Source organism: Xyrauchen texanus, chromosome 50 (genome assembly GCF_025860055.1).
Source record: "Xyrauchen texanus isolate HMW12.3.18 chromosome 50, RBS_HiC_50CHRs, whole genome shotgun sequence".
NCBI lineage: Eukaryota > Metazoa > Chordata > Actinopteri > Cypriniformes > Catostomidae > Xyrauchen > Xyrauchen texanus.
The window spans coordinates 11,882,406-11,943,353 of NC_068325.1; the positions used below are offsets into that span (position 1 = coordinate 11,882,406).

Below are 60,948 nucleotides of genomic sequence, written 5' to 3' on the forward strand. Positions count from 1 at the left end.
AGGATAGTAGTTCTTACAGTGTGCTCTGTTGTATACTGCACATTTTGGCAAGTCGTCAGTGTATTCCAAGCATACAGAAAATCGGTATGCTTGGGCATGCTATTTACTACAGAAATAATGCGAGTAGCACTAGTGATAGAAAGCAATACTCAGAATTAAGTCATGTGACAATTAATGTGTTTTCCTTCAAATGTCCAGTAGGAGTCAGTATCGCATAGGACCTACTACAGAAAGAAAGAAAGAAAGAAAGAAAGAAAGAAAGAAAGAAAGAAAGAAAGAAAGAAAGAAAGAAAGAAAGAAAGAAAGAAAGAAAGAAAGAAAAAGACAGTTTTAACAAAGATTAATCATATTACTGCTTTTAAATTTGGGAGACGTGATACATATTAAGAAATGCAAGACTTGTCAAAGAAGCATTTATGTAAATATGACTCATTCAATCACACAGCCCCTGTGAGTCAAAGTCAGAATGTGAGTCACACTTTAAAATTTAAGAAACTTGTTTGATTGCGTAAAAGTCTGAATTTTTATATAAGCTGCTTTTTGCACTAAATGACAAATAGCAACAAATGTGTAGATAGCAACAAAAGGCATCTGCAAAAAATGCTACTGTATTTGCACTTCTAATGAAATAATAACATATAATATGAATGCAGCATGTTTATTATGTTTATTTAGAGTCCCACAGACACCCTACACCAAGTTAATCCCATTAAAAAATCATCCATGTTTTTCTACAGTAATAACATGGTTAATTGCATTAAAACTATGGCCAAACAGCATGTTTACTACAATAATACTATATTAAAAGCATGGTTAATTTTATCTGGATCAAACCACTCTCTCAACTCCCCACCATGTCCACAAAAATAAATTAATAAACCTTTATATTAATTTATATTTATGATTATAAATAGTGTTATAGGAAATATTAAGAGAGGAGACAGGATGGGAAAAAAGGGGACAAAGGGGGAATCAAACCCTGATGTCCGCTTGATAAAAACGTATCTGCACTTTATCTACTTTTATAAAGGATACAGGTTTATTTGACCTCATCACCGAGCACTTCACTTCTGTGTATATATGAGTAACTCAATGAATAGTCAATGGGTTGTTGTTGTTCTTCTTGTACATGAATACATTTTTCTTAAATTAGCTTTAAATGGCTGAAGTGTGTAGGCCATTGCATTTTAAAACAGCAAGCAATGTTGTGTTGGCGTTCTTGATCACCACTCATCTAAAACTGTCCATTATGACTTTACGAATGCCTCTCATTCCAGAACCAAGGTGTTGAAATTGACTGTAGGCCTACCTCTGCATTAGAAACGGACATTCTCCATGTCCTGCAAAGTCACTCTTTGACTACTTGCGAAACATTTACAACCAACCAATGTGTTTTGCCTGTTGTGTTATAACACCGCAGAGAACAGCAGCAACAGTGAGCGAGTATAAATATATAAAGCCGGTGGTGGGTATAGCCAAGGATCCTGGCAACACTGACCCCTGTACTCAAAGAAGTGTAGCATTGTCTCTCAGGGTTTCAGACTCAGCATGAATGCAAGTGAGAGGGCAGATCCCTTCTGGATTATTTATTTTTGCCAGTCTATGCCACATATGAGTCAGAATTACTTCTACTACCATGGCCCAAAGGCAGGAGGTCTTTTCTGGCCAACAATGAGTTGAGTATATTAACATTTATAGTTTTTTTTTTTTTAAAGCACTGGTGTTTGTTTTTATATGAAGAAAATCAATATTTCACATCAATAAACCCAGAGTAAAATGCAGAAAATTCCCTACCTAAATTGTTTGTTAAGGAACAAATCTCGAATATTGAAATAGTTCACACACACTGTAAATCTCAAATTGAAAAATAAATAAAAAATAGTTTACTCAATTTAAGCTTAATTTCTTACTGTTTTAATTAAGTTAACGTTACTCTCTAAATCCTAAAGTTGTAATTAATAAAAACATTTAAGTAGTCCTAAATAAACAGTACTTGAAATGCCACATTTTGTGATCATAACTCAAATATATATGTTCTTTGGACTCAAAATTATCAAGTGCAATATTGCAGCTGTGTGGAATTCCCATAAGCCATTGTGTTTGAAGAAATGATGAATATTTGGTCAAAACAAGGGAACTTATGTAGAAAAATTGTAATCGTTAGATAAAAATGTATATAATTCTAATGACTATTGTTGTTGTTTTACTGTCATGGCTCTGGTGAGTTCACTGGTTGATTTTGTTTGTTTTGTCATTTTTCTCTCCCTCATGTCTCGCAGCCACGGCTGCCATGCATGATCGGCATTTCCATGGGAGCATTGATTGTTCCCTGGGGAACACTGATCATGCCAATGATTAGCGTGCCAAGCAACACCTGTTCTCCTCTATTTCACTTCCTTCTTAAGCCCGTCATGTTCTCAGTATATTTGCTATATTATTGTTTTAAATTGAGTACTAACCAGGGCTGGACTGGTAATCTGGCATCCCAGGCATTTTCCGAATGGGCTGCTATAAGCAAAACTGAGCCGCAGCGTTATGCAGAACGGACTACAAAACGGCACCGAAATATGCAGAAAAGGACATCAAACCCCCGCCCGCTCAACAACTTTTGGCTTGTTACTTGAGAAAGTTCAGCCAAACTTACTTTGGCCATATAAGTATGTTTACTTGAAAAAATCATGCAAACTGATTGCCTTAAAAATCTAAGTAAAGTCAGCTAATTAGATTTTACAGTGTATGAGTTAGTGTTTTGGACATGCATTATACATCACATCTTACGTTTTTCACCTGGCGATTAAAAAAATGCATTTATTTGCAATAAAGTAAGGACCTGAGCCATAGGGACCAGAATAATATAGGGACTTGTGAACTGGCTCTTTTAAGTTGACCCAGAACGCCCTAGCAACAACATATGAACATGCTAAAAGCCACAATCACATTAGCAACTGTAAAGCAAAGCCCTGGCAACCATCCACAACAACTTAGCATGTTTTCTTCATATAAGGTAACAAATAGTTGAATAATGCTATTGCTATATATACACTCACTTGATTAGGGACACTATAGTCCTCATAAAGTACCCAATGTGATCTTCTGCTGTTGTAGCCCATCCGCCTCGAGGTTTAACATGTGCATTCTGAAATGCTACTCATTACAATTATACAGAGTGGTTACCTGAGTTACCGTAGACTTTCTGTCAGCTCGAACTAGTCTTGCCATTGTCCGTTGACCTCTCTCATCAACAAGGCGTTTCCGTCCACAGAACTGCCGCTCTGCTGCTGGTATCTTATTCTGATGATTTGCACTGAATGGAATCAGACAGTTTTGCATAATCCGGGCAGAAGCTGCTGGTAGCTAGTCTCAAACACTGCTAGCTTCGCAATTTCGCTCTCTATTCTCAGAAGCCCATGGAAGGCGCAATCTTAGTTGTCATGGCAACTGAATAAACAAAAATCTCACCTGGTCAAAATTTATTCGTCAAGTGCAAGTCAGACAGAAACTAAAAGAAGGAAAGACATTATATTTCTTTTTATTAAAATTTAACAAAAGCACGTTTAAATTGTGTGCAATCTACCAGCATTGCCAATGTGATCGAGTGGTAAATCGCGATCAACGTATCGGGCACCCTCTAGAGACTGTTGTGTGTGAAAATCCCAGATCAGCAGTTACAGAAATATTCAAACCAGCCTGTCTGGCTCCAACAATCATGCCACGGTCTAAATCACTGAGATCACATTTTTTCCCCATTCTGATGGTTGATGTGAACATTAGCTGAAGCTCCGGACCCATATCTGCATGATTTTATGCATTCCACTGCTGCCACACAATTAACTGATTAGGTAATCACATGAATAAGTAGGTGTACAGGTGTTTCTAATAAAGTGTTCAGTGAGTGTAAATGTCATGGCCAGGATTCAGATATCACATCTGGAGTATTAAAGCATTTAAACGGCATGTTGGTGTCAAGACTGATTATGGATTAATATAAAAAAATACAGTTAAAACACTTCTGTAAAACAACTATTCCTTTCAGAGAACACCAAGCAGGTTCAGAGAACAAATATGTTGCATACAATAATAAAAAAATAAAAAATAAATAATTAAAAAAGATTAAATTGTCATAGACAAACAGCATGTGCTGTTGAATAACAGGGTTGAAATGGGAGCAGCATAGCAGTTACTGCATCCATTCTGGTCCTGTTGGTGGCCATGTATTTTAAGGGTGTGGGAAGTCTAAATTACTGTCATTGAGAGTAGAAAACAACTGAAGGAGTGATTCTGTGGAATGCGATAAGCTAAAAAAATAAAATAAAAAAAGATAAAGAAATGACAAGGCTAAAAACCTAAGGATTATCACCCAAGATCATCCCAAAGAGAGGTATTGTGAAACACCAATAATACTGCTAGATTTAGAAAGTTAAATACCAAAGCATAACCTTGCATAGACAAACAGGCATCTCACCCACAAAATAAATACTTACATTTGAGTTAAAAAGAATGCAATACCATGCAGAGTAGAAAGGAAGGAAAAACAAGGGTAGAACGGAGGCTTTGTTAACCAACATGATCACACGAGAATCAACAAGTTGCTTTCGAAAGTTCATGCACCCTGAAATTGAACTTTTTCAGCCAAATTACTGGCATGCACCACCCCCCTTCAGACATTTTTGCATAAGTTCAAATGTAAACATATTTCCCCCTAGTGGAACCAGGAAGTAATCGTTGAAGATTGCATTTTTCCGCTCTAAAATTACATTTTTACTCCACTTACGGTTAGGTTTATGGTTGGGGTTTGGGTGTAGAGTTAACAAAATATGCATTTATGTTGACTGTATAACATAATTTACAACAACAAATACAACTTGCTTTTGGCACCACCATGTGGACATTTCACCCGGAAACTGGAGCTCATACACTTTCATACACTACACTTTCAACATTTTCAGCTTCAGCCATTTTGAATTTGATTTGAATTTCGGAAAGCACAGAGTGATTTCAGCAGCAAAACTTTTCACTTACTGTTGTTGAATTTACAGTGTGATCAGTCTGTTGCTACCACCAAGGCCTGTGGTTATAGTGCCTAATAGCATGTGCTCTTACACTACAAAAATTTTTAAGAATTTTCACTTAAACTAGGGTGGGTCAAGGTTTGTGTAGATACGCCCTGTTGACACACACCCACCGAATTACATAGAACAAATTTGTAAATGTCATTCATTTGTATATACAAATATAACTGAGAAGCTGATTTAAGTTTTGCGTGAAGACATCCATATTTGGAAGCTCATCCAAAAAGCAAATCCTGCCTCTGAAAAACACAAAAATGTGTTTTTTGACATTGACATCAATACACAAACTTGAATTTTCTAGCTTGTAGTGACAAGGTTGCTTCATTAAAGAGTTACTAAGAATTTGAAAGATGACACAAAATATGTGGCAGCTGCCGGGCATTTCTCATGCTGTTAAAACAGTACAGGAGCAAATAAGGGTGTTTTCACAGTCAGGTCCTCTTCACATAACTCTTTTAGGACTATGCAAACCTCTTTAAGACCAAACTGTGAACCAAGTGAAAAATAACTCATGCAGTTCTCTTTGCATTTCCACTTTCCCTGGCCCCAAATGTGGGCTCATATCTCATTTTGTTTTCCAATATTTGGCCTATAATATCTTTTCTTATTATTATTTTATTACTATTACTAATTTAAAATTAAAATATTGTCATAAAGCTCTCTGGAAAACTTGATGTTTCTTACCCACACCTATCATATAGCTTCTGAAGACTTGGATTTAACACAGGAGTCATATAGATTACTTTAGTGCTGCCTTTATAAGCTTTTTGAGCTTCAAAGATTTGGACCCTGTTGACTTTCATTGTATGGACCCACAGAGCTTGAAATCTTTGTGTTCAGCAGAAGACAAAAAGTCACACTTATATGGGATGTCATGAGGGTGAGTAAATTAGGAGTTTTGGGTGAACCTCACAGCCTTTAAGTAGCTGTGTAGTAAGCACGATAATACACAGTCAGATGGTATAATGCATTCTTATTGTAATTTAGTGGAGAATGATGAATTTATTCAGCCTTCATTTTGACAGAAAACAAAAGGATGAGTTTCTGGGGGTAGTTTAAAATAGATTGCAAGTTAAAAGCAAACCATACTCATAGTATTGTAGGTTATAAAGGGGTCTGAATTTTTTTGGAGTGCAAAAACATTTTGAAGTCATAGCTTTGACTGAATAAATGAACAGCCTTGGAGGCTTGTCTTCTGCAGTGCTTGTCTGAATGGAAAGAACCCAATTGAACATGGCAAAAGTAAACTAAGTTTGCAAACCTTATAAGATCAAACGTGTTTGAAAACCACTTCTGGTAAGATGTTATTTTCAGTACATGAAACGTTTTGAGTAACGTTTACATGTGGAATAAGTTTTTGATGAGGAAGAGGGTGTAGCTGGGCCGTGAGGGTGCATGCCCAGTGCTGAATTGCCCTAATCAGCTGGGAGGGGGATAAAGACGAGTCGGAGGCGCCAGTTCGAGAGAGAAAGAGAGAGAGAGAGAGATACACATGGCCAGTGTGTGTGTGTGTTTAAATTAATTTAAGTTGATTTAAGTCATTAAAATTTTCGTTGACAGCTCAGCCCTTTCCCGCCACCTCCTTGCCCATCCTTACCTGCTTAGAGTTAATGTTTGTTCATGCCTGCTAAAGGTCATACATTATTAACATAGTGCTCCTCAAAGTTTGCTAACTGGATATGCAAAAATGAAATAGCGGTGCTGAGGTTTTTTACCAGAATGCAAATTGTATCAAAGGAGATTCTAAAGGAATTTTATTATTATTTTTTTTTTAAGCTGCGGGATTTTGTGACATGTTTTTGGTGAGATGTACTGTAGTAATATTTAGGCCTTGCTCATGTTTATTTTTTTCTTCTTGTAGCAATCATGGGTGAAAAATCAGTGACTGTAGGTTGAAAGTTCTTCAGTTGAAAAACAGTCTGTGCATACCGAAATTCAAACCACTGCCCCCAGTTGCCGAAGCTGTAAGTGTTGTTGAACATATGAGTACATGTGAGCTCAAGTTTCCAGGTGAAATGTCCACAGAGTGGCGCCAAAAGCGAGTTATATTTGTAGTTGGAAAGGTGATCCTGTCTGAATTGATGAAAAAAGGCCTGATGTGGGAGATGCTGCTTGTCAGAAAATCTGTAAAATAGGATCGATTTCAGGGTACCTGAACATTCGGAAGTAATGTCAATTTTTCGTGTAATCATGTTGATAACTGTCAACATAGAATTATAAATGTTATAGAATCATAGATTTTAAATCAGTGACATTTTAAATTGCCCCTGTTTAATTAAAGCAAAGTGTGTTTTGTAGTCAGTGACAAACAATCAAACTATTATTAAAAACATTTAATAAGACTTTGGAAAACAACAATTCACAAAGGACAAATTCAATAAAGACTGCTCAATTTAAAAAAACCAATTGGAGCATAACAGGCTAGCAGATGATGTAGTGGTATCTCACGTTTAAATTTGAAACACAGGGGAACAAAATAATAAATCACAATTTTCTTTAACATTATCTATTATTTGCAGTCCACATTGAGTGTTTGGAAGAAAGGCCAGATTACTAACAACTAAGGTTGATTACTAACAATTTAAATGACTCTACGATGAAAAGGATAGAGCTCATGCAGCATTAAATTATTTCAGACATTTCTAAATGATATGGGAAGTGCAAGCCTAGCTCCGGTCACGTTTAAATGTGTTTTTGTTCAGGTTTTCTTTTCATGGCTTTTATTTTGAAATGAGTTTACTTCCTGTTTCTGGTCACGTGTCCTTGTTCCTGTTCCCCTCATTTGCTCCTTTCTTGTGAGTGTCTGGTTTCATGTGTCTTATCTTATTATTAGTTCTGTTTTATTACTGGTTCCAGTTTATTAGTTTTCTTATCATGTTCATCAGCTTAATCTCATCATTGGTTGTATGTCATGTGGTTATCCATGTCCATGTGTTTTAGCCCTGATGTTTGCCATTGTATTTGTCAAGTATTGTGTTGGTGTAACATTGTGTCAGTTGTCATGCTGTCTTAACAAAAGACAAATGGCAAACATCAGGGCTAAACTACATGGACATGGATAACCACATGACATAGACAACCAATGACAAAACAAAACTAGATCACAAGAATAATAAATGGGAACCAATAATAAAACAGAACTAATATATATACATAATATATAACTAATAATAAGATAACAAGACACATAAAACCAGACACTCACATGAAAGGAACAAATGAGGGGGACAGGAAATCACATGACAAGGACACAGGGACAGGAAATAAACTAATTTCAAAATAAAATGCATGATAACAAAACACGAACAAAAACACATTTAAACGAGACAGCTCCAGAGCAAAGTGACATTTTAAGCTATAGTTTGGTAAGGGTTACAGTTCAGAAATAGAATATACAAGCCATAAACAACTTCAGATAAAATCTTGTCCAATATACCAACTTAGACTTCAGTCCCTCAATATCTAGAAGTCCTCGGCAAATCATTGCGATTAAATGGATTAAATATTTATAGAGTTCTCTCTCATGCGAAGGACAGAAAGAGACACCAAAGCTTTTTCTCAAGGAGGCTGCTGGTACATTAGCATTGTGAGCATGTGCAGTATTGTCCCGCCCCCTGCCGTCAGTCCAGTGGTTTGTGGGAGATGTAGTGTGAGACTTGGCTTCATTCTTCTCACACAGGTCCAGAATAGCTGTAATGGTTATTGTGCTCAGAGTCTCCCAAATGTAGGCTAGGTTTCCGCTCTGCAACATCACTTTCCACCATCTCTGGAATCGAACATTGATGTGAAGGACGGACCTTGAAGAAATCCGACACGTATCGCACCTGCAAGAGACAGTGCAAATTACTTTCCAATGCTGCATATAAAATCAAACCAAGGGGCCTATTATTTTTGGAGCAACAGAGGCAAAAATTTTCCAGCCTTCCATAATACTTAGAATAGATGGTTAGATCTAAATGTTAATGTAATGTTTAGGACAAGAGGCATGAGAGCCAAGAAGCAGCTAATTTTCCTGGCTCTTTAACTTTGAGGATTTGATGCTTCTAAAATGTACAATATATCATATACAATTACCAAACTAATGAAACCTCACAGAAACCAAACCTTTCCATTCACCCTTCCCCAACATGATTAATTGTAACTTACAGTGAGAATTGCAATGAGCGCCCCTTGGAGGAGTCCTACCAGCACGTCGCTCCAGTGATGTTTATAATCGGACACGCGAGTGTAACCCACATACACGGCAAAGGCCACCAGGAAAAACTGGATGGTGGGCCTCAGGAGACGAGCCCATTTCTCATTCAGTCTAGCCTGGACATAGAACTGTGGGGAGAGAGAAAGGGGGAGATGAAAGGCTTATGATATAGGAATATTATGCAACTTTAGGAAGAGAATAGCGGCAGGTTTATAGTGTAATTTCATGAAGGAAAAAGAAATGCTTGGGATAAAAAGTGGCTTGCAAGCAAAACATTTTTATACTTGGTCCATAACAACATTACTGTTGGAATAAAAAGAGTTGACTTTGACATTAAGTTTGGTCTTTTATGGACCATCATCCCATTTTGGAAGAGATGTACCAGTGTAATGACATGATCTGACCTTGGAATCACTAAAGGGTCTCAATGAGTGCGGTGTGTGTTAATAAGTATACATATACTCAGTGAGCACTTTATTAGGAACACCTGTACACCTAATTTTTCATGCAATTACCAATTGTGTGGCAGTGCATAAAATCATTCAAATGCGGGTCAGGAGCTTCATTTAATGTTCACACAATCAGGATGGAGAATAAAATTGATCTCTGTGATTTCAACCGTGGCGTAATTGTTGGTGCCAGATGGGTTGGTTTGAGTATTTCTGTAATTCCTGGGATTCCACGCACAACAGTCTCTAGAGTTTACTCAGAACGGTTCCAAAAACCAAAAACATCCAGTGAGTGGCAGTTCTGCGGATGGAAATGCCTTGTTGATGAGAGAGCTCAACAGAGAATGGCCAGACTGGTTCGAGCTGACAGAAAGGCTACAGTAACTCAGATAACCACTCTGTACAATTGTAGTGAACAGAATAGCATCTCATTATGCACAACACATCGATCTTTGAGGCGGATGGGCAACAACAGCAGAAGACCACATCAGGCACTTTAATAGGACCATTATGTTCCTAATGAAGTGCTCAGTGAGTGTTCATACATGCATGTATATATGTGAAAGGTACAGTACATACTACATACCCATTCATGCTGGACTTTATTCAATGTTGAGTCAGTTTATTGGACATTAAAGGGGTCATGACATGGGTTTTTTTATTGTATTATTATGTTCCCTTAGGTGCAATTATAGTATTAATATATTTTTTTTAAGAAAAACTTTTAAAATCTAGTGATTTATGACCTTTTCCCACCCTGTTTCTCATCCTCTGATTCAAACAGTCTGTTTTGGGGGCGTTTTCCATTTAAGACTTCAGTGTTAACGCCCACTGTTATGATTGGCTAACGTCAGTGCCTATGTATCAATTATTGACGCTCCCAGCCAGAACAATATGCAAGTAAACTAAGTAAAAACACTGTGATTATTCATAATGAATGAAATTGCGCTTTAAAAAGTAGTTTAAAGTTTAAAATAGATTACTTACAGTTTGCGTCGTCGTTGTTCCCAGAACAGTCAGCACGGACTTATCTTTGAGCAACAGTTTTCTGGCAAAGCCAGCATCATATTGAGATTTGTTCTCAAAACAGTCATCCTTAAAATGTACAGAACAAACGCTTAAGTTAACACTGCCGTGACTGGGACGTCCGCAAAAAATAAACTGCATCCATTTTTCCCTGACGTCTGGATCTTTCGGCAGCTTATTAAGAGGTTTTGTTTGACCACAGCCAGGAACAGCACATCTGTGTGGCATCGTAATTTTCCTGTGCACAAGTAGTCTCTGTCAGAGCTCGCTGTCCATCGACTGAACACTTGTGAGGCGCACGGCGATACGAAATGAGCGTAGTTGTCTTGTGCTTAAAGCGTAGTTATCTTGTGCTGGAGGCGGTCATATGCAAACGCTGGTACGTCACTTCTAACCGTCACGTCACTTCTAACCATGAATCCAGAACGAGCTGTATTTTGAGCTTGATTAAATAAATGATTCGTTTAGAATGGGGAGGACGTCTTAAAATATTAAACTTGCAGGACGTTTTAATGATACAAAGACCTCTTATATACCAAAAGATCAAGGCAAATTTGGTTTCTCATGTCATGACCCCTTTAATGAATATCAGTTCTCTATTGAAAGACAAATTGCTTAAGAGTGCCAATGAAAAGCAGATTATTTTACTAGATGAAACTTCATACATTGAGGAGATCAGAGAGTTGGATATTTGTCTCGAAAAAACTGTTCCCGACATCTCTGAGAAATAAAAAAATAACAATATAAGAGGGCTCTTTGAATGGCCTTTGGCTGTATTTGTGTATGTTTTGAAGTCTATGCTAATTTAATCCATTATTTTCCATTTAAATCCATTATCACAATTTAAGCTTTCTTTTTAGTTCATCTGGAAATCATTTTGTACTAGGAATGATGAAAATCCCATCTTGATTGTTCTTTAGAGTTTTAAATAATTCAGTTATGCCCTGTTGTTTTCTTGCTGGTTTTCATTGTTTCATAAAATTAGTTTCAGGCTTTGCAAACCCCTGAAATGAAGGACAGTTAGGACACACACAAAAAAAATTACATTAAATTGTACACCTATCATCTATCCCTCATTGTTCTTCATTCTTTTATGATTGTGTGAATGTAAATGATCCCTGTGCTTCAAATGCTTAAAAAGGGTCATATGAAACATTTTTTAATTGTTTCCCCCCTCTGTGGTCCACTAAAAATGTTAGTAAAGGGTTTTGTTGTAAAAACAGTCCCAATTCAGTTTTCCACCCTTTATCTGTTTTTGCTGCTGTGCGTGCAAGACCTTAAGATGGTAAACATCTTCTTCATAAGTCTGAATTACATCAAGACAAGTGTGACACTTAAACTGTTAAGGAAAATTCTGGAGAAATAAAAACTGTTCATAAAAGTAAAAAAAAAAAAAATATATATATATATTTACAGAATTTGATAGTTTAATAAAAATGTTTCTCTTCAAGTATATACATTTAACATTACTCAATTATAGGATAGAAAAAAATATACAATGTCAACGTACTACACATTAGGCTAAATATTTTCCAGATAATAATGTTTGCACCGATATGAAGCGATTCAATAGCGATTTTAACAAAAACCTATAGGCCGATACATATATTTTGTCACTTACCTTATTATCACCTTATCAAATTAATGTTCTGCTTATGAAATATGCTTTAAAAATGTACAAAGAAGTACAAAAGTTATTTTATTGTTCTAACAGTAATTAATTTCCATTGAACACGAATTGGATCTACTGAACACATGGCAGACCAAAATTATAGAGAGCCACACTGAAAGATAAAAAGTCATCATTGACATAAATTTGGGTGGTGTCGTATTAATGGAATTGGGTTTTCTGACATCAGAAATCCAAAGATTTTAGAAAGTGAAAGAACTTTGTTCGAGTAAATGCTCTTTGTGGACTAGGAGGAAGATTTTAGTTCTAAAAGTTAGTTTAAATAGTACAATAAACTCTTTTATTTCAAAGTATCAATAAAAATTAAGGAATTTGATTCCTCATGATAAAGCCCCTTTGAAAAATAATAAGAGCCTGTGATAACTATAGCACTCACCGCTAAGAACAGCATGCAGTACATCCCAAAGGAGGAGTGCCCCGAGTAGAAGGACAACCTAGAATATACAAATCAGATATAATTTCAAAGATTAAAAAGATGTTCCCAAAAAACAAAGAAAGAAAGACTTGCATTAACCTTTCTCGTCAGAGACATACCTGGCTTCAGTGACATCACGTGGCTCGCCAGTGCAGTTGATTGAGGCCATGTATCCTTTGCAGACTTTGGGAGCACACACTGCTAAGAAATGTGGGCGTGGTCGCCCAATGGTGTACTTGGCCAGGTCTGTCAGTGATTGGCTGACAGCTCCTCCGAATAGGAAGGTGCCCAGCACTTTATATATGGCTGACACATACTGATTAAAGGTAGAGTTGGAGCGAATCTTTTTACTGTACACGAGGTACACCTCACCCGACGATATCTAAATGGGGAAAAAAACGTTAATTGTTTACTGCATTTCTATAGCTTGCAACTAAGATCAAAACTGAGTGAAAAGAACTATTGATTGAGATGCAAAACTATAACCTTAAACAATATAGACATTTATAAAACAATTCTAAAATGTTGTTCAAGCATTTACTGGCAAATCTTATGTTAAACATATATGTAACAAAAGTAAGCAAGGTTTATGCTTAAAACATGACATGCATCTTTGCTTCTCAAGTCAATTTTAATAATGTTGAGAATTTCTTCTGGAAACAAGACAAAAATACATTTTTGTTTAATGTATGCTTAACAGTTTTTATATAAATGTATGCATATGCTAATGGACAGCAATGTTTGATTAATAATTACATTAATTAACAAATAAGTTACAGAGTTCAATTGATTTGCGGTCACAGGCATGCAACAGTTTATAGAGCTTACTATACAATAGCTTAGATAATGCTTCATTGAATTAGACTTTAGAGCCACAACAGTTTCATGGAACTTTCATAGATGTCTTAGATTATCCTTAAAAATGCCAAAAACACGATGTAAAACTAGCCCATGAGCACATAACCCTCAATGTCCAGCTGTTTTGTTGTGCATAATGAAACCCTCTGCTGTGCAAAGTCATGAATGAACACTTTGTTTTGTTCTGTGCGTGACTCTGGAGATGAGATCATGGGAGGGATGATAGAGGGATAGATAGAGAGATGAATGGAGGAGACACTCACAATGATGACCGTGCAGGTGATAGTGACTACAGCCATTGTTACATGTGTGATGGTTTCTGGTCTAATGGGGTAACCAATGCTCTCGTCCTGGCAGTAGATGCCTCGCTCATATGGCTGGGATGCAATATTCATGATCACAAACGGCAGAGAAGCTACAGGAAAGAGGAAGAGACAACAAAAATGAATAAAAGGTATATCTGCTGCCTGAATGATGACGTAATGTTAAATGTTGAGAATACCAGGGCGAATCTCATGGAACCTATCAAGAACATCTTCAATATTTCACCCAAAAATAAATAGAAAGAAAAATTACATTTTGGATTAAGTGAAGCCTATTTTTGAGCATTATTTGTTGCCATTATTTTATAACAGTCAAGAATATTCCAAGCCCATTTTATTATTGTAATGCAAACAAATCTCTGCAATGTGAAATATATATATATATATATATATATATATATATATATATATATATATATATATATTTTGTTTTTGTAAAGTATTTATACATAATGGTAGTACTGCCTTTAATCTACAAGGATTTAAATAAAAAAATAGTATTACTCATTATTACTGTACATTATTACAGTAATAAGAATCTTAGAGTATGAGTATCACCTTTAAAAATACTTGGAATTATAAAAACCAAACCAAACCTAAAAAACAAACCGAACAAAAGTTAAAAAAATAACAAAAGCGATCATATCTGATTCTTAACAACTTCTCACTTAGGCATCACAGACGTTTCCATGAAATCCACCCCCAATTTGTTAGTTAAACCTTTTAATTTTTTTTGTTTGAACTGGCCGACCAGTTTTTAAATCAGAATTTTGCAAGGGAAGCAGTATTTATAGAACTGCTTGTGTGAACTACATGGAAATTGAGTTATCCCACAGCTATGAGGAAGTCACGGGTCGTTGTGTGGGGCACAAATGGGGGCGTTTATTAGTCATGCTAATCAAATCTATCATCAAGTTCCTCTTTGCATTAACACTTTTATCTAGACTTGGAGTATATCAGTTGGTTCTCAATTATACGGGTTGGTCCGCATTTGTACCGCGGTTCATCTGATTCTGAAGTCTAGCGACGGATCTTAAGTATCTGGTTTAGCTGCATCAATTACACAGGCAGAGGCACAACCTCCGCTAATGCACCTGTATGTGAAGGTTGATCCGGCTCAATGGACAGAGCAGCGCGAGCACAAAGCAGGTGCGTTTTTACTCACAGACTGGTCTCAAGCTCTTAAACGTGCACCTCTGAGTGCTGCGAGAACGATGAGAATCAAGGCGAGAGATGCAGAAACCATTTGAAATTGGCACAGTATTCTACATCACCACCCTATTGTAACACTAACTGTACTTTAGGCAAAAATAGATTCATAATACATATTGTCATTTCACTACTTCAGCTCTGTTAAATTTGTCATAGGCTACATTAGGGGAGTGAGGGAATATAATAAATTTTTTGTAACAAATTTTAAATGTTTATATTTTGTATTTATTGTTTTTATATGTGTTTAGAGTAGACCTATTGTTTGTAATTACCAAAATGCCATAATTTGTTTCATAAAAATCATGTTACATCTAACCAAGGTAGTGAAGATCCATGCTTCCATGAGCTTACTATGGTCTTGTTACAAATACCACTGTTGAAACTATAAAAATAAATAAATACATTTACATTTTTATATGGAATACAAAATACACCATTGTTTTTTGTTTTTTTTAGATGAAATAGAACCCTTCCTGCAGGTTCATCCTGATGTGACCCTCCAGCAAGACAGGAATGTCAGTGTTCTGCCATGGCCAGCGAAGAGCCCGGATCTCAATCCCATTGTGCATGTCTGGGACCTGTTGGATCGGAGGGTGAGGGCTAGGGCCATTTCCCCCAGAAATGTCCAGGAACTTGCAAGTGCCTTGGTGGAAGAGTGGGGTAACATCTCACAGCAAGAATGGCAAATCTGGTGCAGTTCATGAGGAGGAGATGCACTGCACCAATGCAGCTGGTGGCCACACCATTTTTTTAATTCATGATGCTAATGCGAAAACACGCTATGTGGCCATAATATGTGCCAATTACACTCTGTTATTGTAATTTATGATGACACTGATTCTGCTGCAAATATCAGTGTATAAAAGTGTTAATGTGCAGAATTAAAGACAAAATAATGATCATAGGCTTACTATGGGCAGATGTGTACAGTAAATGGATTTCACTGCAGAAGGCACATGAGAGAATGGGCACACAGTATTTGAGTAGATTTGATTCCTTTTGTAGACTAAAAAATAAATAAATCGCATGACATGGTCTTGGAAAATTTTCTACATGAACGATCGTACAAATATAGGCAAATCTGCACCAGCTCGCTAATAAATCTATATGCCAGTGTGATCTTGTTAACTGATATTGACTGCCTGAACAAAATACGCTATCGCCGTCAAAGCAGGTGGAGTTCCAGGTCACACATACCAATGACATGAACCAATGGCAATAAGGTGTTTAGCTGCCGGATAGAAGTTTTTCTAAAAGTTCGCCCAGACAAGCAGTTATGAACCACAGAAACAAACTCAAAAACACAACATGTCGTTCTGGCCAGATTTTGTTCTAAATGACATCACACCCGTTCATTCTTTCGATTTAGTATTAAGTATATATGGGCCTTAAACTGATTAGATTGTTTCAGAAGACATTGATTAAACCACTGGAGTCTTATGGATTACTTTTATGCTTTATCTCCTTTTTGGAGCTTTAAAGTTCTGGCCACCTACAAAGCGGAAATATTCTTCTAAAAATCTTTGTTTTTGTTCTACAGAAGAAAGAACGTCATACACATCTGGGATGTCATGAGGGTGAGTAAATTAATGAGAGAATTTTCATTTTTTGGTATTATTTTAACCCAAAACATGTTGCGACCCATATTGTAAACATGGTAATATACCCCCGGCCCAGACATCCTCACCACAACGCTTTGGCAGATGGAATGATGTAGCTAAAAATGCACATGTCTGAATGTAGCCACAGTGTGATCCTTTAATGAATGGAAAATTTCCTTGGGACATTCGGAAACTTCACAAAATCACATTGCAACCATCCAAGGCCAGAGTAAGATAGGAAACCTGGAAGAGCATTTCTGCTTCCTGTAATTCCACTTTTTGCTGATAAGGTGGACAAATAATACCTTTGTGTTCTAGAAAGTTAGCATTTCAAGGCAAAATTCGTGAATGGAAGCTGTAGCATTTTTGTGGATAATTATGAACACTGTTACCTCCTCTTTTCCAAATGTTTCTCTGTGACATAACTTGAGGCCTTGTGGATGCTACATGATGCTAAGATGCAACATCGGCAAACCAAAGGATAACATGAATATGAGCCAAAATGTTAATCCTTGTGCATTGTACGTTTGTGAGTCACACTTAAATTGTTTGAGGCCATTATATATATTTTTATAGTCCAATTTTTTTGATTGTGTTCAGACAGAAAATGTGAGAAAAGTAACCAAGTCTTGGACCACTCAGATGAAGGATACCGTTTTTATTAAAGAATAAAAAATTATTAAACACATGAGGTTGAAATATATATTGTGTTCATCTGTGCAACTTAAGAAGCTAAATGCTAAATATAGATGTCCAGCATCCCACACAAGTCCAGAATTGCTCAATTGCTATTTAGTTATTATACCAATGTGGTATTAAAATGTAAATGAGGACACGGATCTCTGAGACCAACAGGCAGGTCAATCACAAATGTAACTTTGAGATCACCAAGGGAGATATCGTGTTGGCATGTGGTTTATTCTTCAATATTATTCTACAAGGGTTATTGAAATGTACACAACAAGGTCATCTATATTTCCATAATACAGCTAAATGTGTCACAATGATATATTTCATGTTTATTTTATTGAGCACCTTTCATACAAGATAGTAGTGGTTTGCAAATTTGCATATAGTATAACAAGTAAAAAAATTAATACAAATAAATAAATACTTAATTAGTTAACTTAATTAGAAACTTACCTTAGTTCTTTGAAAGCTGAACTGAAAATGCAGGTGTGTAAATGTTTTTGAATATGTGAACAGAGTTTGACTGCCTAATTAACCACAGTAATGGGTTCCATAGTCCAGCAGGCTAATTGATGAATGAAGTCATACGGTTATGTAAAGTAACTGATTATATAACTGCAATTATGTTTCACTTGGCACTCATTTTTGTTGTTTTAGAGGCAGGGTTTTTGTTGTTGTTTTAACCCCTTTACACTACAGCTTTGCATCCTTTTGAGGGAACCTGAAATACAGTCACACACACGCACGCACATAGGCACGCACACACGCAACAATATTACACACACTCAAACCAAGTCATTTTGAGTTTCAGTGTATTCTAAGAAATTGAGTATGTAGTTTTATGTTGTCATGACAGTGACAGAGTAATTGTGACATTTATATTCCAAATAAAATAATAATGGTGTTTGACATGACACTGGTCTGGACAGTGACAATGGATTAAAATACGTCATACATTGATAACTTTGTAACAGACACCTATGGAATGATTTTCCGGACATTATTCAAAAGGAATTGCAAATTGTATTTGCAATTGCGTTTTCAATTTGTGGACGCATAAAATGTGACATAATCCAAATGCAATTGCAAATCGCGCATTACGGTTTGCATTTTCGTTTAAGCGAACGCACAGTGACTGCCAGATTTCAAATGGAAAAGAAAAGTCCGTTTGCAACTGTGTTTCCCATATCTTACGAGTTTTGGCCCTGTCATATTTAAATAGCAATTTCAATTACCACGTCTGCTTTTTCACTTTCTCAGCGTCGCGTATGTAGCCAGCCAAAACTCAAATGGAATACTAATTCCCTTAGTATTTCCATTGATGCCACGGAAACCTGTCAATCAGGGTCAAGGGTGGGATTATGCTATGGGGCGTGTTTGTCTTGGGAAGTGACGTCACTCCCAGTCGATGGTCAAGAGTCATTATATAAACAAGCATTAAAAGTAATGGACCAGAAATCTGTAAGATGGCATCACTGCATCATTCTAAGGAAGCATAATATCTTGAGTTTTGACAGTTTTGTAAATTTTTCTTTTTTAAAACTAATTTTTAAGTGTGTGAACAACATTGCACCAGAAATATTCTGTCAACTAGTACATAAACAAAAGAGCGGAATAAGAACTACAGGCACAATAAGTGGAAACTATAGCCGCAAAACGTAGAACAACATTTGGTCAGACATCATTTTCAGTAAGAGGCATACATTTGTGGAATGCATCTGAAATTAAAACATTGATAGACTTCAAGGTTTTTAATACACATTTAAAGCAATGGCTGAAACTGAAACAACTTTGTGAACACTGACTGTACAGGACATAACACAATGCATACAAACATAATGTTGCATATGTGAGCACGCACAGACATATGCACCCTTTTGTGTTCTTGTATTGTTAAATGTGTCTAGACTTTGTTTTATAGTGACTTCCACATCTACTTAAGCCCATATCTTATTTCATATATGGGATGTATTTGTTGTATGTATTTTATTAATTATAAATCTTAAACTCATTACTCTGTAATTTTTGTTTTAAATTTATAAGCCTAACCAGGGACAGGGGTTGCAAATTAGTCATGAAACATGTATGCGTGGCATCTACTTTGTATTCTTTATAAAGCAATGTTCTATGCATTTGTCCCTGTCAAATAAACATTAAAATAAATACAAAATAAATAAAGAGGTGATGCCCTGAACAGACGCCGGTTTATTTGATCTTGACCGTTGACTGTGAGTGACGTCTCTTCCCAAGACAAACACGCCCCATAGCATAATCCCACCCTTGACCCTGATTGACAGGTTTCCGTGTAAGGCATCAATGGAAATACTAAGGGAATTAGTATTTCATTTGAGTTTTGGCTGGCTACATACGCGACGCTGAGAAAGTGAAAAAGCAGACGTGGTAATTGAAATTGCTATTTAAATATGACAGGTCCAAAACTCGTAAGATATGGGAAACACAGTTGCAAACTGACTTTTCTTTTCCATTTGAAATCTGGCAGTCACTGTGCGTTCGCTTAAACGAAAATGCAAACGGTAATGCGCGATTTGCAATTGCGTTTGGATTATGTCACATTTTATGCGTCCACAAATTGAAAACGCAATTGCAAATGCAATTTGCAATTCCTTTTGAATAATGTCCGGAAAATCATTCCATAGACACCCACACAATGGTACACTGTCATAATCCATAGTTCTCATGTAACATTGACATATAAACAGTAATTATTATCGCTACAATGCCCCAAGTAAGGCGATCGCTGTCGCAGGAGACCCTGGAATGCGATCAATACTGACAGGGACAAAGCACAACCGTTGGATGGCAAGAGGACCTGTCCTTCCGATATCACTATAGGACCCACCTTAGGCCCTACTCACTAACTAACTTCTATTAACAATCTTGTGACTAGCCTCAAGGCTTAATCAGACATGACCCATCTGCAGAAATATTTTACAACACGGTACATGGTCTGCCGCAAACTAGCTCACAATCTAGTTCACTAACAAATTAGCAAACAGATATGACCAATCTGCAGAAATCTTTTACATGGCCTTTCACATCTCATTAACTAACTAGCTCACTCACACAGTAGCAAACATAAACTCTTATTCATGGTGCATGGCCTTTCGCAATACAACTCACTAACTAGCAAACCAACCAACCAACCAACCAACAAACATATATGACCCATTTGCAGACATTTTTACTTAGGTACTTTTTCGCAAACTAGTTCACTCAGGGCAGTCCTTCGGGCAGTGTAACCGGTGCAGTCGCAACCAGACCCAGCGCTTCGGAGCGATCACTACAATGCACCAAGTAAGGCAATCGCTATCGCGAGCAAACAAGGAAGAGGATCACTAACTTCGGAGACACCAATGCACAACCATTGGACGGAAAGAGGACCAGTGTTTTTGACATCACTTTAGGCCCCACCCTAGGCCCTGCTCACTAATCAGGCTTAATCAGACATGACGAATCTGCAGAAATATTTTACTATATGGTACATAGCCTGTTTCAAACTAGCTCACAATCTAGCTCACTAACAAATATGACCCATATGCAAAAACATTTTACTAGGTATATGGCCTTTCACAAACCACCTCTCTAACTAACTAGCTAACCAACCAACAAACCATCAGATATGACCCGTTTAACTATCCCGGAGTCCGAAATCGCGTACTGTCAGATAATGTCCTGTTTTTGATGAAGGACACACTTATTGGCCGGTAAAACAGAACATTCTTTAGGTATGAATGTGGGTAGATTCAAGACATACTTCATCTGGGGATGTGCGTATTGTCCCATGACCCAAATAAATGACGTAATAGCAACAACTGCAAAAATACTCTTCTCTGGTTTTGTTATATAGCCAGCACTATTTAAATACAAGAAACATCTAGGTATATATCGCTTCTGGTGCCTCAGGCCTCAAGGCTCAGACATCTGCAGATTTTTTTTAATCAATTTTTTCTAGGTACATCGTACATGGCCTTTCACAAACTAGATCACTAACTATGTCACAGGCTAACTAACCTCATGGCCCACCTGATGAAAAATGTTTACTTAAATGGAAAACCGTAGTTTTCTTGCCATTAAGGAATTAATTTTTTAGAGAAAAATGCTCTCCTCAACTCTCCTTCAGGCTTCAGAACATCCTGTTGAGAAAGACCCCAAAGAACAGCTACAGTTTTGGCACTCACAGACACATTGAGTATCTGGAACTGAGTCTCGATGGAATTTTCTCCAGCTGAACAAACTCCATATAAATGTAACAAATAAAACTATACCTTATTTTTCCTTTTCGTTCTCCAGACTTTTGAGCTCTTGAGACACATTACAATGAAAAAAAGACAGATAGAACTGAAAAATTGCTACAGAGACCAATAAACAATTATATAGTCAATGGAAAACAGGTAATAATCCACCCCTGGGGAGTACTTTTCATTTTAAATTGTCAATGACTAAAGACAAAAACAATAAAACCAAAAAACAACAACAAGAAATCCGAATCCAAAATGTGTCACAGACTTTACATTAAGATTAAACAGTGTATTCTGGTACTCATCAACAAAATGTATTAAATTACTCCTGAATTACTTTCCAGACTATTTTCAAGAAATTCAGTCAGGACTAGCAGTGTAAACTACAACCCAATCTCGAAAAAGTTGGGATTGGGATGTTTCCTTGTGAATTTCCTTGTTTCATTGTATGGGGTCTTCGTTGCCGTATGGTGTACTTCATAATGTGCCCCTGGAAAAGACGGTGCTGGATGTCAAAATATGTTGCTCGAAAATGTTTACATATCTGTCTGCTTTCATGGTGGTCTCACAGATGGTCGAGTTACCCATGCCATGGGCACCGACACACCCCTGGCCCATACAGACATTGGCTTTTGGACCTGTCGCTGATAACAGCTTGGATGGGCACTTTCCTCTTTGTCCTGGATAACACGACGACTTTGTTTTTCAAAAACATTTTGAAATGTGGACTCTTCGGACCAAAAAGCACCGTTACACTGTTCTACTTTCCATCTATGATGAGACTAGCCCAGAGAAGTTGGCAGCGCTTCTGGACAGTGTTGATGTTCTGCTTTGCATAGTAAAGTCTTAACTTACGAGTGGTGTTTACTATCAAAAGTATACTAAAGAAATCCCAAACCCATATTCATGATATCCATTACAGATGAATGATGTTCTTTAAGACAGCGATGTCTGAGGGATCAGAGATCACGCACATTCAAAAGTGGTTTTCGGGGGCCTGGGTAGCTCAGTGGTAAAGGCGCTGGGTACTGCCAGGTTGCTAGGGAGGGTAGTCACATGGGGTAACCTCCTTGTGGTGGAGCGTGTGGTGAGTTGAGTGTGGATGGCAAGGTGGATGGTGTGAAGCCTCCATATTCGCCATGTCTCCGTGGCAATGTGCTCAACAAGCCATGTGATAAGATGTGCGAGGTAACGGTCTCAGACACGGGGGCAGCTGGGATTCGTCCTCAACCACCCGGATTGAGGCAAAACACTACATGACCATGAGGACTTAAAAAGCACATTGGGAATTGGGCATGCCAAATTGGGAGAAAAAAAAGAAGTGGTTTTCGTCTTGCCCTTTAGGGGAGAGCGGAACGCAAACTAACACTTTTTGGTTTTCTTAACTTTCTGTAAATGTACTTGGGGTTCGATGTATTTTCCTTTTTCACATTAATTTCACATGTGTCCATTACACATATGTGGTCTTGTTTCATGAATACAGCATATACTTGTTTCACGGTCTACCTCGAAAAAAGAAAGTGAAATGTTACAACGTGCCCCATAGGTGGGGCACATTGTATCAGGTGAAGGGCACATTGTAACAAGACCATATAACATCTTAAATTCCCCTCTAACATATCAGATCTAAATAAAAGGCCTAGAAGATAAATTACATTTTCATATCAATAAAAGCAATTATTACCTTTGTCATATATAATATAGCAATAATTTTGACACTTGACAATAAATACACAACAAAGCCACAGCACTGACCGAAATAATGCATGGATTGATAACAAAGCACACACGCATTAAGGGGAATTATGTAAATTACATATCTGACTGTATGGAATTTCATATTGTTTTTGTAATTGGTGCACATTGTAACGCAGTGTTACAACGTGCCCCGTCGGCGCAATTGGAATTTAAACATGGCTGGTCACTCTACTGGCTATCTGAGAATTAAACGACTATGTAAGATGCTAGCTAAATGATTAAATGCTAGCTTGGAGATTAAAATTATACCAAGTTTGCCTCATTTGAAATAAACAGTAAAAACAGAGTTGAAAATGTACTTTCATGTTCATTTTTACTTTTGCAAACGTTTAAACCACGTGTGTTACAACTAGCCCTGCGTTAGTTTGTGCACCACGCACCAAGATTTGACCAGATTCCTTTAATCTTTTAACTATATTGTGCACTGTAGAGAGTGAAATGCCCAAAATCCTTCCAATTTGTCTTTGGGGAACATTGTTTTCAGAGAGCTGGATTATTTGCTGAAGCATCTGTTGGCAAATTGACAAATCTCGAATGATCCATGCTCTTGAAAGACTAGGCTGGAAGCTCCCTATATACTGACACATTTGCTTCTCCTTTAACATCTCCTGCTTCACATTGCCTTATTTCAACTCGTCAAATTGTTATTAGTCTTATATTTAAATTACATAAAAAAATTCACAAGGAAAAGCATCATATAATGTGTAGTTGTAGTGCTTTCAATATGGCACTGGGTGAATATAATTTACAAATTACTCCTTTTTGTTTTTATTAGCATTTTTCATACCGTCCCAACTTTTTCAGAATTGGGGTTGTACATTAAAGTGATCAATGTGGAAGAGCTTCAAACAGCTTGAGTTCAAAGTCCCAGTTGGCAGGTGCGAGCTCAGCTGTCATTTAATTGCACATCCAAACAGAACTGTAGGGATAGATGCAGAGCATCAGAGGCAAGAAATGCTTTAAAGGTGAAGTTTAAATACGTGGTCCTATCCCAACTCAATATTTAGAGCCATTAGTAGGTTAATTCCCCTGAAAAATTTGAACAATGTGTCTCTGTGGTGCTTTTTAATTGACAATCCCGAACAACCCAACAAAGCAACATTGGCTTAACCAATGTGGGTGGGACTATATGTTTTTCAACTAATGGAAAACAGGGGGAGTGTTCCGGAAAGCTATTTTTATTTTTGCTATTCCGTTTAGTTATGCTAGTGGCACAGATATTATACTACACATTTCACAAGATCACTGGTTCATATAATCCTAGAGTGCATTAAGGTAAACTGATTTGACGTGCTGTCCATAACGAAGGGGCTCGAGCATGAACTGGGCTTTAGCTCTGAGATTGGAATTTTATTTAATAAAAGTCACAATACACAACCAACACAATATTGAGGCCGCTCTTAAGGAAAAACGACTCTCGTCTCAACTGCTGCCAGCAGTCATTCCCTGAAACAAATTAGTTCCATTTGAAAGCACAGGAAGTGAAATTTCCTGTAAAAGATTAAGGGACCCTGTTTTGGTATGGGTTCTTTTTATGAGTCCATGGACTGTTTCTTTCTTCATGCTATGTGAGAAAAGCAATGTACTGTAGCTGTCAAGAGACTAACCTATGAACTCCTATTGGAGAAAACAAAATGGAATTCACTGTAACACAAGAAAACAGCTACAAATAGGGCTGTCCCGATTAAGGAATTTGGCTGGTGATTAATTGTCAGACAAATAACTGTGATTGTGACGATTAATTGTCAAACAAATTGTCTTCTTAGGTGTATGTGTGCTTCATACAGCTTAAAACATTAACTCATATTTAACATGGAATCATATCATATCTGACACTATATATACTTATTTTCTTGTCTAAATGCATTTATTTCCAACTTAGGAAAGAAAACAAAACAACATAAGACAATAGAATGCTTTATTAACATTTTCCAAATAAAGCCTTCCACAAGAAATGCACTAAAACAGCACCAATTCGTGTTATTAAATGTTTAATAAGTCTAAGTGTGTTTAACTAATTGAAAGAACTAGTCCCCACATAGATTGGATATTCATTGCAATGCGCATTAAATCTCTTAAACTCGCCACAATATGAATCTGCCGGTAGACTGTGGCTTTGAAACAGCAATCGTGAAGCTGCGTTAATGATTTACGTCAGAGTGTCAACGGCTGCGTCAATCTTTAGACTCCCCATTAAAAGTGATTTCAGACAAAAACGTCTCATTCTGTGTTTTGGCGAGATAAAACTTGAATTGCTTCTGTGGTAATTAAAATGCGCATTGCAAGTCCCATATTTTGTACATCATACAGCGCTAAGAGCTCCTTTCGCCATAATGTTATCACTCACAGGCAAGTGCTGTCAGAGATTTGTTTATTTTTCGAGATAACAACCTCTGCAGCTCTATCAGAGGAGATTATTATGACAGTACCGCCCATAGAATTTCAAAGGGACCGCCGCGCTCACCTTGCTCAAAGGGCTCTGGTGTGGGTGTGCGTTTGTTTGTGGTTTGTCTGTCAGTGTAATGCAGTGTTTCCCAACCTTTTTTCTGTCACCGCACACTTTTTACGACTAAGAAAATTCTACGGCACACCACTATCCCACATAGGCTAACCATCATCAATATTGTTCCTTTTCAAGTACTTGTCCATGTTTTCTGTCCGTCTTAGTAGTGTTTACTTGTAATGTTTGAAATTCGGCTATGCAAAAAATGTTTTTATAAAACAAGTCAGTAACATACAGTGCTTGCATTAGACTTTCTCATTGTCCGTCATTTTGACGGAAAGGGGCGTAAAAATTTCTCAGAAAGGTGAGGAGTTTGGTCTCCTTGAAATTATAATTTTTTCATGCATTTATATATTTTGTGGTATTTGATAATTTTCCACGGCACACCTGACAACCTTTCATGGCACACTTAATCGCGATTAAGAAAAATGTACACTAAAGTTAAAAGTTTTTAATTAGTCGCATGCGATAACGTGTTAATTCTGACAGCTCTAAGAGAAGTAGTCTGGTGTCTCATAGTCGTCGTAGAGCGCATGTGCCAACCGCCTGTGTACGTACGCACAGTTATATGGGGTATACTTTGACAGTCAATCTTGCATTCGTCTGTACGCAGATGCGGAGCGTTCACTTCAAAATGGAAGTATATCTTGGGCTTTACTGTGTGTCATTAACACTGTGTGTATCAACCTGCAATGAACAAGAACATCTGACATTAGGCAAACTTTAAATTAGTGAAACCGGAGCACTTTGCTTTCACTATCAAAATCCTTCATATTTTTGCAGGGGTTTGGCACAAATCGCTTCAGAATCGGTTCATCACACGCTCGTGGCATTTATATATATATATATATATATATATATATAGATATAGATATATATATATATATATATATATATATATATATATATATATATATATATATATATATATATATATATTCACATAAAATTAACTTACTTGGACAGCAAAATGTGATTGGAATTTAAAGTGCACAATAATAGCAGTTATCTCAAATAACTGCGGATAAATCAAATAACTGCAATCAGACTATTATTTAACAATCGTGATGGGGTAGCTTGGTGACTAAACTATGCTCCGAACGGCATACTAACACACTGCTCTTACTATTTCTGCTGTATATAGTATATCTATACTATGCTCAGTATGCAAAGAGTAGCTACTTGGATAATCTACTACATTTTCCAAAACATAGCAAATTAAATGTTCCAGTGAAGTTTTGATGGACTGATAACAGCCTTTTGTTGAGCTTTTGCCACATCCACAAACAAAAAATGAGCTTGCCAGACCCATATTCTCGATCTCATTCATTACTTTTTCCTCCATGTTTGGCAATCCTCTCCCTCTATCACAGACACAATAAACACAGACGGCAGGAATGGAGCACTACTTTAACATCAAATGATGTACAGTCACTGAACAATTATTGGGCCCAACCTTTCATGAGCCTGCCCAGAACAGACTACTTAAAAATGCAACACTGGTGATTTTTATCTTGTTTTTGTTTTAACTACACCACAGCCTAAAAGGGAGTAGCCTGTTTCCTTAGTGCCAACACTAACCTTTACCTTTTCAGTGGTTCATCACCTTTGATTTACCAACATGCCCTTTGCTTTTATTGACAATTTGTACTAACCACATTCTAACTTGTTTGTGGGCAAATCAGCAAATGTATTACCCCAGATTAATCCACACTGGCTTCAATTCAAAAGCATCTAAAGTGCAATTCATATGGACTGCACCCATAATGCTCAAGTTCTGCAGTCCTACTGTGTAGATTAAATTAGATATTCTTGATTCTTTGAGGTTTTCGTACAAGGCCCATCATAAGTGTTGCAAACCCTGTCGCCCCATAAGTGAGAGTTTTGCGGGCGGTCTGTCTGCTGGTTGACTGTTGGAGTTTGGCAAGGCCACCTGACCCATTTGGAAGGATTGTGCTGATCTACAACCTCGACAGGAGAGTCTGGAATCCTACTTTATGCAGGAACACCCTTCCTCCTCCTCCTCTTTTCTTTCAACACGCTCCATAGTCTCCACATCCCAGCCCTCTACCTCCTCATGCTAAAACTAGTACTTGAATTACACTTTTAGAAGCTATAAACATATTTAACTTTGTGTGAGAAACATGCCTACTAGATTTAAGTACATTTTTAGCAAGTTTTTTCATAAATGTTTTTTTTTCTTTCTTTTTTTGTGTGAATAATGGTAACAGCATCATTATCTTAACAGTCTCATGATGTGAACAATTTGTGAACAATTTTGTTGATGTTGCAACTGCTATTGCACGCACATGTTTCTAAACATGTTAAACCTGAGATTTGCAATAGAATTAATGTTGGTTTCTACAGCCTGGAATTTGCCATCCTCACATTTCGCCACTAGCTTTTGGGAAATAACATAAAATGTGTGGCAATATGTCTTTGTAGCTTAGCATTATTTGACAATGCTGTGATGCTAAAATGTTGCCAAACTACAATTCTGTCATGATCAAAATTACTGAATATCCTCATTAACACAATTTAGTAATATAGTTCCACAAATTCTTAACCTATGCTGTGCAAATTTGAAAAAATGATCACACAGGAAATCGACATGTTGCTACTGAATGTTCTGGCACCCTAAAAGTGACCCTATTTGCTGAATTACTGAAAAGCGCCATCTCCCATTAAAGAGGATTGCGATTACGATATTGCATTTTTGCTCTAAAATTACACTTTTACTCCACTGACAGTTACGTTTACGGTTGGGTTTTAGGTTAGAGACCAGGGTTAATATCATATACATTCCTGTTGAATGTATAACATAATTTACTAAATAAAATAAAACTAAAATAAAACTCGCTTTTGGCACCACTCGGTGGACATTTCACCTAAACACTGGTACACTCATGTGCCCATATGTTCAACAACATTTCCTGCTTTGGCCACTGGGGGCAGTTGTTCAGATTTCGGTAAACAGCGATTGATTTCAGCAGCAAAACTTCTGACAAACTGCCAAATTCAAAGTGAGATCACTTTGAATTTGTGATCACATATTTATGTTTCGCTGCATGGTCGAGCTCTTTAGCCTTTCAAAGTAAACTCTTTTGGATGCGTTACATTCATTTTTATTACGGTTAGTTACGATTGCATTGTGCCAACAAAACACCTTTTATCCATGGTAAAATGAATTTCCTATTGTTATTTACAGAACAAAAAGCATAATTGAAAACACTGACTTTGGGTCATCTCCTTTTCTTTGTCTGGCACAAATCACATGGAATCTCATGATAAGGGTAACTGATGGAAATGCAGCCCTTCTCCCGCAAGGCACCCATGTGAACTCATTAGAGAGACCAGAGGTACAATGGCCTGAAAAGTCCTTCAGTCCTTGGCCAATAAATACTTGGCTTTATATTAAATACATACAGTAGGCCTAAGCTTGGATAGATTCCACCAATTTCACTTGTTTCACTGATACTGCAACTTTGTCTTGTAGCTGAATAATGCAAATACAAACTCTTAGCTTGTGAGCTAAACTAAAAGCCAGACTGTGTTTGCATGGAGGGAAAGTTTACTTATACATAGGAAAATTAGAGGAGTGGGTGGGGGCCATGATTGAATATAAAATACAGGGCTAGGTAAAGGATACAACTGCCCAGAAACACTTATGGAATTTCTACAGTAGCTGAACTCAACTGGATTTCATTCCTTTTTGTTGTTACTAAAGCAATCTGAGAGGCTGATATTTATTTGACATTGAATGAATAACTCCACCTGTGATTGCACGTTCCTGGTGTTACCTCAAACTCCCAAGACTTTGACCTTGCTTTCATTTCCTTGTAGACCAATCAGAAAGCTTATTACTCAGACAAATGAGGTTATGGGTGAGCCAAAACAATAGGCTATTTTGTAGAAGTAATTGACCATCTTTTTCTGCTATGTTGTAAAGTTGAACAATTGTATTACATATTTTACTATTATATTTGTTAGCTAGCTCTACTGTTTTTAACACATAAAGCAAATTTTTAGATTACCTGACAAAATTAACTTGAAATAAAAAAACTTTAGTTTCTCCTCAATATCTGTTCAAACTAAATTCACTCCCACAGCAACATTTATTCAGGCAATATATAGCATTATATATATATATATATATATATATATATATATATATAATACTATATATATATCTTTTTTTATATATATATATATATATATATATATATATACATATATATATATACATATATATATATATATATACATATATATATATATATATATATATATATATATATATATATATATTAGTCATATACATCCCCTATTGATGGCCACAAATTATTATTAAAGTTTCCTTTGAGAATGGAAATTTGGTTACTAGACAAGACAAAAATGGTCCTTGTCCACAACATGGCACTTCCAGATGGAGACCCTTGCACCACAATTAATGTAATCTGAGAAGGTAAGGGGTCTTGCCTAGAGCATGTTCTAGCACTCATGAAACTCAGTGCTCAAAGATTTGAAAACTTTGAGACTACAAAGGGCAGGTGCAGTTAGCAAGAAACCTCTTCTCATATAACGCCATAGCAGGGTTTCCTATGCTGTTAAGAAAAACAGGCACAAACACAATGTTTCCTAAGGAAGTAATGGTCACGATGGTTTGTAATCACTTTAGCAATGAGGCCTTTCCAATCTTTCCATAATGGGTAAATGACAAGATGTGACTATGTTATTATGTTTGCAGTCATTGAGTTGGTCTGCAAGCATGGGAGCAAAAACCACGAATAAATTCAGGAAAAGGAACATTTCTGAGTCTGCCAAACACTGTGGGAAATACTGACAGGCTTGGTTCACATTTCCATAAACAAATATTCAGCTTCCTGAATGTGCACACGAATAAGGGAGCGCAACAGGAACAGAAGCCAGGATGAATGCAAACCTTTCCAATTTTTCACATGAGTAAACACATGAACACACCTCTATATAAATTAACTAAACACGAAAGCTTTCCAAGGACTCCTACCATTATACAAACACACTCAACACGAGTGCAAACACTTTGATCCTGGCCACTATCAACCACAGCATTTTTTTTGTTGTTGTTGTGATATGCAAGACAATATGCAAGAAATGTCATTGCAAAATGGTCAAATATAGTCTTGAAAATCGAAATATCTTCAGAAATATTTGTGGAGGGAGCATGTCCAAATTATTTATTGCAGTTTGGTGCAAAGCCAAAGCAGTTCTGCAAGATTGTGCCCTTTATAAGTGTTGTTTTTTTATGTATGTTTAAAAAATAAAATAATAATAATATATATGTGTGTTTGTATATGTGTGTGTGTGTGTGTGTGTGTGTGTGTGTGTGTGTGTAAGACAACATACAATAAATGTAAACAATTTTTTTTTTTTTAAATATAGTCTTGACAATCTTAACATCTTCAGACATATTATTGGAGAATGCATGTCTAAATTATTTATTTTCAGTTTGGTGCAACACCAAAACAGTTTTGCAAGGTTGTGGAGAAAACAAACTGATTTAAAATCCTACTTTCCACTGCTGCTAAACAATAAAATACTTTTCAAGAGACATTTTCAGACTGCAGACCTTCTCTTATTTTTTTTTTATCTTACTTTAATTGAGATGTATATATATATATATATATATATATATATATATATATATATACATACATACATACATACATCTCAATTAAAGTGTATGACTGATATATATACACACACACACACACACACACACACACACACACACACACACACACACACACACATACATATACATACATATATATATATATACACACACACACTGCAGGACTGTTTATAAAAATTCTAATGGTTAATAAAGTCACAAATACTTAAATATACACGTTTCCTTATACATTCAAATAAACTGTAACCTAAAATCTCTTTTAATTAATGTCAATTTTTCAAATACCCAGTTACATTACATACATACGAAATACTGTGGTGGGTGGGATACGTTTACAACTGAACTTTTAGAACACAATAAAAGTGTATATTTTATAGCAATAAAAAAAAATTATTAAATAGAAACTTTTTGAATGCGCACTCGCTTACCTACAACAACACAGAGCACGTCCACTAGGACGAACAGCTTCTTTTTCCTCAAATCCGTCATAATTTCTTGAACTCTGACGCAAAGCTAGAAAGTCACTTCATTTATTTGACAATGTCAACGATAATCCTCTTGGAAATGAACAAAGACAAACTCAACGCAACAAGTATTGCGTGTTCTTCCGGCTCCGCTTTTCCTACCTGCCCTGGTTGTATGCATGAATACTTCAACTTCAGCACATGAACCAGAAACATTTACGACTTCATATATCTACAACTTGAAAAAGTGACGACAATCACCCATGGCGAACATACTGCTGTTGTATCCCCGGGCGAAAACAGACTGGTTTTTACCCCTCCAGTTGATTCCACTCTTTTCGTAAACAAAAATACTCCACAATGTCCCGCTCGCGTTCCTCAACGCCTCCACGAGTCCACACCTTGAGAGTTGACAGTTCGGGACGCGTCTGCGCAAACGCGCTGCGTGGCGAACTCACAGGCTGCACGAACTGAAGGGCAAGCTGTTGAACCATTAATAACTTCAAAAGATGAAAGTGGGACGGAAGAGCTCACACTATTATGGCATATCATTCAATAGTTTTGATTAAGATGATTTATTGCTACATATATTTAAAAGAATCTGACTGATCACTCAAAAAGTGACCATGTGAATTTAACTATTAAATATAAAGCCTATAATAAATAAAATTGTCAATATATATATATATATATATATATATATATATATATATATATATATATATAATAGTATATTATACTATATTCATAGATAGATAGATAGATAGATAGATAGATAGATAGATAGATAGATAGATAGATAATATATTTTCTTTCGTTCTTTCCTTCCATAAGTAAGTAAATCTTCCCCCTAGTGGACAAATGCAGCTCATTACATGTGTAAACAGTGTAAGTAGATTTTACAAAACAATCATCTCAAATGAATTGAACACAATTATGCATATGCAAGGCATTAATCACAATTTAAGAATTTATCTGAATTCAGCTACATGTCATTTTGATTAAATGCTGAATATACTAAATAACCAATTAAACGTTAATGTTATGTAAATGTTACTTTATATTATTTTGCACACACATGAAAATGCTCTCTTTAAATTATAATTTAAGAGCATAGTTCTTTATTCAAGATTGATTTTAATTCTTAACTGTATTTGCTAAATTAATCCCTACAATAAGTAAACATGCTTGAGGTGTACTGCAGAGCTAGAAATTGATAAAATCAGCTACTTTGCACACTACAATTTAAAGGGATAGTTCACTCATCATTTACTCACCATCATGCCATCCCAGATGTGTAGGACTTACTTTCTTCTGAACACAAAGATTTTTAGAACATCTTGATGATTTTTGACGGGAATGACAATGAGGCTGTCTTTGATGCTCCAAAAAGCACACAAAGGCAGCATAAAAGGGATCCATAAAACTCCAGTGATTTAATCCATGTTTTTTGAAGCGGTACAATCGGTTTTGGGTGAAAACAGACCAAAACAACATTTTCACTATAAATCTTGACATGAGCTGTCTCCTTGTCCATCATGATTTCAAGCTCGATTACACTTCCTAGCACCATCTATGCATCAATCACTAGGAAGTGTAATCGAGCTTGAAATCATGATCGTGCATGATTAGAAGACATGGATTAAAACACTGGCGTCTTATAAATTACTTTTATGCAACCTTCATGTGTTTTTTTGGAGCTTCAAAGTTCTGGTCACCATTCACTTGCATTGTATGGACCCACAGAGCTGAGAAATTCTTCTAAAAATCTAATTTGTGTTCTGCAGAAGAAAGAAGTCATACATATCTGTAATGGCATGATGGCGAGTAAATTATGAGGATTTTTATTTATGGGTGAATTATAACTTTAATATAATTGTATTAATATTAGTATGTATTTATTTTATATACATTTTTAAGAATTTAGTTACTAATAAATACAATGTAGCTACATCTCAGTAAACCTAAAAGGTATAAATACACTAGTAAAACGTGTTGGACAGTTTTTGGACTGTACCCGTTCGTCAGTTTTAGGAGGAAACTGAAGTCATATTTCCACAGTAACAGAATAACTCACATTAGTTCACACACCCTCAGAGTCAACACAAACAATATAATAAATGCTAATAAACAAGCTTATAATTGCAGGTCTGCTCACATACCAAGTTAAAAATGAACCTTTTTTTTGCTCTTTTACACTCCTCTGAACTACTCATCCATCTATGGTGAATATATTTTGAAGGCACTAAACTGAGGATGTAAACACAGAATATGTAACCTATAGGTGATATTACATTTGTGCTTCTTGTATGAATGAGAACTGAACATTGCACTTTTTTGTCAAATGCATCAGCGGCTGATTAAAACCTCTTTTATATTCACACAAGCACAGACACTTGAATTTCTTTAGCTATTTCTGTACAAGATTAGGCTGTCGCTAAAACAGTAGACAGAATGCAGAATCTTTATTATTACTAATATTTACAAAATATAATAACAGGGACAATAAATCAATATAACAGGAGCAGTAATAGATAAATTGCTAAAAAAAAAAAAAAAAAAACATAATAAGGTCAAATGAGCCAAAACAGTGTTTGTCTCCCTTTCATTTCTTCTGAAACTTGCGTGAAATTGACAAAAGCAGTCTAAACAATTAGAAGCAACAGCAAAAAATTCTATATATATATATATATACACTGAAACTCGATGTACGCAAAGAGATGCGGATGATAACATAAGCAGTTATCTATCCTAAATAACAAAAGTCCTTGTTGGTGGCACTTTGAGCAAATGACAAGTCACAAATGAGGTACTACAGTGGATGTGATGGTCCGAGTCTCTCTGTAGTGAAGGATTCTGGGGAATAAGGTTGGCTGCAAAACCTGAGAAACTTAATACAGTGAATAAGCCACAGTAGAATTTGACTTAAAAAGATAGTTCACCTAAAAATGAAAATTTTTCGTCATTTATTCACCCTCGTTTCAAACCCGTATGAAAGTCAGCCATGATGACTGAATGTACATTTTTAGGTGAACTATACCTTTAGGTGTTCCTACACTGGCAAATCAGATTACATTTGTTGGCAAAGCATTTGTGGAGCATATAAACATAAACCATTCAAAAACCCTCTTCAACACTAAGTACTTCTGTACTGATGGACCAGACCGAGAGGGAAACGATCAAAGCCCCTGAGGAACTCGAAATTGTATTGCACAAAAAGATCCTACAACAGAAAAGCCAGAATCCCACAAAGGGTCAATGAAATTAACAATACATGAAAGCAATGACAGTTACTTAAAAGTCCACCATCATACTTGTAGGAAAATAAACTTTTGGGGGTTAGTTCACCTAAAATGTGATGTTAGCCAGGATGTTAGTCTCAGTCATCATTCACTTTTATAGTATGGAAAGAGGATCCAATGAAAGAGAAAAGTGACAAATGCTAACATTCTCTCTTCTTTTGTGTTCCAATGAAGAAAGTAAGTCATACAGGTTTGGAATGAAATCAGGGTGATTAAATAATGAGTGGTTGAAATATCCTGTTTAACAGAATTAATTTGATTTATTAAACTAAAAAACACTCTCATTGCATGTGGTAGAGTCATTTGTTTAGATCTGGAATGTTGTCCATTGTTGAGTCACTGTATGAGGGACTGAGAGTGTTGGATGGGCGTGGAGCAGATGGTGGAGGGAGGGCAAAAGAGGCTACTGATAACCCCAAAATCTGGGATGGCAATGGATGGGGAAACAGGGGACCAGACAGGTGAGGAAGGTAATGAAAAGTCAAGCTGAATTCTTCTCGAGGGAACATAATTGGTAGGTACAATGTCTCCAGGAAAAGAGCCCAGCTGCAGCTGATAAAGACCTGTTTCCGGGAGCCCTGAGTCTGGCTGAGAGGAAGGGATGGTGTGGTTACAGGACAGCGGGGAGAAGTAAAGCTGAGTGGACAGGGAGGCCAGGTCTGGACAATCTGTGACAGGAGTCTGGAGAGCTGGTGGGAGTGGCGAAAATTGGCTGAACATTTGCTCCCCCTGTAGGCTAGAGCAAGAATCCTCACGTAGTTCCATCTCCCAAATGTCTTGCTTAGAACCTGGATGTAAAATCGTGAAAAAGGTTTAACAACAGAAAGTGGTCAAGTGTTCAAATGAAAACCACATTGTTTAATATGCCCTCTGGAACAAAGGAAACTTTGAAAGGAACTTTTGCAATAAATGTATTCTTTTTTTCTTTTATTCTAGAGCTGTTCAGATTTTTGTCCAAAACCCAGATAATTAGCACTTTCAACCATCCCTGGGTTTGCCATTTCCAATGGGATTTTAGAATAGAGTTTTCAATTTATGAATAAAAAAACAAGGTTGTAAACATTCCTTGAAAAGACTTTCACATTTTGTTCTATCTAGAACATAAATGACTAGGGCTGTCAACTGATGATATGCTGTTTTATACATTTAATTTATCGCAATTATTACGGTTTCATAAATCGGTATTGGCTAAAAAGGCCCCTGAATTAAATATATAATAATCAAAATTATTTTTAATTATTTTAAATGTAATAATACAGTCATCAGATAATAAGGTTCTATTTGTAAACATTAGTCCACTACAACAATTAACATGAACTAACAATGAACAAGAATTTACAGCATTTATTAATCTTGATTAATGTTAATTTCTATTTCTACGAATATATTTTTTAAATGAAAAGTTGTATATGTTTACATTAATTAATGCACTGGAACTAACATGAATCAACAATGAACTTTGTATTTGTATATGAACTAACACAAACAATTTTTTTTCATAAATTAACATTAACCAAGATCAAAACATTCTGTAATAAAATATTGTTCATTGTTAGTTCATGATACCTAATACATTTATTAGTGTTAACAAATATACACTTATTGTATAGTGTTACCTTTTAACAATTCAGATAATTCACAGATATTACATTATTGTGACAGATGATTTAAGCATTGATTAGGCAATATAAAAAGTGGCTTTAGAAGTCTATATATTGTTCCCCCTCTGTTACTCACTCGACATTGTGTCGATTGTAGTGACACAAGGGGCTTCTTTCGGGAGCTTCGGATACCTCTGAATATGATAAAGGGCAATGATTTCACGTCTTAATTTTGCCCCAACACAGACCCTTTCTACGATTCGCGTTCGAGGACCGAGTGTACCAGTACAAAGTCCTCCCCTTTGGCCTGTCCCCTCACATCTTCACAAAGCTTGCAGAGGCCACCCTTGACCCCACTAAGGGAAGTGGGCATCCGCATCCTCAACTACCTCAATGACTGGCTGATCTTAGCTCACTCTCGAGAGGCATTATGCGCCCACAGGGTCTAGGTGCTCAGGCACTTCAGCTGACTAGGGCTTCAGGTCAACTGGTAAAAGAGCAAGCGCTCCCCGGTTCAGAGCATCTAATTTCTTGGCATGAAGTTAGACTCAGTCGCAATGGTAGTGTGCCTCACAAACGAGCACGTGCAGTCGGTGCTGAATTGCTTCTCGTCGTTCAAAATAGGCACTGCGGTCCATCTAAAACAGTTCCAGAGGCTCCTGGGGCATATGGCATCCTAAGCCGCGGTTGATGCATATGAGACTGCTCCAGCACTGGCTTCAGACTCGAGTTGCGAGATGGGCATGGCACCGCGGCACATATTGTGTGATCTTCACCTTCCTCTGCCATCAGTTATTCAACCCCTGGACAGACCTCTGCTTCCTGCGGACAGGAGTCCCCCTGCAGCAGGTGTCCAGGCACATCATGGTCACCACAGATGCCTCCAAACAGGCTTGGGGCACCGTGTGCAATGGGCACTCAGCCGCCGGTTCCTGGTCGGCCCACGGCTACGTTGGCACATCAACTGCCTAGAGTTGCTGGTTGTATTTCTTGCCCTGTGGAGGTTTCTCCCACAGATCAGAGGCAAGAACTTCTTGATCCATTCAGACAGCACAGAGACGGTAGCATACATAAATCGCCAATGCGCCGTGCGCTCTTGTCATATGTCACAACTAGCCCGCCATCTCCTCCTTTGGAGTCAGCACCGACTGAGGTCGCTGCACGCCACTCATATCCCAGGTAGCCTCAACACGACAGCGGACAGCACCTGCCTGGCAAATCCCCCTGAGGAAAGACTTTCTTTCTCAGGGATGGGGACCCTCTGGCATCCGTGCCCAGACCGCTGGAACCTCCACGTCTGGCCCCTGGACAGGATGCGGAAGATCTGAGTAGTCTACCATTAATCCCCCTGTGTGTACTTTCCACAGTACGGTCCCCCTGCCGGCGGACCCGCGTCTCCCTTGGGCAGTCCCCTCTGTCCCCCAGTTGCTGTGTTTGTAGCAGGATGTGGTCTCCACGGGGTCTTTTCCCCCTGAAAGAATAGCAGTTGGACAGGAACGCCTTCCCCGATGCGTGTTATAGTGTTAAATGGCCCCAGCCGCATCTACCACTCTATGAGGAGAAACATAGAGGGGAAAAGGCCGCGGCTGGCACGACCTGCTCCCCTGCTTGCCACGTCGCTTGTTCCCACCCCTCAAAGGAATCCTTGCTCGGATGCCGGGAACCTAATAAAAACAATATGACGTCTTAGTGGGGCGTCGGGGAAGGTTACGTGCAGTCTGATGCTCATAATCCTTTGGCATGCTACAGCTTGCCGCATCAGCAGATCACGTAACACGGTTCAGTGTAGGTGGCGCTATTGAATAGGGAACCCTTGTGTCACTACAATCGACACAACATCGAGTGAGTGACAAAAGGGGAACGTCTAGGTTACTAGTATAACCCCTGTTCCCTGAAGGAAGGAATGAAACGTTGTGTCCCCATTGCCACAACACTGTACCAAGCCGCTGTAATGGCTGAACCTTATTCTCGGCTTTTTATACCCGTATGTCTGGGGGCGGGACATGCGAATTCTGTTCGCCAATTTGGCATTGGCCTTTTTCATATTCAAAGGTATCCGAGGTTCCCGAAAGAAGCCCCTTGTGTCACTACAATCGACACAACGTCTCGTTCCCTCCATCAGGGAATGTAGATTACACTAGTAACCTAGACGTTTTGTCTTATTTCCATATCATTGAACATGTGCCTGCAGTCCACAGCAATACATTTTGCAATTGAGTTTGTCTATCTGTCCTGAGGTAGACATGACACATCCACAGTAATAAGTTTTACATTTTGGCCTGCCATCCACACGTCTAGTACATTCCCTCATGAAAGATTTTAAGTACACAGTCCTTCGTCTTTTTGTCCGATTTTCAAATACTTTTGTCACCAAATCAAAGTAATGTTGTGATTTACCTCAGAGCTTGTTGGTTTGATTCATGGCTTAGAACTCTTTTAAGAAAGATTTTATGAAACCCCTATGGACAAAATTATTGAGAAAAACACTTCCAGAACCAAAACAGCTGAAAAAATGGGCAGGCACTGTTGAGCTCTACTCTAAAAACTCAATCCCTGTGGGGGCCTTGGTAGCTCAGCGAGTAAAGACGGTGATTACCACTCCTGCAGTTGTGAGCTCGAATCCAGGGCGTGCTGAGTGACTCCAGCCAGGTCTCCTAAGCAACCAAATTGGCCCTGTTGCTAGGGAGGATAGAGTTACATGGTGGTCCTCCTCGTGGTCGCCATAACGTGTTTCGCTCTTGGTGGGGTGCGTGGTGAGTTGTGCGTGTATGCTGCGGAGAATAACGTGAAGCCTCCACATGTGCTATGTAACATGCTCAACAAGCCACATGATAAGATGTGCGGATTGACGGTCTCATACGCAGAGGCAACTGAGATTCGTCCTCCACCACCCGGATTGAGGCGAGTCACAACACCACCATGAGGACGCATTGGGAATTCCAAATTGTGGAGAAAGTTTTTTCTCCCATTCCCTTGATGAATTAGCCTTGTAGGTTGGCCTACAAATTTATGTCATGACTGAACAGCTCTTATTCCTGAGACTTTTATCTAAATCTCTGATTTTTACCTGTGTACCTGTCAGTTTTAGGTTGTCAAAGCGCAGCAAGCTCAGGGCTTTAAGAGGAAGCGCGGCGTGCGTTTCCGTCGTGGACGACCCTGAAACTGAGCTGCACAATTCAGGTTCTCCTCTGGATCACACGACCAAATGAAAGATCACGGAACATAAAAGAAATGGGACAAACACAATGGGATAAAAGCTGGCAGATGGAATAGAACAATGAAACATACCATAATAACTCAAATGACCATTCAGACCAAAAAAAAGGAAAAATGCATTTGTGTTGGAAATGAACAAATTAACATAAATTAAGAAGCGGTTGCAAAATACACAAAAAAATTAAGAAACTTTGCCACAATGAATGGTTTCATGAAGCATATGGAAAGGTGGCATATCCAAAATCCAAACATACCATGATTATTCAGCTGAATAACTGGAGAAGGTGATGGAGTTTGTTGAATGGACGTCCTACTAAGCAAACCTTGAGTGGCACCTTTCACCTCAACAATATCTCCATCTGGCTCAGCATCCTCCCTAAGATACAAATGGAAATCAATTAGGTGTCAACAGAGCTTTATCAAAGTAATGTAGAAACCTTTGGTTAACCTGAAAAATTCCTTTGTTGAAGTAAAAAAAAGCATAAAGTCACAATTTGCAGCTTATTTTTTCCAACAACCACCCAGGATGGGGCCATTTGACTGACATTTACAAAAAAAAATAAGAACTGACAAGCTTCTACTTGCTCTTCAAAATGGTATCATCCATATATTTGGACCAGTGGTTGGGTTTTGTTTTCTCTAAATAGTCCATTGCCAAACAGGACAAGGTTGGAAACATGTACAGTAAGGAGATACTGTGAAAGCCATGGTTTGTCCTTAGAATTGTCCTTGCCCTAATAAAAGGTGTTAAATCACAGGCCTACTTTCATATTTGTTCCAGGTTCACTTTGGATCTATAGAGCAAATGACCATCATTTTATCATGATGAAAATAAACAGTGATGTAGCATCATTATATGCCTCATCCGTTTCTGGTATCATGTTCCCACTTTATTGAATTACAATCATCCCTACTGTACATACAATGTGTCACTTCATGTTGTGTGATGTCTGAGCTTTTCCAAGCGTGATAGACACCAAGACAGTCGCAAAGAGGATCACACTAGTAAGCAGGAATTGCATTAAAATAAAATTCAAATTTTTTTATTTCATAGCAGAGGAGCAAAATGTGCAAATAGTGTTTAAAAGCAAATAAAAACCAAGGTTACTTTATAATAAAAACAACTTAAAAGCCAGAATAGTATCTGTTACTAAAGCAGTACCTACTCCCCTCCCAGCAATAACATTGCCTGAGTCTTATTGTTCTCAAGCAGCTCCAGTAGCCTTAATTTGTGTGCTCCAAACACAACCCAATCCACCCACTAGTCTAGTGCCTGGCCTATATTTTTAAACGATGTCATTAGAGAATGGCATCCTCCCATCCCAATATCTGGTATTCATTCATTAATTTATAATTTCTATGGCTCGGATTCCACCTGCTATTAAAGGAATATTCATTACAAGTTAAGCTTAAAACAGCATTTGTGGCATAATATTGATTACCACAAAAAATTATTTTGACTTGCTCCACTTTTTCTTTAAAAAAGGCAAAAATCACATGCGGAGTGACTCCAGCCAGGTCCCCTAAGCAACCAAATTGGCCCAGTTGCTAGGGAGGGTAGAGTCACATGGGGTAACCTCCTTGTGGCCTCTATAATGTGGTTTCTTCTGAGATTCTTCCTCTGCCACCCAGATTGAGGCGAGTCACTATGCCACTACAAGGATTTAGCGCGCATTGGGATTAGGCATTCCAAATTGGGGAGAAAAGGGGAGAAAATGGGAGAACCAAAAAAGGGCAATAATCTGGGTTACAGTGAGGCACTTACAATGGAAGTGAATGGGTAAATAACCATAAACAATATGTGTGTTAACATGATTTTAGTGTGAGAAAATTGCTTACTAAACTTTTCTGTGTAAAGTTATAGCCAATTTTACAACTTCATTGCCATGCCGATGTAATGTCAACAAACCCTAACACGATGGTAAAAATTACGATTTAAACATCTTTACAGCTAAAAAAAAGTTAACAGAAGATTTAATGTGTGCTTTTATAAAATTATAAACTTCACATGTCTGCCTTCAAATCCTCCAAAAAATGGCCCTATTCATTCATTGTATAAAAAAAAAAAAAAAATGGATATACAATTTAAAATGATTGTAGTCGTAATCATTATGCCACAAATGTTGTCGATTGAGCTTAACTTTTATTGAAATCAGAAAATTCCTTTAAAAAGCGTTTTAGGTGATCAATTTGAAACGGGACGATGCTAAATATAGGTGTAAACATTTGGACAGTGGTCAAATGTGGTTAAAACACATGTGACCAAAATATGTGTTCTCTTACATTTTAGGCAAGGCAAGGCAAGTTTATTTATATAGCACATTTCATACACAATGGTAATTCAAAGTGCTTTACATAGAAGAGATTAAAATAAGAATAAAAAAATAAGAATAATTGAAACAGTTTAGAATAAGATAAAATAAAATACAGTACAAACAGTCGGACACACAGTGGCACAGTGCTCATTCAGTAAATGCACAGCTAAACAGATGTGTTTTGAGTCTGGATTTGAATGTGACTACTGTAGGAGCACATCTGATCTCTTCTGGAAGCTGGTTCCAGCTGCGGCTGGTGTAATAGCTAAAAGCAGACTCTCCATGCTTAGAGTGAACCCTTGGTATTTCTAGCTGATGTGATCTGTTGGGTTTATATTCAGTGAGCATATCTGCAATATATTGAGGTCCTAGCCCATTGAGTGATTTATATACCAGTAATCCTAAATGTAACTGGGAGCCAGTGTAAAGACCTGAGGACTGGTGTGATATGTTAATATTTTCTGGTTCTGCTCAGAATCCTGGCAGCAGCGTTCTGTATGAGCTTCAACTGTCTTATGGTCTTTTTGGGAAGGCCAGTGAGGAGTCCATTACAATAATCCACCCTGCTGGTGATGAAAGCATGCACAAGTTTCTCTAGGTCTTGACTGGAAACAAAGCATCTAATTCTTGCAATATTTTTCAGATGATAGTATGCTGATTTAGTTATTGCTTTGACATGACTACTGAAACTAAGGTCTGACTCTAGAGACACACCAAGATACCTGACTTGATTTTTAGTTGTTTGACCCCTAGCGTCAAGGTATGCATTCACCTTGAGAACGTCATCTTTGTTGCCAAACACAATGACTTCAGTTTTGTCTTTGTTTAACTGAAGAAAGTTTTGGCACATCCAACTGTTTAATTCATCAATGCATTGGTACAGGGAGTCAATGGGGCTGTAATCGTTAGGTGATAGGGCTAAGTAGATCTGTGTGTCGTCTGCATAGCTGTGGTAAGCAATTTGGTTCTTTCTCATTATTTGGCTCATTGGGAGCATATACAGGTTGAACAGGAGTGGCGCAAGAATTGAGCCTTGAGGGACTCTGCATGTCATGGACGTCCACTCAGACTTATGGTCTCCTATACTCACATAATAACCTCTCCCTTCTAAGTATGACCTGAACCATTTTAGGACCATCCCAGAAAGCCCCACCCAGTTTTCCAGCCAGTCAAGAAGTATGTTGTGATCGACAGTGTCAAATGCAGCACTGAGGTCGAGTAGTACCAGTACTGATAATTTGCCTGTATCAGTATTTAAGCGAATATCGTTTATTATCTTTATGAGCGCTGTCTCAGTGCTGTGATGCGATCGGAAACCAGATTGAAAATTGTCAAAGTATCCATTTGAGTTCAAGAATTTGTTCAGCTGATTGACGACAACTTTTTCAATGATCTTGCCTATAAAAGGAAGATTTGAGATCGGTCTATAGTTGCTTAATATGGTCTTATCCAGATTGCTCTTTTTCAAGAGGGGCTTGACAACTGCAGTTTTCAGGGACTTTGGAAAACTCCCAGAGAGTAGTGAAGAGTTTATCACTTCTAGGAGATCTGCTTCCAAACAGTTGAACACACTTTTGAAAAAAGATGTGGGAAGTGCATCAAGGGCCCAGGTTGATGTTTTAAGGTGCTGTACGGTTTCTTCCAAAATTTTGCCATCAATTTCTTTTAAATCAGACATAGTAACTACTTTCTCAGGTTGTGGTTTGATTTGTCTGACCCCAGCAGACAAATAGTGCTTTATTAACATCTGAGACACTCCCCTCAAGATTTGACGAACACAAGTGGTCAAAAGAGAGGCATAGTATGACCAGGTGTAAACGGTGATGTGTCTTGCTTGTCCACTTGTGATCAGATCAACCAAAACACATCTTAATACCAGGTTTAAACAGGGAAGTTATTACTTTCTCAATCTTTATTGAGTCCTTACTGTAAAAAAACAAAACCAAAAAACACTAGTTTTACTCACAAGTTTCCAGATGGCAGATTGCACTTTTTACGCCCCAGCCTGGTGGCTTGCTGTGTGAAATACTCATGCCGTTCAGATTTCTTCCACATGTAGTAGTACTCTACACACTCACCCACTGAGCGCGTGCGGACCTGAGAAAAGACAAATACAATCCACACTTGGGTCTCAAATGAAGGTCAAAAAATTAGGGGAAACCTTTGGTTAATGCTATATGTTAGGAGTGGGAATGAGCAAGGACCTGGTTATACAATATTATTTTGATTTCTGGATCACAAGAAATGGGAAATGATTCTGGTCCCGATTCCACAACAATTCCAACGATTCTTTCAGTATTTCTGAGGATGAAATATTTGAAAAAAAGAAATACAATTCTTGTATTTACTGCCCTCAGCTGTCTGTTGCTTGGTATTCCTGAAGCAGTATCTAGAGCGTTACTCTAATGTAAGTAGTACTTTATCTTTTACGGTACATTTCCCAAAAGCATTGTTATCTACAGTAAGTTGCAGATAAAACATTAAACATAAAACAACTTAAACTTATCTTTCTCACATCTTTCAGTCTATCTGAGACAACGGGACTTTAAATTACTTTATTAATGTATTTTGATCATTGAAAAGCCATTGTACACTTTTTCCGTGGGTAAAAAAAAGTGTGCGAGGGGGTGGGGAGAAAAGCATTTAAAACATTCGTGAAAGGCTCAAATTTACATAACAGATGATGCGGTATACTGTAACTTTATGTTAGCCTTTTTGATAAGTGTAACTAATGGCAATAGAGAAATTATATGTTCATATTAATCATATTGATTCAAAAGAAGACACCGCAATATTTTAAAACTTACATAAATATGTCTAAATAAATAATTAAAATGTTGTTAGCAAAGGAGTTAAGCTCATAAATGCAATCCAAAAATTGGTCCCTAATACACTACCGTTAAAAAGTTTATGGTCACTTACTCATTCTTTCTTTCTTTCTTTTTTCACATTTTAGAATAATAATAAAGTCATCACAACTATGGAATAATAGAAATGGAAATATGGGAATTATGTTGTGACTAAATAAATAAAAACCGCATTATATTTTAGCATCTTCAAAGTAGTCACCCTTTGCCTAGATTTTGCAGACATGTACTCTTGACATTTTCTCAAACAACTTCTTGAGGAATCACTCTGAGACGCTTTTTAAACAGTATTGAAGGAGTTCCCATCTATGTTGGGCACTTATTAGCTGCTCTTCTTAATTATTCAGTCCAAGTCATCAATTTCAAAAAGTTATTAATAAATGTTAATAAGTTATAAAAAACGAATTTCAAACATTTAAACATGCACCTTCAGATCAGAAGGTTTTTAAGATCATGAGAAAAGTTTCAGACAAGTGACCCCAAACTTTTGAACGGTAGTGTATGTATTAAATAAAAATACTAAACAAACAAAAATTTGGTAGCCTAAGTTAATTCAGTAAGACTGAAAGTCTGATTCAAAAGACTTTTACATTAAAAAGAACCAGCACATTTGACTCATTTGTTCAGGAATCGGACTAGACTGATCGCGCTGTATGTTTTGCATTGTTTCAGTAACAGCATTGCAGGAAACACAGTCAGTATGGTGTTCCATTCGCATTAGTGGAAAGAATGCATTTTTGAGAACCGTTAACAAAACCGAACATCACGAAATTCATTCAGTTTTTTAAAAAACATAACCGGCTCTGAATAAGAACCAATTCCCAGCTCTCAACCATATAGATTATGAAATGATAATATTGCATTTCTTTAAGTGTACAGTTATTTACACACTTGTTTGTCATTCATCTGCTTTGAACGGGGCATTGCACAATTATATTCTTTGCCCGTTCGGAGTTCATTAATTGAGTGTTTGTTGACATAATGCTACAGACTTTTCATCTCTTCACAAAACTGTGGATCTCATTTCCCCCAAAATATTACATTATTTTGAGAAAATCTGTGCTGATTCAGTATCAGAATGGTCACTCACCTTGTTGGCCTGTATGAGGTGAAAGTTCTTCCCATGGACACGGTAACCATGCTCAAAGTTTCGACACTCCTCCTGGCTCCAGGCACAAAGCTCTTCTGGAACATTTAAAAAAATTATAATTAAACCTACACATATTATACATACTGGGAGGTGGATGCATTTTATGCCTGCCTGCTAGATTAGAAGAAGATTAGAAAAAGTAAAGAAGAGAGACAATACACAAAATTTACCTAGACCTTACCATTGAAAACCTTCACATTGAAGCGATATCTTCGAAGTGCCTCTTCTGCATTGAAGTTGCATTTAACCAGTTCATAAAGAGCCTTCAAAAGACAAAGAGGGAATTCATTAATAAATGTGATCAATTAAGATGAAAACATGAACCACTGAAGACCATAAAAACAAGTGTAATTTCACAATAAAGTATTTTAGAAACCATCTGACATGTTTTATTTGCACATGATTTTCTTCTGATACCTGTTAACTATGGAGTCCCACAGGGCTCTGTTCTAGGACCATTAACATTTGAGGAGTTGCAGCTTGTAAATCACATCCTAAACTGTGAATTGTCATACAAATTATGAAAAATGAAAGAAATTTATAAGGTAAAGTGTGCAGTTTCTGTGCCACCAGCGCACTAAATGGATTTGCAAACATTTAAGCAAGTCTAAGTCCCTTCCAGCTCACACAGAAAGTAATATACACAGAGCAGCCAAAACATTATGACCACCTGCCTAATATGCTGTCGGTCCTCCACGTGCTGCCAACACAGCGCAAACCCGCTGAGGCATCCTGCGGAACCTGGCACCAAAACATTTATAGCAGATCCTTCAAGTCCTGTAAGTTGCGAGGTGGAGTTGCCGTGGATCAGACTTGTTGGTCCAACAAATCCCACTGATGCTCAAATGGATTGAGATCTAGGAAATTTGGAGGACAGGGAAACACCTTGAACTCTTCATCATGTTCCTCAAACCATTCCTGTACAATGTGTGCAGTGTGGCTGGGCACATTATCCTGCTGAAAAAGACCACTGCCACCAGGGAATACCATTGCTATGAATGGGTGTACATGGTCTGCAACGATATTTAGGTAGGTGGCACATGTCAAATTGACGTCTACATGAATGGCCGGACCTAGGGTTTCCCAGCAGAACATTGCCCAGAACATCACACTTCCTCCACTGGCTTGTCGTCTTTCCACCATACATCTTTTTCCCCAGGTAAGCAGCTGTCCACGTGATGTAAAAAAAACGGGACTCATCGGACAAGGCGACCTTCCACTGCTCCAAGGTTAGTTCTGATGCTCGTGTGCTCATTGTAGACCCTTTCGACGGTGGACAAGGGTAATCATGGGCACTCTGACCCATCTGTGGATATGCAGCCCCATCCACAGTAAGGTGCGATGCACTGTGTGTTGTAACACATTCTTCCCATAACCATCATTACAATTTTCTGTGACTTTCTGTGTAACAGTAGACCTTCTGTCGGTTCAGACCAGACGGGATAGCCTTCATTGCCCTCACTCATCAATGAGCCTTAGGCACCCAACACTCTGTCGCCGGTTTGTGGTTTGTCCCTCCTCGGATCACTGTCAGTAGGTACTCACCACTACTGACCGGGAGCACCCCACAATGCTTGCCATTTCAGAAATACTCTGACCCAGTCATCTGGCCATAACAATTTGGCCATTGTCAAAGTCGCTCAGGTCTATACTCCTGCTCATTTCTCCTGAATTCAAAACACTGACTACGAGAACGGATTGTTAACGCCATCTAATCTACCCAGACATTGACATGTGGCCTTGTTAGCAGATCAACATTATTCTCTTCACCTGTGAGTGGTCATAATGTTTAGGCTCATCTGTTTATGTTAGTGCTTAAAGCAAAATCCTAAATGTATTATGTTTAACCTAACCTGTTCATTATCTTTGACTGTGTCTCCTGTAGTCAAAGTGTTTATAGTTCCATTTTCACTCCCTCTTCTCTGGACCTCAAGCAAAAACTCCTCCACAGCTGGAATGGACAGCACACTGGGGGTCCACAACAACTGGTCCTCATTCTCATAGGCTGTAGATAACAGTAACAGAACAGGTTTGGGTCGCAGGGGACTTAGTAGTTCAGTTATGCAAAACAGACTGGCAAAACCACAAAACACTGCAGCCAGTGTAAAGGATATAAACATGAGAATACACTCACCTCTTTCATTAAAAGTGTGTGAGGAGAGAGAAGGAATTGTTGCCTGATATTGAGAGCCCACCATGATGTCCTGATAACAAAACATGACACAAATACATTTTTAACTATCTATTTTCATTAATCTGTCATTAATCAATCACATTACAAAATGTATAGTTCTGGCCTTGGATGCTGATTGATCTATTTTACATGCCGTGCCTTTCTCCACACTATATTCTGTACCCCAGGGTCTCATACGTTTGCTTAATTAGAGAAGCATTATTTTTCAATTACATCAAACATTTCTTTCTTTCTTTGTAATGAAGTGTGTTTTTTCCCTTTAAATGATTGGCAGCTCATTACATGACTCATGTTTTACCTTGCTTCCATCGCTGGAGGGGATCGTGGCGCTCTCGGCGTCGTCTTCTGAGGAGCTGACTGAAGTGTCTTTGTCATCACCTAAGAGCCAGCCCAAGCATTTGGGACAAACATACAAGAAAATACAACTTGAAAACAAAATACAAAGCACAATTTTTATTGTGGTGACCGTGAAATTAACACGAGCAGAATATATATAATGCAGACAGAAAGCGAATCACTAATAATTGCGATTAAGCTCCAGATATCAAATGTATTTATTCTGTAACAAGAAATAATAAAACCACAAATATAACTGGTTGTTTCTTCAAATTCTGACACTTTTAGCAATCTGGATGTCTAGACAGTGAAGTATCATGTGTAGTATTTTTCAGCACGTCTCAAATTCTGTATTATGTTTAATAGAAATCTGTGGTGGAAATGATGCTGATGGAAATGTCATTTTTAATGTTTATGGAATAAAACGGTCAACTTGTTTGTCTTGCCTAGACTAATTTCATAGCATTTTATAGCATTTATGTATCCTAAATAAACAAATAAATAATATTTTCAGTTTTTGCATAATTTGGCAAAATTAAGGCTTGATTGGGAATGAGGTTATTGATTATTCTGCTCACAATTGATTTTTATTTGTTTCTTAGAATATTACTTGTCTAATTTTTCATCTCAAGTATGCTCTTCAGTGACACTTTTGTCTACTTGGTTAACACGTACACTAACTTTTGAAGAAATAATTATTAGGGGAAAAATTATGTTTTAATAAAGAATAAAGGGGAAAAAAGTTTTTGTGTGGTCGAAATAACCAAAATTATTTTTTTATAAATTGATAGAAATTTTCACTTAATGATCATTAAAATAGCTAATGTTTATTTCACTCTGTGTTTAGATTATTAAAGTTTAAACATGTAATAATATGTATTTTTTATAATGTATTTACATAGTTTCATACTGAAAGTGTGGGTCAGGCACAAAGCTAAAACAGCAACATCTACACAAAAAAAGCATTTCAAAAGTACCAAAAGTAAATGATGAAGGCCTGGTAAAAGGTTTCCAGGTTATTTTTAATATGACCTTCATATAACAAAAAGAAAAAACTTTAAACCTGTTCATTAAAAAAATCTCAGGGACATGAAAGTGAAACCCAACTCTGAATTTAAAGCACTTAGTGCTCACTGGCAGCCCAAATCCAATTTTAAGTGTTTCCAACGCAAGTTTGTTTTTGTAGTTTGATCAGCAAAAAAAAAAAAAAAAAAATCAAATATTTTTACAAAAGACTCCTATGAGATTTAAAATTATATTTCGATTTAGAGTTAGTCTGAACTGTCAGATCAGAATTCAAGTAATTTGTTCACTATTTAGGACACTACTCAGGTAATATTATATGCCATTAATATAACACTGCCTGAACAAAAGGATTAAATTAACCGTGTAGACAGACAATCCTAAAGATCGAATTAGAAACTATTTGGAATTGTGTGCTGTGTAAACAAAGTCTTAATTGCTTTAAATATATCAATTAACCATGAAGAGAAAAAAAATGAGCCAACCAGCACTGACAAGAATATCCACTTAAGAGCACAATAATTGTAATTTGTGTGTGTGATGTCATACCTCGTAAGTGACATTGTAAGAGTTCAGATGCGTGAGAAGTGACAGACAGTGCGATGTCATCAGCAGAGGAATGGTTGCTTTTATCCACCTCATCTGAGAAGAGGTCTTTGTCCATCTCAACCTACAGAAAGAAATTTCATTACCAATGGAGACTCTGAAGTACATAAAGAATTAAAGACTTGTTCTACTAAGAGCTCTTAAAAACAAAGGCTAAAAAGAACACCTATGGTGCAAGAATTTCCATAGATATTTTAAAGTAAGTGCAAACTGAGTCTGTATGTGTTTAATCATTTTGAAATTTAAGGGATTTGAAGGGGGCAAAGGAAAGCTGTTTCAAATGCAGAGGTTGGGAATAGCACCAGTAACACATGGTGATTCCAACTGTTTTACATTTTTCTGAAATTTGTTTCTAATATGATGTTTAGTTTCTTTGTAAGAGACTCTTTTCTTTATGTCACATCTAATTTAGTTCTCAGAATAAAGTGTATTTACTTTCATGCAACTTTCCTAATAACATTCATTCTAAAGTGGTTAATTTCTTAATCTAATTTTTTATTTTGCAATTAAGTAAAATAGCATGCAAGATTAAGCACTTTCTACACTGAATAAGTTGAAGTGTGAAATTGAAAATATTAAGTAAATTCTACATGGGTACTTAAATTCAAAAATGTAAAAATGAATGCTTTAGCTTTTAAGTAAATATTATTTAGGATTGTTTGTTATCTTTACAATGCGTAACCTTGTATCAATCTCAAAGTAAACCATGTCATATGTATTTGCAAATCTGAGTAAATTTCACAGGTAAATCAAATAAGAACATTTTATTTAACTTTTCAAAGCTGGTGTTCATAGCATGCACTGGGCTTGAATAATTAATGAGGTTGAATGGTTTCACCTGTTGCACCAATTTTATTGTTGACTTTGTTGTTATGTTTGGTAACTTCTTGTTTTGTGTAGTCTGATGTTCAATTTATTTTCTTTTTTTTCTTTTGTTGATGATTTTCTCCCCTTTTCTCCCCAATTTGGAATGCCCAGTTCCCAATGCACTCTAGGTCCTTGTGGTGGTGTAGTGAATCAGGGTGGCGGAGGACGAATCTAAGATGCCTCCACGCTGAGACTGTCAATCTGTATGACATATCATGTGGCTTGTTGAGCGGGTTACAGCGGGACATTGCACATGTGGTGTCTTCATGCTATTTTCCACTGCATCTACACACAAATAACCACACGACCCACCGAGAGCAAGAACCACATTATTGTGACCACGAGGAGTTTACCCCATGTGACTCTACCCTCCCTAGCAACCGGGCCAATTTGGTTGCTTAGGAGACCTTGCTGGAGTCACTCAGCACACCCTCGATTCGAACTCGCGACTCCAAGGGTGGTAGTCAGCATCAGTTTGATACATTCAGATGAAATGTGTTTGGTGTACGTTATGTTTTAACCCTGAAATGTGGTTTGATAATGTTGTGTGGAGTTTGTTCATTTTCTTTGGATTGAGTTTCAAATATGGCAGTATTGGAAGGAGCAGTCCAATCACATGGTTAGCCAATCACAACAGTGGGTGTTTACATTGAAGTCTTACAGAGCCAGACAGCTTAAAACCATGCATTTCAGACACAGGGCCAGAGACAGGGTGGAAAATGATTATATATGACTAAATTATGACTGTTTTGGTGCAAAAAAAACTTTGCTAACATTATAACTGGACCTCAGGGAAGATAATACAATTATTAAAAAAAAAAGAGTATGTCATGACCTCTTTAAGTTAAATGAACTCACTCACTTTAATCAATATTATGTAATGAAGTCAATTTTATACCATTTAAATTTACTTAGAAAAACTGTTGGCAAACATTTTAAGTAAATATTACTAGTCATTTTTTTCAGTGTACAATGAAAAAATTATTATGTGGTGATGTTAATATAGAAGAAAAGATTAAGTACTTTCTACATTGAATAAGTTAAAGTGTGAAATTCTACATTCAAACGATTAAATATTAATCTCTAGCTTGTAAGTAAATATTATTAATAATAGTTTGTTATTTTTACAGTGTGTCATCATGCATCAATCCTAAAATGGAAAATCTTATCATATTTATTAGCTAATTTGAGAAACATTTTACTGGTAAGTAAGAAACATAAATGTTACTTAACTTTTCAAAGCTTGTGTTCCCAGCATGCACTGTGCTTGAATATAAATGAGCTTGCATTGTTTCACTGTTTGCTAGTTTATTTACACATTTTTTATTGTTATTTTGTTGTTTGGTTTGGTATCTTCTTGTTTTGTGCTGTCTGTAGTTTTGTACACAAAATTACCCGTTCATGATCTTGCTTCTATTGCCAGTTATGCAAGGTGATGTTGTCAGAACATGCATTAAACTGCCCTGTGGGAGACTAATAATATATTAATTGAATTTTTATTTGAAGTTAAAGTTTAAGTACCATGTAAATTATATTTGTAAGTAAAAGTTACTGTATTTACTAAAATGTTTCAGTAAAACTGATTTACTCTTATAATCAATATTATGTAATGAAGTTAAGTAAATAAAACTTCATGACATACTTATACCATTAAGATTTACTTAGAAAAACTGTGTGCAAAAACTTGCTATATTTAGACTATTTTTTATTATAAATAAAGTGAGTCACCTCATCTAGTGTCGTTTCAGGCAGACTGGCTGCCAGCTCATTAGGCTCCCGTTGTTGCTGCAGGACAGGATCAGGCATCTTGTACCCATAAAGTGCCAGCAGTTGCTCAACTGACATCTCACCACCCTGTGAAAAGGTCATCAAAACACACCTCTTTATTACAAATGGGACACTTACACAGACACAACATTTACTCATCAGGTCTTCATAAATGAGGCAACACTCACTGTGTGGGACTGGGTTGCCATCTTTGCCAGCTGCCTCCGTAGGGCCACAAGGCTCCTGTCCTGCTGCTCTAGGAACGTGGTTGGCCAGGGAAAGGCCTCCAGTGGCGCTGCATAGCCCTGGTGGAAAATGTCTACACGACTGTGGTGTTGGCCCTTGGAGCCCATTCGAACACCTACATGGCAGATTATAAGTATTGGAAATTCTCAATTTGAATTTCAAAATAGATAGCAATGTTTGATGACATTCTAGAATGAAATGAAATGCTTCTTAATAAATGTAATTACATTAATTAAATCACTTGAGTTTGGATGTAGTGGTGACAAATAATGGTAAAGCGGGCATATTTTGCAGCCGATATTTTGCTATTGGTTTACAAACCGTGTGTGTTTGTAAATTGTACATTTTGAGTAAATACTGTGTAAAATAAGTGTTCATTCCATTTCAACAATTTTGTGTACATCTCATTTGCTTTAAACTGTATTCTGTATCTGTGCATTATATCAGCAAACCTGCTCTCTAGATATTGGTATCATGGATACAAAGTGCCGGTTTTACCAGGGACGAACTGCTGAACATTCGGCAGCACATACCAGACAATCTTTTCCCAGTTTTTCACTATTCTGACATTTTACTGGACATTTTAGATGGAGGCGCAGCTGTGTTGTTCAAGTGCGCTATGAGACGTAAGTGAGGGAAGTGAGCCAGCATGCTGGTCAAGCTTCGCCGGCGTGGCTTTCGAACAGTGCTGCGGAGTATTCATCTAGCGCAGGGGTGCCCACACTTTTTTGTGTGATGATCAACTTTTAAATGACCAACTCAAAAAACACAGTTTCGTTTAAAATAAGAAAATGCTTGTTGGGACTACTGCATGTATCCCTACATGGAATTCATCTTCTAATTAATAAAAAAAATATATAATAATGTTCAATGTTGATATCATTCAGTTTTAAAACTTAACACAAAACACCTACAGCACAATAGATTACAATAGCCAGGGCATTTACCTTATTCTGATGACTTGCACTGAATAGAATCAGACAGTTTTGCCTAATCCGGGCAGTAGCATCGCAATTTCAGCTCTGTTCTCAGAAGTCCTTGGAAGGCGCTGATGCATAAACCTAGTTGTCATGGCAACTGAATAAACAAAACCTCGCCTGGTCAATATTTACTCGTCAAGTGCAAGTCAGACAGAAACTAAAAGGAGGAAAGACATTATATTTATTTTTATTAAAATGTAACGAAAGTACATTTAAACTTTGTGCGATCTACCAGCATTGCCATTGCGATCGACTGGTAGATCGCGATCGACGTGTTGGGCACCCTTGAGCTAGCGTATCTCTGCTCTATTCCTAATAAAACAGACAGATGACATCTCCTCACCCATACAAACAAGGACTTTTCAAACTCTGCTGCCTTGTGCTTCACAAAAACCTAGCTGAGTGAAGCCATTCTGGACAGAGCTTTACATCTGCCGTGATTTTCAGCTGTTCAGAGTAGTTTTAATTGCGAAGTTAACAGGGAAAACGAAAGGTGGTGGAACAAGCTTTTACATCAATGAAAGTTGGTGTACAGATGTAACAATGTTAAAGAAGTTGTGTTGTCCTAATTTATCAACTGTAAGCCTTTCTACTCGCTGCAGATGTTTTTCTCGTTTATTCTGGTGAGTGTTTATATTTCTCCACAAGCCTGTGTGAGCGCAATGCTGCAACAGCTGGCTGATCAGATCACAGAACAACAATACTCGGACTCACGTATTATTATTCTCTGCAATTTTAACAGAGCCAATCTCACCCGTGAACTGCCAAAATACAGACAGCACATTACATGCCCCACTAGAGACAGAAATATACTGGATCACTGCTACACAACATTTAAGGATGCATATCGCTCTGTCCCTAGAGCAGCTTTGGGACTCTCTGGTTACTGTCTGGTTCATCTTTTCCGACCTACAGGCAGAAACATAAATCAGCTAAACCTGTAAAAAGTTGGACAAATGAAGCAGAGCTGGAACTACAAGACTACTTTAACTGCACTGATTGGAGTGTTTCTGAAGCTACAGACACTAATCTAGACGAGCTCACAGATAATAGACATCATATATTAGTTTCTGTGAGGATATGTGCATTCCTACTAGGACTTATTTAACGTTCAACAAAGGCCAAAGAGGATGCTTACAGAAATTAGGATAAAATCTTATACAATCAGGCCAGAAACATACTGGTAAAAGAGATTAGTGTGGCTAAAAAAAAGATACTCTGAGAAGCTGAAAAACATGTTTTCAGCTAACATCCCTGCATCAGTGTGGAGAGGACTGAAAAACATTACTAACTACAAGACACCATAGGGAATCAACAACTGGCTGAAGACCTGAATGTGTTTTACTGTTGATTTGAAAAACCCAGTCTCATACCCCACACCTGCTGTGACCTTCACTTCACACAAACATCAACACCTCCTGCAACCACCCTCCTCCCCCTCCTGCTACTCAACCAGCACTTAAGGTCTGTGAAGAGGATGTGTGCAGGGTCTTCCAGAAACAAAAGACAAGGAAAGCACAGGGCCCAGATGGTTTTTCACCCACTTGTATAAAATCCTGTGCTGACCTGTTGGCCCCCAGCTGGCATCATATCCTGCAACATCTAGACAGACCAGGCCCATATGCAAGGATCCTTTTTGTGGACTTATGTTCGGCTTTCAAATAGAGCTGAAACAATTAGTCAACAATATTGACAACGTCGACAATTAAAAATTGTTGACAAAAATGTTCATTGTCGAATAGTCTTTTGATCTCATTTAATGTAACATGAGATCATATGAAACTCTATTGATGACACGAGAGAGGAGCACAGCAGCTAGTGCCTGACTGAGGAGAGGAAGAAAACACATGTCCAGATGCACTCTAAGCTTCAGGTGATGTAGATCACAAAATATAATGGAATTACAATCGAAAAATGCAAAATAAGGAAATACAGAAGCACTGTCATCGTGTAAAAAGCAGAGCCAGATCTGGCATTCCACTTAAGCAAAACCTGCATGACAGAGCATCTAAAAAGCAAACAACCTGGCATTATATCTTTAATGCATTCTTTATTTAAGTTCAAATAATAAGGAAGTGCATCATAAACAAACTACAAAAATGGCATTTCTCTGTGCGGTCAGCGCCACATCTATAGCATAGTTTCCATCCATTTTTCGCGCTATTTTGTTATCCGAGGTAAAGAGGGTTAGATTTTAAATATTTTAAAGTTTTAAAAAGTTCAAAAGCTCTTTTTCTGAAAGTGAAATCAACATTGGTCAAATAGTTCTGATAGTTTATAGTCTTGAAAAAATTGCAGAACATTCTCAGAACGTCATTCAGCTGACTTTTTCGTTTACAGAACAGGGAAAGGCTAATTTAAGTTTGTGTAAAGAAAAGGCATAAATAGGTCTAAAAATATTATTTTTTTTTCGTTTGAAATTTTATCTACATTTTTTCAAAATTAAACTAAACAATTATTTTATAGAACTGGGCTATATGTTAATGTTTCAAAAAAGCACACTGATGCTTTTGCCATAGTTTTGTGTATTTATTTTTAATTTAAATAAATACAAAAAAATGATCTGTTGGCTCTACCATCTCACAGGACCTGAAGTGGGAGACCCACATTGACTGCTGATACAGTTCTACTCAGCAGTCATTGAGTCGTCCTCTGCACTTCAGTAACTGTCTGATTTGGTTCAGCTATGTTGGACATCAGAAGACTACAAAGGACAGTTTGAACTGCTGAGCAAATTACTGGTTGCCACCAGCCCATCCTTCAAGAACTGTACACTTCCAGAGTGAGGAAAAGGGCTGGAAAAATCACTCTGTAGCCCACTACCTTTTTGAACTGTTGACTTCTGATCAGTCATTGAAAAACCCATATTGGTCGGCCACTAGTTGCCATCTAAATTCCACCTGATAAGTACAGTTGAAGTCAGAATATACACATACACCTTAGCTAAATACATTTAAACTCAGATTTTCACAATTCCTGACATTTAATCGTAGAAAACATTCCCACTCCAATCCCTTTAGGAGGTATGCTTGTGGTCATTGTCAATTTGGAAGATCAATTTGTGACCAAGCTTTAACTTCCTGGCTGATGTCTTGAGATGTTGCTGCAATATATCCACATAATTTTCCTTCCTCATGATGCCATCTATTTCGTGAAGTGCACCAGTCCCTCCTGCAGCAAAGCACCCCCACAACATAATGCTGCCAGCCCCATGTTTCACGGCTGGGATGGTGTTCTTCAGCTTGCAAGCCTCACCCCTTTCCTCAAAAAGTAACAATGTTTCTGATCATTGCTCATTAAGTTACATTTTTGTGTAATATCCACTGGAATTGTGATATAGTCAATTAAAAGTGTTATAATCTGTCTGTCAACAATTGTTTGGAAAAATTACTTGTGTCATGTACAAAGTAGATGTCCTAAAAGACTTGCCAAAACTATAGTTTGCTAATATTATTCTCTGTGTTCCTCTGAAAATTAAGTTTTTTATAATTGAAGCGAAGGCATGCAAAGAAAAATGTGACTATATAGAAACGTTCCTTGTCAGCACATAAATCGTGTCTCCAAATTCATATTGTGAATAATAATAATATATAGGCTATAAAAAGCTTAATTTGGTCAATATTAAATATAGAGCATTGTAACGGAGCCAAGTTCTTTAAAAAATAACAATCCCTGGTGTGTTTCACGCATGATTAGTGTTAAAAGTCCCATGTTATGCAACCAATCTAATTTTTTCTGATTATTATTGGGATTTTGGTTGAAAAATTTATTAAATCTGGGATTTTATTAATTTTAGACTCTTGCCTCTATGTCTGTGCCAACTTAGAAAATGTTGTAACGTTTTAAAAACCATCAGCCATTTAATTGGTTATCGGCCTTTTCCACCACATAATTATCAGTATAGGCACAATCCACTAATGGTTGACCTCTAACCATTACAATTAGAATGTTTATCTACATATCTCTTACTTCACTTATACAACAAGTCTGACTTATAATGACTTATATTTAACATATTTTCTTTTATTAGAATTCAACACGTTATAAGGTCTAAAAGACATTCAAGATTATTTAAACACCACAAACATCCATATGGTTTCTTTTTTCTTTGTTAAAACTGCTAAAAAAAACATCTACATATGACTTTATAGAGCTTTACAGAAGTTTGCATTTGAAACCAATGTTACCGGTTACATTTCTGTAAGGGGTGTTATGGTGAAAGTTACTAGAATTATGACAATACCATTAATATGAAATATGTTCCAGTAACATCTAGACATGCTCTCTTTCAATCATAACAAGGGTCTCTTGGAACAAATTAATTTTGAGCATAACTTACCATGTTCACTTTCTTAAACATTTCTAAATCTGGTATAAAAGTCACTCAAGATTATGTAAAAACCCCAAACGTGTTTTTCTACTTTTTTTTTTTTTTTATAACAGTTTGTATAGGACTATATGGAGCTTCACTGAAGTTTGCAGGTGAATCTAAGGTTACCATTTTGTATGGAGTAATCTACTGAAAGTTACTAGATTTATAGCAATACCATTACTAGGAAACTTATTCTATATATGCTTCCTCTAGATGTTTAACTTCTTCATAACTGTTAAAATGATATAATAACACATAAATCATCTCTTTTATCTCTTTTGACTTAAAAAATGGCTTTATAAAATATTTTTTAGTGTAATCCACTATGTTCAACATAATAAACATTTCTAATTGTTGTCTAAAATGCAATCAAGAGCATTTAAACATGCATTAAGTTTCTTTTTTTTACTTCTTTATATCAGTTAAAACACATTTGTGTAGTACTATTCTGAGCTTTACTGAAGTTTGCAGTTAAAACTGTTTACCATGGTACATTATTGTTATTCCATTATTAGAAAACTTGTTCTAGATATGCTTTCTCTAGATGTTCCACTTCATAACTGTTAAAATTATATACCAGCACCTATAAATCTTATATTTCACTAATCTTGGAAAAAATACTTTTTAACAGATTTTTTAGCTTAATTCACCATGTGCTCCAAGTTTAACATCCTTAGTCTGTTCTCAAATGCAATTAAAAGTATGTAACATGCACAAAGTTTTTTATTACAGTTAGTACGCATCTATGTAGGACTTTACTGAAGTTTACATTGAATAAAGCCGCAGCGTTTATTCGCAAAGGGCGCTTTCCTGCAAGTCGGTGCTGAACATTTGCACAGTGACTCTGAAGCGATGCGAGAAGGAAACAGTTTTAGGGAAGTCGAAGAGGCAGTGACAGTCTCTCAAGTATTTAGTCACTTTTTAAACTTTAGACCTGCCATCCGTCCTGCTCCGAGCACACCTGGGACGCAGTTCAGCACCACCGTTCACGCCGGTCCCCTATTGTTTCGTATGGCGCACGAGCTGGCGAATTAAACGCAACGCTAGTGAACGCGTCCAGAGAGATAGCGCGAGAGGCGAGAAGCGCACCCATTTTTAACTTCCTCCTTATTAAGGACCGTTCAACTTTACCGTTTTCTGGGTCGGTCTATAAGACAGCGGGGGTCTTAAGGTGCTCGTTAACGCGCGACTCGCGGTTACAGTGTAACGGAACGGTCGGATAATTTAATCGTTGTGTTGTTCTTACCCTCGAGACCCGCAGCTTACTTACCTCCGCCATTCCGATTCTGCGCAAGCGGAGGAATGCCCGGATGTTGTGTAGGACGATTCGAACTCCTACTGAACTTACATTCTAATAAACTAACATTGAAAATAGTGACTAAACCAGAAATATAGGCTAGTCAGGTAAACATGTAGGTTTTACATGTGCAATATCTGTACTGAATGGAAATTGTAAATTTAATTATGTCGGGTTTAAAAGTATTTTCATATCAGTCATAAAGAAGAAAACTTTGTCATATTTATTTTCCAATTTGAGTAAATGTTACAGGTAAATTAAATTAGTACATTTTACTTAACTTTTCGAAGCTGGTGTTCCCAGCATGTACCAGGCTTGAATAATTAATGAGCTTGCATTTTTTCACTGCTTGCCAGTTGATTTACACCAATGTTATTGTTGAATTTGTTAACGTTTGGTAACTTCTTAATTTGCGAAGTCTAAAGTTCGTTTTCTACTCAAAATTACCTGGTCATGATAAAAAAATACAAATAAAAAAAAGATAGAAATCTGTTGATTGTTACAGTCATCAAGATTTATGCACCAAACCATGCATTAAACTTCTCTGTAATAAGTTTTTGTGTGGCATGTGGTACATGATTGTATATAAAAAATATATATAATTAAAATGCCAGTACACTTTT

The 60,948-nt window shown here is 37.1% G+C and overlaps 2 protein-coding genes across 2 annotated transcripts; both read right to left on the minus strand.

Moving 5' to 3' along the window:
* Positions 1-7,343: 7,343 nt before the first annotated feature.
* Positions 7,344-32,624, minus strand: LOC127641503 (phospholipid phosphatase 2-like). The gene is made up of 6 exons (XM_052124543.1): positions 32,151-32,624; positions 13,966-14,117; positions 12,964-13,226; positions 12,806-12,863; positions 9,216-9,392; positions 7,344-8,893 (listed from the first exon to the last, which is right to left on the minus strand). Exons 1-6 carry the CDS (start codon positions 32,209-32,211, stop codon positions 8,741-8,743), a joined length of 864 nt encoding a protein of 287 aa, XP_051980503.1. The 5' UTR covers positions 32,212-32,624; the 3' UTR covers positions 7,344-8,740.
* Positions 32,625-34,663: 2,039 nt separating this feature from the next.
* On the minus strand, positions 34,664-60,312 carry LOC127641253 (mesoderm induction early response protein 2-like). The gene is made up of 13 exons (XM_052124093.1): positions 60,299-60,312; positions 53,619-53,791; positions 53,392-53,517; positions 50,740-50,860; positions 49,130-49,209; positions 48,772-48,841; positions 48,491-48,642; positions 46,819-46,900; positions 46,578-46,672; positions 44,587-44,717; positions 40,560-40,681; positions 40,157-40,277; positions 34,664-36,276 (listed from the first exon to the last, which is right to left on the minus strand). The coding sequence occupies exons 2-12, from the start codon at positions 53,781-53,783 to the stop codon at positions 40,198-40,200; spliced, it is 1,224 nt and encodes a 407-aa protein (XP_051980053.1). The 5' UTR covers positions 53,784-53,791; positions 60,299-60,312; the 3' UTR covers positions 34,664-36,276; positions 40,157-40,197.
* Positions 60,313-60,948: the final 636 nt, after the last annotated feature.

Excerpts from the sequence above, each read along its gene's own strand:
- LOC127641503 (XM_052124543.1), bottom strand. The coding sequence starts at position 32,211 with ATGACGGATTTGAGGAAAAAGAAGCTGTTCGTCCTAGTGGACGTGCTC. Across the intron at positions 14,118-32,150 it reads CGTGCTCTGTGTTGTTGTAG|CTTCTCTGCCGTTTGTGATC; the intron begins GTAAGCGAGTGC and ends TCTTTCCTGTAG. Across the intron at positions 13,227-13,965 it reads TCACCTGCACGGTCATCATT|ATATCGTCGGGTGAGGTGTA; the intron begins GTGAGTGTCTCC and ends TTCCCCATTTAG.
- LOC127641253 (XM_052124093.1), bottom strand. The coding sequence starts at position 53,783 with ATGGGCTCCAAGGGCCAACACCACAGTCGTGTAGACATTTTCCACCAG. Across the intron at positions 53,518-53,618 it reads TGGCAACCCAGTCCCACACA|GGTGGTGAGATGTCAGTTGA; the intron begins GTGAGTGTTGCC and ends ACCTTTTCACAG. Across the intron at positions 40,278-40,559 it reads TATTCAGCTGAATAATCATG|AGGAGAACCTGAATTGTGCA; the intron begins GTATGTTTGGAT and ends CGTGTGATCCAG.